At 41.0% G+C, this 59,692-nt stretch overlaps 1 long non-coding RNA gene across 2 annotated transcripts; it reads left to right on the top strand.

Annotated features, from left to right (window-relative positions):
• The first annotated feature begins 17,022 nt into the window (after positions 1–17,022).
• LOC135236887 (uncharacterized) lies at positions 17,023–51,349 on the top strand. 2 transcript variants are annotated; one of them, XR_010324697.1, is made up of 4 exons: positions 17,023–17,398; positions 25,158–25,254; positions 33,735–33,906; positions 51,078–51,349. It is a non-coding gene; the product is annotated as an uncharacterized LOC135236887 (long non-coding RNA). The 2 variants fall into 2 exon arrangements; XR_010324698.1 differs by lacking the exon at positions 51,078–51,349 and adding an exon at positions 34,025–34,192.
• The last annotated feature ends 8,343 nt before the right edge of the window (positions 51,350–59,692 follow it).

Here is a 59,692-nt window from a genome sequence, read left to right as displayed (position 1 = left end):
AAGTAGAAATCTGTAGAATCATTCGGTCATGTGAATGCTTGTAAAGCTACTGTATTAGATAAAATACTTACTTCTACTGTTTTTTTAATTTGGCTGCTTTAGTTAAAAATATTGACAGTCATAAAATTTGATGCACAGACAGCCTGCCGCTCAGTTACTGTAAAAACCTAAATATGTGTGCTCACAATAAATTTTCTGAAAATGACATCTGTCAAAGGCTTGACTTTTATTAAAGGCTAGCAGTATTGACAAGTGTTGGGCTCGCATTCTGGTGACTTGGTCACGTTCAAGGTTCGAAGGCTTTCCATATGTCATGTCCTCGTATTTCTTGGCTCGACAAGGCCCCTGTCTTGGTAGATGAGTTACAAAACCTTATTTCAGGTTGCGGTGAACCCAAACATTCACGTACTGATTTACATGAGAAACAGGTGTTCCTGCTGCAGTTATATAATCTTGCACGCTCTCTTCTTCCGCTCGGCTCTTTGATACACTCTTGTTTTGACAGTTATCGTGAAGCACATTTAATCTTGTACTGTTGTTTCCTTTCTCGATCTTGCATAATACGTGGTACATGAGTACATGTCAGGACTGAACTCCTCGCTCCGGGGGCTGGAATGTAAATGCTGAGGATTCTGCTAAATGTCAGGAGCGTGGCCAAGTGAAAAGGCACCTGCAGCTCAACGAGGAACTAAAACCCAAGGAAAGCATCTGACTGGCCAAACCGCGCATACACCATAAATCTGCCCGGTACGGTTCATTTACTTTGTGTGAGCTTGGTAGAGCCAACAGAACAGTTTCCACCGGAGGACATTGTTCAAATAATGAATAATTTCATCATTTTTCAGAGAATTTAAAAACATTGAATGTTTTTTGAAAATGGACATTTAATTTGATTGATTGGGTGGTCTCTAAATGCCGCAGTGTATTACAGAATAAATTGCACTGATCAGAGAAAAAGTGCAACTCTAATGAATGAACAAATGGAAACTGTGCCTGGTGAGTGGCCAGGGAGCCCTAGCTAATGCAGTGATAACTGGGGAATACCAGTTGCTTCCAGTGCAGACTCCTGATCATACATGGCTAATGAAAGAGCTAGGGCTCAAACCTGTGATTAAGCCTGGGTTATCTGGATTGTTTCAGGTGCTTCGCCATTTGAATAAATCCCTGTTTTCCTGGATGTCCCTGGAGATCTACCCTCCTGCAGGTTTTCAATTCAACCCTAATTTAGCACATCTGATTTAACTGATTATCAGCTCAACGAGATCTCTAGCTGTTGAATGAGGTGTGCTTTTTTAGGGCTGGAATGAAAACCTACAGGACTGCAGATCTCCAGGAAGAGGATTAGGCTAAATATCTAACTGCCTTAGTCTGGAAACTTATCTGCACTATTCTGGATTCCAGAAGTGAACTTGGGGTCTCTCTAGTAATGCAGAGACAGGTTTGGTTTCAAGAAGTAAAGCTAATTTTATTACTTGACCCACTTCCTCACCAAGCCATTCAAATAAGTGAGCCAATGAAGCACTGGCCTTTGAGCACTGGCCTGTACATGGGAAGACATGAATAATGCCTTTTTTGTTTAAAGTACACAGAAGAAGCATAACTGCTACTATTTTTTGTATTCTGTCAAAGGCTGTGGCAACAACTGTTTGCTTGGAAGGCTCTGTGCAAAAACATGGTGTCGTGTCTTGGTCAGTGTGAGAGGGGGCAGTTTCAGTGTGCGGGTGAGTGTGGTTGTGTAGCCAGCATGGGAGTTGTGTCCAGTCTGCTCAGTGTGGGAGTGCTCAACAGAGTGGTGGTAACCCTCTGCCCTATGTGTTTGCAGCTGGTCCTTTTGTCGTGGGAGGGGTTTCAGTTGGGGGTGAGGGGGGATGGGGGGTTTGGGGGGGGTGGTGTGGTTGGGGGGTCTTTCCCTCGCAACCATTTGACTCTGCACAGCTCAATTAAACCACAAAGAATCCTTCTGCACAGCAACAGCATTGATGATATATGGGAACAACCTGTTTAGGAACTCTGTTTCCTATTTATAGCTGATAATATGTATATTCAGATACACAAACAAAACAGTGTGTTCAGTAATGGGTACCATGGATAAATTAGGCTACAAATCTCTTAAATATACATTGCATTGTTACAAATCCATGTATTTTCCTTAACTTTGAGTAAAGCATTCTACCCTCAGTGCTGCCTATTTAAATTCTTACATGTCACATTTGCCAATATGTGTGATGATGTTATGGGGTTGTGTGTGTATCAGAAAGACAAAAGTAAAACAAGCCATATTAAGAAACAAACAACCTCCACCCCCTTTATTAAAAATATTTAATATATCACTGCATTTATATTAAATCTGTCTGTGCATCTGTGGCAGGACAGGTGATCTTTATTTGTCTCTTAATCTATACAATGTATTTATATTTATGTATTGACTTTTTGATTATGCAGCTGCCAGTTTTCAACAAATAAAAGAATGAGCAGCTTGATGTGAAGTCAATAGCAGAGGCTGGTAAACAAGCAACACTAGTGGGTCCAAGCCTGTGTTGTTGTTCTGTGACCATTAAGCCAGTCTGCTAAGGCTAAACTATGTGGCACATGTCAAGCACACATGCACATGCCCTCACTCAGACCCCCCCCAAAAAAACCCTCTCACACACAATCCAGACAATGTCAATATCTGAGGTTATAGGGGGTTTGTAATTGAATACTGTGCTGCAGCTCTATAAACACATGGCTAGGTTGCACTGGTCTGTCATCATTGTTAAAGTTTAATGGGTCTACAGTATCTCTGGTCCCAGAATATCTGCACCTGCAAAAGAAGCACCCTGAAATTAGAGCTGCCCTTCTCCTCCTCTGTACTCATATCCCGCTCTGCAAGCATTAATCATAACTCAAAATATATTCAACAATCATTTAAATAATTGTAAACATAATCCAGTCCTGCTTGAGAGAGTGTCCCAGGATTTGGTAAATCACTCCAGTCTGCTGTGGTGACTTGCACAGTCTGTTACTCTTTGGTATTTCTGTATCAGCGAAATCATTGGTCACAGTGATTTTTTCCTTTAAATTTCCATGAAAAAGACAAAGGATGGCTAACAGATTTTTTCATGATTTTCCTTTGATTTTAGAACTCAGAAATTCATCAAGGTTTTTATATATCCATGGCTGATACGTGATACCTATGCTATCTAAATGACATCTCTTTGTTGTGAAACACGCACACAGGACAGACTGCTAAATTCTCACTGAAAAACATAAAATGTATTTTTTTTTCACGTTTACTGCTCAAACGATAATCACGTTCCACCACCAAATGCCTAGGACCTAGGCATCTTATTTATCACCAACAGAGGGCGGACTTGTTTTAGTTTTTAATGATTAAATCTTTTTCAACAATGTTTCTGTAGTCGCCAGAAGGTGGCAATGCAAGCTAAGCTGTGGATCCTCGCATCCACCTGACGATCCCTCGCTAGATGCGCTGTCCACTTCCGCATCCAGGAGATACCGGTATGTGCAGTTTCCACTTGCATCAAATCATGGTCAAAGGTGCAATTGCAAGTTTTTAAAAATAATTTGGGTTTAGATAAATGGATTAAATAGATTTTGTTTCTTATGCAGTCAGTGAAAATACCCACAAGCCCTTTTGTTGGTAATTCTGTATTGTGTGTGTGAAGCTACCTCATCCTGTTTGGCCTGCATTTCTTTCACTGCTGAATGTGTTTGAAGAAGATGTTTGTCAGTCCAATTTATTGTATTGGGGCAGTTTATTTGAAGGAACAGAAAAAATGAATGTATTTGTTTACCATTATAATATTTGTACAGTTCAATGGAAACCAACCCAGAGAACCATGGGAATTTAAATCACATATCTTAATTTAATCTGATTCATTTTAATATGCTTTTCCCCCCTCAGACTGATCTGATAAAGACTCCCCAACCTTTATATAGTTCTTAGGCTGTAGTCCAGTGTTATTTGATGCACTACAGTCAGTGCTGTCTTAGGACTCTTTGGAGAGACTCCCCTTGTTCCTGTTATCAATGACCTAATGGTGCCCAAGAGTTGCTTGTCTAAACCTAGCATTCATTTTCTGAAGATGAGTACTGATGTTCAATAGCCAAGCCGTTCCAAGGCTCTGCATGTATTACTAATCTCTGCTGTTCTAGATACCCATAATAGATACCATACCGTCTGAATGGTTGCTTCCCTGTCTGTGCTTATCTGCACCAGCTGTCATTAGTGCTTCACTAGTCTGTGCAAATGTTTCTTGAAATCGAAGACAAAAACATCAATTTTTAAAAATAAATACATAAATGTTTTTTTTTAAATTTGGTTCCCACCCTAATTTGGAACGGCCAGCTGTCAGCAACTGCAGCCGTGCTCATGCACAGACCCCCCTCCCAGTTCTGGAGGGTGTAGACAGCGGTGGTTCTCCTCCGAAAACACATGGGGTCGCACTTTTCACACCGCAGACTGCAGCCAAACTGGCATAGAGAGGAGGCCGAGGAAGACCTTTCATATGCAGCTTTAAGTTGCGGTCCACTGGGCAGTGGGGTCGCAAGATAACCCTGACTCCTAACAGCCTGGACCCGCTCATATCGTCTGTGACAGAAGCGCCAATTACAGCATTGTCCTGTAGAGCTACCAGCCACAGTCGGCATTGGCGCGGTTCGATCCGAGACCGGGAGGCTCATCCATGCGCCACAGCGTGGTGCCTTAACTGAGATTCGGCCTTAACTGAATTTACTCGGACATTTACTCTGCATGACAATGAGCGAGATTTGAACTGCTGCTACGCCTGTCTGGGGTTAGTGGGTTTGTGGAGATTATGCGTGAAATTTGATTCACACTTCTTTTAATGAGACAGAAAAAGACAAAAATAGAAAACTGTTTAGCAGAGCAGCTTTACTTTCTATTGTGACAGAATCAGTGTACATAACAATGGACAATAATTTATGTAATGGGACGAGTTTGTTGAATAAAATGTCATTATCTGTCATAACCATTTACATGAGCTTAATAGGCATAAACTGAATATGACTGAATAACTTGCTATAATGACAAAGGTTTGGCATAATGTTTGATAGATGCTACAATACTGCTCTCTCGGCATTTAAATGGTATATTATTTGTTATATTTGTTGTGTGTTCAGTCCAATGACATCTTTTAACATCACCAGTGTTCTGTTACGATGTCTGATTGATGTTGCAACCGTACTATGTGTGAACGTCACTTCCTGTACCCCAAACATGATGTGACCCCAGAATCTCCCCCTGCTTTCAGTGTTAATTTCCTGTTTCGGTCCCAACACGACTCTTTGGACTGAGAAAGTAGGTCAAGTCCTGCTAGCGGGTGCGATAGAGCCTGGGCGAGCCCTGCGCAGTGGGCTACAGTCAGTAGATGAGGAAGAGCGGGAAAACGATACGGGTTTGATAAGGGCAGCGGATCTGACCGACCCTGTCCTGCTGCGTAATGCATTCCCGAAACAACTCTGAGGCATTGTGTTTAGCGTCTGGGTTTTCAGGAGAGAGCACTGTCAGCTCCCTGGGGGGTGGAAGCCCGGGTCTGAGGCACGTCAGAGCCTGTGTCTGCGCACCTGGCCAGCGGTCAGGCCGCTGAAGTTCTCCCTTGCTCCTTGTTACCCACGGTGCCCTGCACTGTGTCATGGCGCTGTGACTCACGCCTGGTAGGGACTGGCTCACAGGGTTCTGAGTCCACAGCGGATAGGAGGGTCCCTCCGTTCCATTAGCCATTGTCCCACACCCTTAAAATAATGGATTTACCATATTGCTGTGGCCGTGGACCCAACAATGGCAGGAAATGACACTGGCAGCATGTGGAGACGGCAGGGCACTGTGCTGGCACAGCAGGGCATGGCAGTTATAGTAGGCTTGCCTATTAAAACTCTTATTTTATTAAACTCATTGTCTGATTTTTTTTCATTGTGAAAAAGTAAATTTTATTTTTTATAACCACATCAAACATGGTTAAATTTAAAGTGCTGTAATTTTGTTGCATTCTGTTGCATAAGTAGTTGGTGGCAAGCAAGATAGGAAAAATAATATTATAACTAATCTAAGGGTGATTCTTATTATTAATTCTTATTCAAACAACTTAGATATGAGTTCCACAGCATCCACATACAGTCAATATTTTACTGTACATTTGCAATCGCCGTGTTTATTGACTGCATTTATTTACAATAAAAGCAGTGAAAAATACAAAGAGAGTGTGGCAATTAATTTTTTTCATTAAACTCCATCCCCCTATGAAAAGTACAGATGCTGTTGACATCCTGAGCATTACCAGATTTGATCTCACAGATAGAGACATGCCTATAGAGTTATTGCTTGCATGATATAACATGGTAGATCTTTATTTATCTTTATTCAGTTAAGCTGATTGGTGAACATGGCCATGCTTGCACTCCGAGGTGGGGGGCAGTGGATGGCTGGGCCTGGGGGAGAGGTGAGGGAGAGGTTAACATGCTTACACTGCTTGCCTACAGCACAGAGACCCACTACTCTGACCTCAAGGTCACAGCGACCCCGGGGGGCCCCAGGGAGAAATTAGACTGGCTGAGAAGTATAGCCACTCTAATTGCTTTTAAACAGGGCGAGATCTTCATCAGGTAGCTAGACATCTCATTCTAGATCTCCTGCCCGCATAAGCCCTTCTCCACAGGGCTGGGATGGAGGCCTGAACCCTGCCTGACCTTGCAAGTGTCAGCGTCCTTTCGAAGGGGTCACGCGGCAGCATTTACAGCATTTTACAGCATTGGCTGCTTACGGGTTTTGTGCCCGGATACCTACAGAGCTCGAGATACTATCAGACAAGCTGTCGGAATCCCGCATAGTTCAATTACATTTACGGCTTGATTTGGAAGACAACAAGGCCACCTGACAATGCCATCAGTTAGCGATGTCAGACTTGGAGCTAATGGGCACTTACCAAATGGTTGTGTTTTCAAGGTAAAAATGATGGCATTCAGAAAGGGCCAGGAAATGTGACTAAAAGCCTGGAGGGATTACTCTGAGATTTACAAATGGAACACATTCAAAATGTGTTCCTGGATACTAGGGCATGGCTCCTCCGGGCTTAATGCTGACAGCTTGTATGCCTCACCTCCAGAGATGAGAGTGGTTAAACCTTCACCCCTATAGTGAACCTTACCCTACAGTCCTTTTCACTCTCAAACTGAACATCTCACCATGAAAGCAAAAGCCACATCCTTCCTACATCGCCCCACAGTAAGGATCAGGCAATAGACTCTTTCGAATTTTCAAAAAGTAGAAATCTGAGAGCATCGTTTTTCCGCTTTTGGCCCTTGGCCTGTGGACCTCATCCTCGACTCCTTCCTGCGAGCTGAATTGAACCGAAGCGAAGCACAAGCTTCATGGGGCGTGATGACGCACGTCAGTCTTTACCGCTGTCCTTTGGCTTGTGGTGTAATGGGAGAGGGTAAATTAAAGTTGGAGCAATTCAACCATACATTTCCTTCATGACAAGAAATCTTCAGTGTAGAATTTCAGGATGTAATGTATCTGAGTGCCAATACCAATGACTGTGTATTTCATACATCTGACTTTTAACAGTTAATCCTGCATTTATTGCAAGATTGTGAAAAACAAAACCCGTAAAATATTACATTTATTTGTAAATAGTGTAAATTGAGGCTGCGCTGCAAAGAATGAAACAAATCACAAGACACAAGTATTTTTTGCAGATGTATTTTTCCATCAGTATTCCTTCAATCTTTAGACCTTTCATTTCCTTTAATCAGCACATATGTATATTTGAATTATTAGATTTTACATGGCAAAACATAATAAATATATTTGTTTCCGCCATGACGCTTACCACTAACTGAGCTTAAAAACTCTGGCAAGGAAGCACTACCTAATCGATTACACGCAGCAGGCTCCGGTGTGTTTTTGCCAAAACCCCTCAGTGCCGGCAGACGGCTCATATGCATTGCAGATCCGGACTTTCTGGCAGCAGGGATACACTGATGGAGCAACATGTGATAAATGTTTTTTGGAAATGTAAAATGATAAAGCAAGAACGTACTGTAGTCATTAAAATACAGCAGGCCTTCAGCTCTGGCCTGGATTGTCCGGTCCCTGTGTGGATAGTTATGGCCTGTGTTAGTCTCGACTATCTGTGTAATTTTCTGACTTGGATTAGTCTGGACTATAGGTGAATAGTTCTGGCTTGGGTTAGTCAAGATAGCATTATGGACTAGTCTGAAGTACATCTGAAGGATGTAGAAATGGCTCCCCCAGTACTGCACATATCATTCACAATGCTTAGCAGTACTGTCTTAATCTTGTCTTTATGAAATAGAGGACATGAGATTGGTATGGGCAAGCAGTGAAGGTACTCAGAACATCTGCTCCAGGGGGTCTGTTTCTCAGGAATTTGGAATGTGTTTGTTGAATTCCTGATTACTGCCCCACTTCCAGGAGCAGCTGCTGTCTGCTATGTTCACATGGGATGTGATTGGTCCCGCTCCGGGGTTGCATTTCAGAAGGGATGTGATCGGTGCCACTCAGGCATAGTTTTTTGGATAGCACAACAACGCGTGGATGAGTAGAAAGATACTGTAGCCCCAACATTCCCCTGCAGCCCAAGGACACCAACACTTACACCAAGCGTTGAATTAGAGATAACTATATTTAATGTCAATAAGGAGACGGACAGCTCTCTGAACTTCACGCTTAAGGTTCTACTCACCCCTGCTCAACACTCCCTTGTTGAGTGGGGACAGGAATCCAGAGGAACAGGAGAAAGTTTAGTGTAAAAAGAAAAGAAAGTAAAAAGGTAAAGTGAACAATGGAGTAGAGATGGAGTCAATACACCAAAAGAGAAAAGCATAATGGGTGAAATTGCAGTCATTTGTTTTTGTAGTCTTTGGCTGAAGAGGCTGTTATGGTGAAGGGTAGCACAGGCCCAGTACAAGAAGGACAGATAGTTTTACAAACTAAGGATTTGTCCTTTTTTAAGCTGTCAGAGTCGTCCCACCCTACTAAGTCTAGATGAATCTGGAACTGAGTGAAACTCCTTCTCTATTGTGAACACTGTCTCATACTGGGCAGACGTGCTGCTTTTCAAACATTATATATTTGCATTTCTCTGGAGAGAACTTTTGAAAGAGCAGATGTCAGATGTTACAGCAATTACTGTGTCACTCTGCTCAAATGACCCATGGCAGGAAGGAGGGTCGGTCAGTGGCCCACGCTGACCTGCTGAGGTGACGGATGTGGACCTCACGTCACCGAGCAGATGATGTTGTCCAGACTGTGGAGGCTGATAATCTGGAGTGAGGCCCCACCCCCTCTTATCCTTAGGCCCACCCCCTACCACCCATAGGTCCTGCCCCACAGCTGTTCTGGCTCTTGGGAAAGTCCTCCTCTATTACTGGGTGGTGGTGAGGAGGCAGGAAAGCAGTTCTCAGCTCAGTGATTAATGCAGCCCAGTGGTTAATGCAGCTCAGTGGCTAATGCAGCTCAGTGGCTAATGCAGCCCAGCAGCTAATGCAGCCCAGTGGCTAATGCAGCTCAGTGGCTAATGCAGCCCAGTGGCTAATGCAGTCCAGTGATTAATGTAGTCCAGTGGCTAATGTAGTCCAGTGGCTGATGCAGTCCAGCGGTTAATGCAGTCCAGTGGCTAATGCAGCCCAGTGGCTAATGCAGCTCAGTGGCTAATGCAGTCCGGTGGCTAATGCAGCTCAGCGGCTAATGCAGCTCAGTGGCTAATGCAGTCCAGTGGCTGATGCAGTCCAGCGGTTAATGCAGCCCAGTGGCTAATGCAGCCCAGTGGCTATTGCAGCTCAGTGGCTAATGTAGTCCAGTGGTTAATGCAGCTCAGTGGCTAATGTAGTCCAGTGGCTAATGCAGCCCAGTGGCTAATGCAGTCCAGTGGTTAATGTAGCTCAGTAGTTAATATAGCCTAGTGGAAGCTCCTGTAGAGCATCACAGAAGAGTGAGGAGGTGAGGTTACAGAACTTTAGAAGCCTAGCTCTTTTCTGTGGGAATTGAAGCTGAGTAAAGCAAACCATTAGCTTCAAATATTAAACTTTGGCCTCTGATTTTTACATCTATTGTAGAAGTCCAATATTATTTCTATATACAATATATGTTTCATACAGAAAATAAGAAACATTAGGTTAGGATTTATGACAAATAGCCAAGACAAATTTTACCTTATTTTCCCAGTGTTTTGGTATGCCATTGTAAATCAGGGTCAGAATGTCTCATGTTCTCATGTTGCATATGTATGTGTACCCCACCACAGCAGATTATCTGATACAGACCCTGGTAAAGGGCCATTATTAATGTAGGATGAAATTTACATTCACTGTAACTGTCAGTCAGCGGTCCCTGGAAACGACTTCATTTCTGCATTAATAATGGTCCTTTGCCAAAAGCCTATCATTTCCCCATGATTATTAAAAACAGGCATCGCCTCGCTTCAAATGTATTCTGTGATCTTGTGCTTGCTAGCTCTTACTGACATTGGGGAAATATTAACAGCTGTTGAAATCTTTTTTTGGGCCGACTGTTGATGCTTGGACTTACAGTTTGTGCTGTTCCAGTGCTATAACCTGCCTGTGCAGTAAGTCTGTGTACACAACCTCCATCCCCCTTCAACCCCTCCCCCCCACCCCCAAGACAAATACCTGGTCCTGAAGTAATTTAATCAGCCCTGGACTCATAGATAATGAACAGGTGATTGCTTTGAAGTCAAGTTGGGATGTGGGGAGGGTGTGGCTACTGTAACACATTCAGAGATTGACTGAGGAATTGTAGGTGTGCAGTAAATTAATGCCATCTATCCTGTTCTGTTTCACTGATTCTTTGCACATAACATTGCACATAGCCTTGTCATGCGAGTTATGCTTGGCTGAACACAGTGTGTATGTGAGTTATCCTCAGATTAACACAGAGTGAAATGTCTTTGCTCTATCAGCTGAACGCAGTGTGTACTGGAGGTATTCTCATTTGCTTGCAGTGTCTACATAAGTCTGCTACTGGGAGTGATTTCAGGCCCTAGAGCCCTGATAGGAACATGAGTAGCATCCTGTGCAGAGAGAATCTTCTGCGCACTGTGCTCTTCACACCTCTGGTCTCATCTGGACATTACTGGTGTTTTAATTCTGAGGTTTGTGGCTTCGGTGTGTGAAAATGCGTGTAGTTTTCCATCTAGATTGTGCTGCTGTAATCTTACATGTGAGGGTTTTCCCTGTGTATCAAAAGACTTAAAAAAGTGGAATAAACAGGAACTAGTGCTCAGGAACTTGACGTATGACTTCAAGTCTCCAGTGAATCCTGTAAGGGTTTGCTTGCCAGCGTAATCGCATGATGTCATGGGAAAGGAAACAGACTTGTGCATGTGATGAAATCCAATTAATGCTGTTTGAGTTGGATGTCAACCTGCAGCACCAGTGAAAATAGGTCTGTGAGAAGGGACTGACAGGATGTTGTATTGTGTAGTGACAGCATTTTCCCAGAAATGTGACTGGTACAAAAAATATCTCTTCTGAGATTATAGACGGATCTTCTTTTCCTGGTAACCTGGAAATACACATAAAATGGGATCTTTAAATGTGTTTAGTGTTTTGATGTTATGCATGGATGACATTACAGGCCACAGGCTTTTGTTAGGTTTGTTTTTGAAACTGTAGGATTACGGTGGATTGTTAGGGTATTAGGGTAGGTTAGGATCAGTGTTGCTTTTCATGAGTTTACATTATCTTTAATAAGACTTACTGCATTCTTGCTTTGCATTCTAATACACACCATTTTTCAATAAAAACTGAATTTCGATGAGATTGTTACACAGGTAATTCTAAGCTCTCGGGTTGCTGAAGGTTTTTTTTTTTTAACCCACAGCATGCTTGTGCAAAGATGAAAAATCTGATGATTTTCAGTGTGCTGTGTAGCTGAGGCAATATGTTACAAGGACAGTCGGTAAGCTATTTTTACATGGAACTTTGGAGATCAGACTCAAACTTGTGCGACCCAAGTGGGGCGTTATATTAACAAAAGTGCCCCCAACTATTATACAAACATTTATATAAATATACAAAACAAAATAATAAGCACATCAATTATAACCACGCAATTACACCCACATACCGCAAATGACCTGCTTATATACCTATATCCGGACTATACAGTTTTCATACAATATTCATTTATTTCACTGAAGAAATTACAGAATTTTTTTTTTACAAATAGAAATCATTAGACTATATTATCAGTTGCTACTTTATATCTAATAATCACATATCTAATTGGGTACTTGAAAATATTACCGAATACACTTTACTGTGTAACCCCGTCTAAAATAGCCAATTATTATTGTCCAAAGCTTCCAAAAAAATTACACAGAATCGTGACATTCGGTTTACGTCATTCCATGTTGAACATGGAACGAACGGAACAAGCAACGGTTAGTAGTAACTCGTAATATGGCGTTTATTGAACATATAGTAAAATAAATAAATTTAATGTTTGAGACCAGATATGTATATGTTTAAGCTACTTGCAGTACATTATAGTTGCAAGCAGTTATACAGTTGCGAATGTGTTTGAGTCGACAAACCGGAAAACATAAATGGTGCGCACTAAGTGAAAGCGCTACCATGAGCAGATACACTACTAAAGCCCGTTAGTTCCGTCACACAGTACAACAGCCTAGAAACTTCCAGTGCTCTTATCTATTAGGACAACCTGACCAAAGTACTCTCACCTGAGAAGTGACTGGGTTGACGCATGCCACAGCGAATGAGCTGCTGTGCCAGCGTGGCATTAAATCAGATAGAGCAGGATTATTACGGTTGGGAACAGCATGCCCACCAAGGGGCCTCAGGCTGTGGTGATGTCAGCCCAATGAGAAACAATTCATTACACACAGATTTTTAATGGCAGTCTAATAAAATTTATCTGCAGGAGTTTCCTGGCAGCTGTACTCACAGGTGTGCACAATGGGTGAACATTCTGCACGCTCTGACATTACTGTCTATTCATAACACTAATGAGACTGCAGGCAACTGAGGGCTCACAGATTGTGCTCCACCCATGGGCACCTGAGGGCCCTCAGTGCCTGGAATAAGCTCCTCTGAGGGCCCACAGAGCATGCTCAGTCTGTGGAATTAAACTATGTGCCCAGCAAAGCCCTGGATTTAGCACACCTGGAAATCCTTAATGTAAATTCCGTGAACAGAACACTTCATGACCTCATCAGCATTCAATATAGTTTGACATTTTATAAAAAAAATTTGGCCTTTAATTGAGTAGCCCTAATGCTTTTGTGATTATGGGGTAATTACATGAGAATACATGCAATGTTACTACACATTTAATTTACTTGAAGACTGACCAAGAATGCATTGCCTCTTTAAAGAAACTCCTTAAGGAGCTTTACTGCAGCTTAAGGCAATAAACCTTTTGGGCCTCATAACATGGCATGTTGAACACCCCCTTTAATAACCCCCAGAAACCTAATCACCTTCTTTGGTCAAAGCTGTGTGGACTTTAAAAGTGAGCACTTTTCTATTAAACCATGTTTACATTAAATACCATTACTGAATGTTATATATGGCATATGAAAATCCAAGAGGGAGGCCAATTTTACCAAACTTTTAAAAATGATCCCATATTAAAGAAAAAAGTTTATACAGATGTAGTAACAGTTAGCCAGTTACATTTTGTCCTGTTGTAAAATAAATACTGGAAGGTTAGTTAGCATTCATTTGGTTCTGTATTTATGCGAACAAAACAGTGTTTAACTAATGAATTTTGAAAAACACAGTTTATTATTAAATCACTTCTGTATATACCGGCTTGTCATCTGTGCAAAAGTTTTGTTTAAAAATGAATAATCATTCCCATTGTTATACTATGACTGTAATGATATTCTTTTCCAGGATACATTTAATCACAATTTTGGACATTGATTTATTACTGTTTGGTAAGGTTTCATAGGCATTCCAGAAAATCTGATTTGGCATGTCAAGTCTGCATGGGTTCTAGAAAGATACCTTTTTAGGACAGAGCACGCTATGCAAAGAACTAATGGATCCACATATCATCTGTTAATTCCAGCCATACCACGAGGCTACATATTATCCTGTCAGCGTATAAAGTGACTTTTTACTCTGACCAGACACTGTTCCGAGAACAGGGTAACCTGCCACCTCTCCCATTGGCCTCTGCGCACAGCGTTTCATTCGGCTGTCGGTGATGAACACCAGACCCGGGAAGCTGAAGGGCTGAGACAGGGACTGGTGTGAGATAAGCAGCACATTCTGTCTGCTCGAGTGGGAACCCAGGAGCTCTGGACGTCAGCACCTCACCTGTCACCGTTAAAGGCATGTATGAAACGCAAAGCTGAAACGCTGTGACGAAACAGCGTTTATTCACAAACCCCCCCCCCCCCCCCACACACACACACCCATGCGTGCACACACACGCACAGACACACACACTCGCACTCACACAGACACACGGACACCCATGCGCACACACACGCACACACACACACACTCGCACTCACACAGACACAGGGACACCCATGCGCGCACACACACGCACAGACACACACACTCGCACTCACACAGACACACGGACACCCATGCGCAGACCCGACCCAGCTGTGACATAACATGGCAGAGCACTTCAGATGAAATTACTCAAAAAATTCTAAGATATTTCTTACGTCTGGGAGTCTGAACCTGCTCGCTACTTCATCACTGTCAGTTTCTCTGGGAATGGAAAACAGCCAGCAAATCACAAAGCACACACGGAGCACAATGTTTATGCTCACAGTATCATTACATTCCTGACAGGAAACTGATCCAAAACAAAAAGGGAATAAATAATCTGTCCGCCAAACTTTTAGCCATATGAGTGCAGTATGGCCCAATGCCTATTGTGCACAATATGCTTGTTTGATGGCAGTAGTTTATTTAAGTAAGACAGTACGAGAGACCATGCTGTATCATGAATACAGTCACGGCTACAGGGTTGTTAGGGACAATGCAAAATATAGTGCTGTATTGCTTTTATGAAATGGTTACATCATATAGAAGCAATTAATTGATGACACAATATAATTTATTTCAGAATATTTGGAAGTAACAGTTTGTGCAGTGACTGTATCGGATTTACAAAAGCTGTAGAAGGCAGTCTCAACCAATCAGCATCCAGGATTTTTATAATTGTAATTGAAGCTCATCAGGACACATCTGCACTTAATGAGATGACGCTAACATTGTAATATTGTGTACTTCAGGAAACCATATTCGCAGTTTTAAATGGTCCTAATTTTTCTTCCTAATTTTTAAAAATTACTGCAGGCAGAGGTGGGCAATAAAGAACAACAAAACTATGTAATCCCTGTAAGTGAAGAACTTCAAAACATTTATGGGCACGTTTTATAATTACAAATAATAATAATATAACAACAACAACAATAATAATAATAATAATAATAATAATAATAATAATAATAATAATAATCACAGCTTTGACATCAGAGCATTTCATTCTTCATTATATACCCAACAGATCCCATTAAGAGACTTCACCACGTCGGTTTGCTGTTTGATGATTAATAGGACAGAGGACAGCTGAGTTTTCAGAGTCTCGAGTGTCGGACCCAAACGTCAGTGGGAAAAGAGAAAGCTAATGATCCCAGTGGGGGCAGACGGGGGAATTTTCCTCCCAACGTGGACCCTTAATGCGGGCGGGATTTTTTTAATCAGCTGCACCTGCTCCCCTTTCTCAGCGCGGCAGTGGGAAAGCGCGGCGCTGTTGCGCCGGGGTCTTTGGGGACCAGAGTGGTTGAAAGGTCAGGAGCAGCTATTTCAGCGCGGCTTACAGATCATTTTCCTGGGAAAAGGGCTGCCTGGGCTCAGGATGGCCTGCCATTGATCTGTGACACTCTGGATTGATGCATCACAGAGAAGTGAAAAACAGGCTAAATGAAGGAAGGGCTGCTGGACGGCCCATCACGTTTAAGGTACCGCTGTAGTGTGTGTGCTTTGGCCCCGCAGTCTCAGCTTTACCAGTGCAGACTGTGACTGGTGGTGCATGATGGACAGTATTCTTTGGCCATGCAGCAAAGGAGGGATTTCAGTTGGCAGCACCTGGCTGTCTCGCTTTGCACCAGTAAATCCCCCCTCTGATCAGCTGCCCATATTCTGTCTGCAGAAGCTGCACAGGAAGTGCTCATTCAAAATCTGTGTGATAAGTCTGATCTGAGCGGGGGAGTGAAAAGATTAAGTGGGTGACATCACGTGTTTTGGAGGACTGCTCATGTTTGTCTGGGCTCTCCTACATTGACAGAAGGGTTGTACTGATGAGCTTGGCTTGCAGTTAGAATGCGATATTCAAAACTATAAAAAAAATAATGCAAAAAATAACAATTTGCAATATGCAAATGCAATGCTAGGCCGATGCTCTGCAAACACACAACCTGGTTGTTCATATTCCACATGTGCTCTTAGGTCCCTGTGCAGGTAATAATCCTGAACCCTCAAGGGGGTGATCCAGGACAATTGCGAAATGACTGAGTGGAAGAAAGCACAAATCATAAACAGCTTCATCCTGTTCTTGCCTGCTACAGCACCCCTCGGTGCAACACTTGACACTGCAGCTCTTGCTTGGATGATATTTTTTAGAATGCAATGACACAGGAAACTTTTTTTTAGCTTGAAGCGTCTGTGTTTGGGCCTAACAATTAGTTACTGACAATCAATACAAGCCAGCAATAAAATGTTCTCAATAGGACACAATAACTTGCAATATGTGACAGTGTAGCCTTCACTGCAGAGATGGACAGGACTCTGCGCATGCTTTTTTTTCCTGAATTGACTGTTAGATTAGTGGTCATGGTGTGCCTTGCAGGCAGAAAATTGATTGTTTGGAATGCTCCAAGGTGAGGCTAATTATGGGCCAATTAGCTATGCGGACTAATGGGGTCATCTTTTTGCAACTTGGTTTGGCCAGTATGGCAGAAAAGCTTTTTCCATAAAGGGGCAGTTCACCCAGTAATGAAATAAAGCTATGTTTCCACTTATGCAGAGTTCTATCTATCCAACCTTCTAAGAATTTGTTAAAACAATGTTTAAAAGGTTAAAACTTTGACAACACACCCTAAAACAGTGGTGCTTTGGTGGAGACTTGCTGTTTTGCAGTAGAAAGTTTTAAATGAAGCCGTGTAGAGAAAGGTCTGTGGATGTTCATGAGTAATTATGTCATTTTATTTGAAAAAGAGAAGTTTCTTTGAACGCCACAAAAACTTGGTCCCGTTGAAGTTCGTTGTATCAAGGGGACAGTGGATATCTAGAAAAACAGTATAATCTTCCATATATGGACGGATAGATCGCACTCCAGGTAAGTGGAAACATAGCTGTATTTAATTTTGGGTGTTTTCATAGCTGTATACAGACACTCCTGGATTTGATCAGCCTTTACAAATGGATGCAACTGTTTGTCCAACACAAATCCATTTCTGTTATTAATTGCAAAGAGCACTGAACTTGCCAAAACTGTCCCTTTGGTGAAAACAACACAAGCAATTGCATTGATTTTTAGTCACAGTTAAGGAAACCTGTTAAGATAACCAATGGTGTAGAATTTAACCATGTGCTGTCCAGTAAACAAACTAACTTAGTCCAATATACTTGTGCCACATCACCTCTGTATCCATGCTAGTATAGTATATAACACATGGATAAAGCTGACAGACAGTGTCCTGTTGGATCCCTGCCTGTATTTAAAAGGGCAGACATTCTGGAGGGAATTTGTTGAAGTGCAGACATGATTGTTTGCTTTGCCCGCAAGTTGTTTGTTTAGCATTACTGGGTCAGGCTCAGGGTCAGGGAGAATGTTGCTGTGCTGTTATATAGCTCTTACGGATGGGAGTAAGTGGATACTGCCAGTCTCATGCAGTGATATCTGGCGAATAGCGGGAAGTAACTCAATATCTATGAATAGACTTGCAGAATGCCAATGTGACCAACTGTGGAATTTTCTCACAACAAATACTTGAAAGACAAGCCTCTTCTGCCTTCAGGTCATTATTTATGAGTGTGTATTCCTCACAGAATGGAAATGTCAAATGAAAATGTCAAACTGTGGAGAGCAATTGACCAGAGCCATCAGATAACATACATATTGGAGGGAGAGCGCTCCAAAATGCACACAGCCAGCCACCGCTTTCTCTCACTTTGCAGTCCACCTGCTGACCAGCTGAAACTACTGCACTGCATGACTGCGCAGCTGGAGCAGCTGGCACAGGAAGGTCGCACAGTTGATTTCCCAGGTGAATTGTCATTAGGAGATGGGAGATATTCTGCCAAATGGAACTCACCTTCCGTGTTATCAAAGCTTGGGCAGAACTTTTTCCCCCCACCCAGCTCCCTCCACCTAGTCTACAGTATAAGTTGTTAGGTGAAATTATGGATATTATTAATCAATTGGTTTGTACTATATTAATATTTGTTACAGTAAGAATACACACGTACACACTGAAGTATATTTAATGGCCAATTATACGTTGCCCCGTGCAATAGTTTATTTATGTAAGTTAGGTTAGGTGGGTAGGGCTACTTTGACAAGTCTACTTCTAATCAATAACTTGTAGCTTGTTTTCTATGTAACAGGCTTGGTGAATTATACACACACACACACACAATTTTCACACCATGTCATGATGTTAATGTCTTTGGCACAATCATTCACTGGAAAGGAATCATATGGAACTATGGAAATCACAACCGAACTCTAATACAGCATGAAATCATTCACTTTTCATTAAAATAGAAATCTTGACTGTTTAAAAAAATCAATTTGTTCCCAGAAACCTTAACTGAAACTTCTGTCAGTCTTGAGATTTTCCATATCTAATCTGGTGATTTGATATTCAAGAACAAAGAAAACACTGCAAAAGATCTGTTAAGAGTATTTAAGTTTTTTCTGTTATGAATCAAAACAGATGATCCTTTAGAGGGATAATATTTCAGTGAACATATTCTTTCCCAAGTATTTTAAAAACACAGAGAACATCATGCTCTGTTATTTTCCTTTGTTTAACGTAGTGCACGAAGAGAACGGTCATACGTGGAGGTATTTTAATTGATTTTCTGTGAGCAGCTGTAGGGAAAGAACTGGTGGCACTGATAGTCTTACATAAGAAGATTGATGTTTAATGCACTTGAGGGTGGTAATGCTTTTCATGATTATGCAGGAATAATGACAGCTTGCGAGCCAAGCAGCAGTGTATGGGCACAGATTTATGGTCTCTGTCTGGGAACTACAAAGGAAGATGTACATTACGATTTAACTGACCAATGGGAGCATCTTATGGGTGCATTCCTTAGCTACACACTGGATTTGTTTTTAATTACACATATTTTCAAAGATATCATGCAAAAATTGTACTTAGCAACTGTCATCAGTAGTAATGATAATCTACCGATACAGCGGTCACAGTTTACACCCAAATCAGATGCTAAATTAATATATGATTTAATTTACTTAAACAAGCTTGATTCTAAAATTTGGAAGAAATTGTGATGTATTTAATTATCACAAGCAAAACTAACAATATATAACATACAACCACACATTCTCTTCAGTGGAATTTCTCTTCAGTGGAATTGCAGGCACATGTTTGACTGTGATAAGTTATGTCACAATTATGCAGAGTAATTGTGCAGTAACTTCTGTTAATAAACAAAACATTTGTGAATATGAGAATGCAGCAGCTTTGAAGCTTTCATATTGAAGTATTCAGCTATTTGTTGCACCCAGGAGATACCCTGCATGTGGCAGGTGAGACTTGGCTGCTCAGTATCAGAAGAGAAGACTGAGGCTCAGATGAAAGCAGCTGTTGCCCTTCCTGAGTTCCTGCATTGGGCGGGTAATGGAAGATTCTCGACAGGTCTCCCGCTGCCCTGATAGCACTGCCATGGAGGATTCATCTTCTCTGCATAGTTTGGCAGTAAGACGGCAGCCATGCCTCTGTCCGTAGCTTCTGCAGAAGCCAGTATCTCACATTCTGTCACCTCTTTCCACAAAGAGTGGCCAGGTTCTGACAGCAGCTATGCACCCGTTTAATAATTATCTAGGGAGCCCTAGGGCCGAGTAGGCGGTCCCGCCTCTAGCTGTCTCCTTTTCACTCAGCATCCTCTGAAATAAAATGGACAATGTTATTATTGCTAATGACAAATGAGGGATCATGCCAGGGAGGAAAAACCTCCCTCTGGATAAACATAAAAATGCATCATCGCACACCACATAGCTTATGTGATCGAGGGGGCAAATAAGGCTGAAATTTCCTGCTTTTGGCCACTGTAGATCCGCACATGCTCAGCGCACCAGTCAATCACAGGGATAGGTCTGTCTCTCACTGCAGAGGTGGATATTGATAATACCGTGGGCATGCAGGAATACCAACCTTCACCACTAGGGGGGCCTGCCAGATTCCCCTATTAGAGGAGCCTAACACTCAAATTTCAATAATTCACAAAATACTTTGAAAAAAACAAAAAAATAAACAAAAAAACCCCTGAATTTCTACAAATAAAAAAAAAAGTAAAATAAATACAAAGCAACTTTTCTTTGGTTATAAATACCCTAAATTTAATTTATTCAATAGCTCTGCAAATGCAGTCATTTATTTTTTATTTTTTTATTTTAAAATTATAATTACAAAATACCAGTATTGCTGGTATGGACATACTGTAACTACAGTAATGTAGGCTTGTGCACCGTATGACACCATTTAAACCAAACACTGCAACAAGCCTACTCTACTGAATTCATCAAAACCATTGCAAGATGGGCTTATAAATATACAGTGAGCTCCATAATGTTTGCAACAAAGACATATATTTTCTTGATTTAGCTCTGTACTCCACAACTATAAATTGTTGATCAGATTCCCAGCTCCTATTGAAGGATATTTTTTATACATTTTGATTTTATCATTATTGCATTTTTGCAGTCCCCCATTTCAGGGCAACACAGTGTTTGAGACATACAGTACTAATGTTATGTACATGACCGTAGTCATATTTAGTAATTTGTCGCATGATTACAAATATAAAATTGTGGAGCACAGAACAAATCAAGAAAAAAAAAAAGTTTTTGTCCCAAACATTATGAGTTTTGCATAGTGGGTCCTGGTGTCACAAACAAAATCTGGCTGACTGACATTCTTACAAAGCCTGACTTTATGCTTTTTATGCCAATTTCCTAGAAACCCATTTTCTGCTTTCCCATGAAACCCCTGTACAGATGTATGTGCTCGTCTGTGAGGCAGAGCAAAGCAGCTTACTGTGTTATTGGAGGAGGCGGGGCCCATGACGACAGTACTGAGAAAGTAACACACTTGCCCTTGGTTTGGGCTGTTGTTTTTGGCTGGGCGCGACGGTGGATGGCTGTGGAAGGTCTGATAGTTCAGTGGACGGACCCAGCTGTGGTAGAGCCGACGGTAAAAACGGCCGCACCTGTGTCCTGACTGACAGCTGACGCTGCCAGTCACCCGCACATGGTGACAGAGGTGACCTCACTCCCCGATTACATCATGGACGAGGGCGGGAGCCAGCCTGACGAGTGCAGCTGTTGCACCATGCTGGAAACATCTCTCTTTCCCTGCTTTTCCCCCCAGCTCTCTCCCTCTCTTAAGTGGGATTGTTTAACTGCATGCTGTCATGCCTATTCAATTCTGAGGGAACCTTGAAGCTGAATTGATGGAGATCTGTGATGAGGTGCATGGAATAATGCACATTATGGTTGTCCTTCTTTTTGCTTTCCAATAAAGGTATTGCAGTGACAGTTTTAAATAAGAGCACATGCAATCAGGACCAGTGGAAGCAATGGATAAATTGGGCAATTTCCCTGGGCGCCAGACCACTAGGCATGCGATGCCTTGAACATAAATAAATATCATTGTCAACAGGAGAACATTTTCTGAACATCATCTTCTGAGACACACTGGTAATGATCAACACAATGAGAAAGCCTAGTGGCACTGAATATGGAAGGCATGTACAAGCAAAGGTGAAAAGCTTGAAAAGAAGTCTAAAAAAGCAAAAAAAATTTCTGAAAAGTTCAGATTCTGCACAAGAGGCTAACGTAAATCTTGCCAATGCAACACATACTAGCCTAGAACTGGATTACTCCATACTCCAGCCAAAGAAAAAATTGTCCTCTTTGAAATGGTGTCAATGTTATTTATTCATTATGCCTGTCTTGAATCAGAAATAGGGGTCAATGTTTACATTTTTTGTCTTAAAAATTTTGAATGTATGAGGGTGGGATATCCCTAATTAGCTCAGAGCACCTGATTGTTTTTTTCCCCCAGTCCTGCATGCAGTTGATACCAGTTTATACAGCTGCTTAATGTAATATTGAGAGGCATTTCCTGAGAAGCATTTACTAGCACTGTTTTTGCTTATTGCTTCAAAATCTGTGTTTTTGCTTCAAAATCTGCACTTCACTTTCTAGGTTATTCATAATCAATCATAGGCCTGGAATTGTTTTATAAAACTATTTTTTCTCAGAATTGACATATTTGGAATCTTGCATCACCTGACCACTTGTATCACCTGCACTCACACATGTAGCTCTGCGGCTTTAGTGCATGCACTAGCCAGTTTTGATAAAGGCCAGAACAAAAGGTCGCAATGTGGGTTTCATTTCAAAGAGAGAGAAACATATCGGAACAATTCCTCTGGAGCAGAATAACCCACGCTGTTCGTATCGTTCATAGTTTTTAGCGAAAATGACAAAGTGCATTTCACATGATAAGTGAGCACCACAGGGGAATATAGAGAGGTCATAGCGACGCTATCGAGGGAGGGGGCAGAGAAGAGTGGGGGCTGTGTGGAGCAGCGCCCCGTTGCTCGAGGGGACGGGGGCCAGCCGGTGAGAGGAGGCTAAGTGAGCAGGCCTGGGTGGAGTGTGTTGTGTGTGATCATCGTCTGTAGGTAGCAATAGGAAGGGGCAGTACTCCAGTACTAGTTTGACTGAACACCTTCAAATGCTTACCATTCCTGCGGAGATTGGATAGGAAGTGATCTCTTTTGCCCTTTTGCACAGATTTACAGCTTCCTTTTCTGTGTTTTATTGGGTGTGAGCTCTCCATGGTGTCCCATTAGAATTTGGTCACAATTGCATTTGTTGTCATTAAACTTCCTAATGGTCTATTATACGTTTTCTTTTTTGATTCAGTCTGCGATTTTGGAGTCTACTGGGGTCTACACCTTTTATGGTTGCCTTGTTCCAATTCCATCTGCTGAAACCAAGTCACTCACTATGAGGTTAGCTTGCTTCATCTTACAAAGTAAATTCACAAGCTAACTGTGGTGCAGAAGATAGCATGATAGCATGAACTCTAACATGATCGATTTATATGGTGGGAATATGTCTTGCAGAAAAGGGAGATGGGGTGAAATGTCAAAAGAAGTCACAAGAAAGGGAAATTCCAAAGCTGTTCCATTTCCAAAAAATATGCATTTGTAACTATCATGGGTGGAAAAAAAGTTATGTAAACACAAACAGAACAATGTGACAACAAACATGAGACAGTGTATATCATAGCTATAGCTTGTACTTCTAAACATATTTTGACCAAATTGTACAGTGGTCCTTTTCAAAGTTCTTCTTCTGAAGGAAAAAAATGTTCAAGAAAATAAATTACACAATGGGGGAATTCATCTGAAGGAAATTTTGTATGTCATCCATGTAATACTGAAGTACTTACTGTGTTGCTCCCCCCAGAATGTTTGTTGGTACAGTTGTGGATTCATATGGTCTACCTGTGGAGTCACTTGTTTGACTTGGTTGTTGGACCTGAAGATTTATAGTGCTCAAATTTGGTTTCATCCATCACCTAACAATGTTGTTCAGTGTTTAATCAGTGTGTGGTGTGGGTGTTCGGCTGGGCCCGTCACACTCAGGAAAGGAGCCCTCATGTTCCCCCCGCTCTGTTTATTTTGCCTGATCACTTAAAAACTATGCAACATTTCTCTCCATCTTTTTAACCATTAATCTTCCGGGGCCTTCCTCGAATAGACCCCCATCATTTGTCAGCACCCCTACTGCCACCTCCCCCCCCCCCCACCTCCCGCGCCAATGACAGGTTCATTCCGCGCCCCAATTTTCCTTCTCTTGCGGGTGTCACTGGTAAAGATGAATCTGTGAGCTCAGATTTGCACGTCCGCGCAGCGCAGAGAGAGGCTGAGGAGTAAACACACTGCGATCACTCCTGTTTGACGCAGCCGTTCCTTAAGACCTTTTAGGCCCTGTGTGATTTATGAGCCCTGCGGTCTCCGAGCAGCGCCCGTGGGGGTCAGGGGAGAGATGACGGCACCAGTGCGGTCTGCCTGGCGTGCCCCGCCCTCAGGACACCTGTGTGCCTCACACCAGCACTCTCCAGATCCATCCTCTGTGTGTGAAGCATTCCTGCAGGCTCTCTGCGACTGCACACCGCACTGGAGTTATCCCCCATTTTACTGAACATTAGCGGCTGTCTCCAGATCCAGCTGGAGGAACACATAGTTTTAGAAATGTAGCCACATTTATTTATTAAGTGCATTTTTCTTTATTGCTCAAGTGTATTTTTTTAAATATTAAAACTTGTATCATCAAGTCGTAATTTTGAAAGTGCCCAATAGACTTTTACCAGACCTGTGCACATTTATGGTGTAGCAAAGTCTGCCGCCTCATATCCTATACCATACTCTCTGACCTTCAATTTATACTGTACATACACTGCTATCTTATCTTCTACACCACACACTCACCTTCCTCATCTTCTACACCTCATTTACTCCTAACTTATCTTTTAAATGACATATTATCCCATCTCACCTTTTGTATTTCATATAATCTTACTTTATCTTCCAGATACATTCCTACTCCTCTTAAATACAGCATACCACTCCTACCTCAGTTTCAATGCTACACACGCTCCCATCTCATCTGCTGTGTCACATATACTACTGCCTCATTTTCTACACCATGCACATTCCCACCTCATCTTCTCTACCTCATACACTCCCATTTTCTGGTAATATCTTTCTCTTTTCATGGCCTGTGAAATCCATCCATCCATAATCTAATCTGTTTATTCCTGTTGCAGGGGCTGTCGGAGCCTATCCCAATATGCATTGGGCGAGAGGCAAGAATATCCCTGGACAGGTTGCCAATCCATCGCAGTGGCCTGTGGAATGCAACAGGTGAAAAAATTGTAACTTGTTTTTGGTTAACGTGGCATTTAACCATTCGGTAAAGGCCATTTGAAATCTTTTTTTATTTTTAAACAAGACACTTGTCTCATTGTGCATGTGCCAAATGCAGCGTGCCTGTAGAACCAGTCGCCCCTCACCCCTTCACAAATGTCGGAAACTATGCAGCTACGCTGGCTGCGGCATTTCTGATTCACTGCTGGGTATGCAGTGTTAATCCAGCCTGTCAGGACTCACTTGTGATTGAATGTGTGAAAACTGCCACCAAAAAAATGTTCAGCATTCCAACATTCCTTTTTGATATACATATCCCCCAAAATTCCATCTGGATAAAGAGATACAATATTTGCTGTGTTTATTTATTTATTTATTTATTTATTTATTGCAATACTTGAGGGTGGTAGTCCTAAACTATATTATTCCTTCTGTAGTCTGATTCAAATCTTGGACACGCTGTAATATTAATATATTAATTATAAAGTTATATATATATATATAGTTTTAAATGCTATCATGCTCATCTGGTCCTAATTTCTTTAAGAGAAGTTTAAGAGAGGGAGTAATTTCTATTGAGAGTGCAGTTGGGAATATGAAAAATGTAAATACTCTCCACGCCCTACATTCTCTTTCAGTGGTGAACACAGCAGCAAAAACAATGGTCATTCTGACAAAACACAACGTAGACATTAAATGGGTTGACTGCTGTTCCATGACCTGTTTTTTGACAACCTGAAAGCAGTGAGATTGGTGTTGTTTGTCCCTGCACAGCCACAGAGCCGGGGCAGTAATACTACTATAAAACCTCAGAACTGCCCTTTAACCAGAAAGAACGGTGTTCCTTTGCAGCAACGTAAACCCCCCTCGCTGCCCCACTCTCCCCCCTGTCTGGGATCTTCAGCCCCCTCGCTGCCCCACTCTCCCCCCTGTCTGGGATCTTCAGCCCCAGGGTAACGGACATTTTAGTGTGGGCCAGCTCTAGCCCCCCAGGTTTAAATGGGCAGGCCCATCCAGCCCCATTCTCACTGCATTCTTACAGCAGGTGCTTCACGTTTGTTACAGACCCAGCTGGAGAGAACTGCAACCTTTTTTTCTGGAGAACAAATTTTATTTCATTTTTTTAAATGGGGCGGTGATCTCACCTTATTTCGTGAGACCTCTAAGGCTGCTGGCAAGCTGTGGGGCCGGCAAAGCCAAAGACCCCCCCCCCCCCCCACCACCACCACCACACCCCAGCCCCTCCCTCTGCTGGGTGCATGTCAGTGTGCGTCCGTCAGTTAAAAATGCAGTTCAGCAGTAGTCCTGCTGTTTCATCAGGGACCATCCCAACCTTTTGATTCAATGGTCTTAGTCTTTTTGAGGCCGAAGTTTACTATTTTTATTTTTTTATTTATTTGCTGGAAACCCTCGCTGTCTTTCTCATGGTTTCTCGGGGTCAGTGAGGGCCATTAAATTGGGAATTCTTTTTCCAGACCAGAAAATGTCAGGCGCTTTACCAAGAGGCAGGAGGTCATGGAAAAAGCACGTATTCTTGGAAGTTTAACAATCAGACGGTTGTGTTTATTAATATCTGACCTAAAATTTCATGAACCAGAAATGATGGAAATATTGGAGTGGTTGTTTCTCAACACGATAGATTGTTATATGCTGTGTGCGCTATGCTGTCACAGAATGAAAAGGTGCGCTTATAACTACTCCACTGTGACAGGATGGGGTGTGTGGCTATGGCTCCTGTACAGTTGCAGGATGAAAGGGTGTGGCTATAACTACTGTAGTGTGACAGGGTGTGGATGTAACTGCCCCACTGTAACAGGGTGGGTAAGGGGCAGGGAAAGGTGCTGGAAAGATATGAACTTAGCTTAGAATGGCTCCACCTCCATGTCTCCATATGTATTGCACCCACAGTCATTGAACTGGCCTCTGATCACTGCACCTTAGAACCAACTTTGTTAATCACGTAATAAAAAGTATTGCTATCATATCCATTTATTATGGGGCTCCCCGGTGTCAATGGCAAATTCCCAACTTGGCTTTCACAACCTGCCGCCTATTCATCCATTTAAGTTAGAAAAAAAAAGTTCTCTCCCTCTCCACCTCAGCTGATGTGTGGTGAGCGTTCTGATGCAAAATGGCTGCCGTGCATCACCCTGGTGGGCACTACACATTGGTGGTGACTGAGTTTCCCCCTCCTCATTGTAAAAAACGCTTTCAGCTAGAAAAACACTATATAAATGTAAGGAATTATTATTATTATTGCAGCATAAAACTGTACATACTCTGTATTACTTTATCAGCTGATTTTTTCTGCCTACACACCTTCCTTTTGGTAACAAACCAGACACACCCTAGGTTATGCTGCATTACATCATAAAATGCAATTTGCAACATTTTCCTGTGTACCACATTTATTAATTTCGTGCTTACACGTGTATCATTAGTATAAACACATTTTCACATGGAAACTAACATAGCAACAACCTAAATATTCAGAAGGTTGTGCAGTATTCGGTGATTCCCTGTCTGTTGCCAAAGCTGAATCTGTTTGGGTCTGATAGAACATGGCCCACCATAGGAGACGGAAGCTTGCCTGTGTATACAGAAATTGCCCTCGCAGATGAAACACTTCAGTTATGAAAGCCAGTTAGCATGCCTGATTTAGCTTGTTCTAGTGCAGTTGTACATGACAGATTGTCTGTGGAAAGCTCTTCTAAAGGACAAAACAAGAAAATACTGTGGGCTTGGACTTTGCTGGCTACAGCCATTAGTTTCATTGATGGAACCAGGGCCCAGATGTGATTAAATGAATTATGTTCTGCACAGTTACCTCTCCATTTCATCACTGCTTCCAGACAGTGGATGGAAGCTCCTACCAGGTCCCCGTGGATCAGTGCTTTGCTACACTGCTTTGCTGTCCTGTCCAGCGATGCTCTCTGTCACTCCAGATGGATTATGACAGAAACTGAGATGAAACATGAAATTCTGGTGTATTTCAGTAGAGAGCTTGTTCAGCTGTGAATCATCAGCAGTTCAATGGTCCTTTATCAGAAGAAATACAGGGGCTCAGCTGATTGTGTTAGCACGAATGATTCTGCAGGGTGGTCACATCACTATGACCAAATATAGCAGATTGTCAGGGTTATTATTTTTTTTTATATAAAAGTCAAACTGATAGAATTACATTTTCTCATTCTATGAAAGTGGGATGACCTCATCTGAAATATTTGATCATTGATATGAACATAATAAGCACTTAACACATAGTCTAGGACCAATTCTACAGAATTTCAGAGGAAAAACACATTTTTCTGTTTTCTGTTAGTCAATGCCACATAAACAGGCATGCTGTAGATCTGATTACTGCTTTCAAAAGTGAATTACACATTTGAAACCTATTTTTACTTTTTTTTCCCCGATGCGGAACGCTTAGTATCATTTTAAGGCCTGTCTCTTGAGCTCTGGAGCGTCTCCTCCGTAGTGTGAGCTGCCACGTCCCTCTTGCCTCCATGTCGCAGTGCACCAGCTGAGCCGCACAGGCCTGCATTTCACATTCAGCTGCCACAGGCAGAACACAGGAACCTGAACGGTCTAAATCAGAATCATACGTGTACAATAAGGTGGGGGAAACCTGACCAACTGAAACCCTCCCTCCCTGGCTTCTTGCATCACCCCACAGAATTTTTGTCCACAGATAATGGGTGCATCACTGCACTAAGGAGTACAGTAAAGTTACAGCTGGGTGTGCCACCCGGGAACCTTATACATTTCAGGTCATTTTTCTTTGCTTTTTTGCAGGCCGTTCTGACTGTAAGGGATTTCCATTAGAGGAAGGATATAATTTACTTTCCTAGAACAGCCAGTGGGTTAAATAAGGTGCTGCACCACCCTTTTTCTGCTGAGGAAATTACATTTCCTTCTGGCCTGTCTTCACTTTGGCCGTTAACCAATCAGTTTATGTGCGTATAAGATAATCTCTGTGATGTTATTACCATGTTAACCCTATGAGGCTGTGTTTTGGCTCTGTGCACTGTACTGAAACCTGAAGTGACCGCTATCTGAACGCAGGTTTTCCAGTATGGTATACATCAGATAATGAGAGGCTGAGAAAGAAAAGATGTCAGTTGGGTGATGTCAAAAAAAATTTTAAACGCACATTCGGGCCAGGGTATAAATGTTATGTAGTTCCAGAGCAGGATCATGGGAAAGTTTTATTATATGTGTAGGCTACTATAGTAATAACTGTAAATGACTTTGCATTAATGAAGCAGACTAGCCCCCTTCTGCTTTGGGCCTCAAAGGTAGTTGTGGTATTTAATGCAACTGTTTTATATAACACTGTTTTATATGGCCATTTTGCATGCATGCTGTAGTGATATGCGGGGGCGATATGGCTCAGGAGGTAAGAGCTCTTGTCTGGCAGTCGGAGGGTTGCTGGTTCAAACCCCGGCCTGGGCGTGTCGAAGTGTCCTTGAGCAAGACACCTAACCCCTAACTGCTCTGGCGAATGAGAGGCATCAATTGTAAAGCGCTTTGGATAAAAGCGCTATATAAATGCAGTCCATTTACCATTTACCATTTAGTTCTACAAATAAGAGTGGAAATCTACCACAGACCTACCAGGCTGATGCATGATTTATGGACTGTTTCAGAAAATCATGATTGATTTAACTCCTTAAATGGCACTTGTATATTAGTGTACGGCAGTTAAACAGTTCTGGGAACAATGGATACAGTCTGCTGCCATTAGCGTAGAAAACTCTCCGTGCTGAAGCCAAGAGGAAGGAACATTATGGCCATGGATGAGGATCAAGCTCTCGTGTGAGCTGGATAACAGGGTGGGAAGTGAGCTAGGCCTGAGGCTAAACTTGCTTTGAACATCCTCCCCCCTCACCCCCCCCCCCCCCCCCCCCCCAAAAGGGTTACACTTAAGGCTGGTGATGGATGGAGGGACAAACTGAAAGAAGCAACCCTATTATTTCCACATTTATGGGGCTCGGTCCTGGCTGGCAGTGCTCTTACGGAGGCTGCAGTGTAGTTCCGCTGGCTGATTAATGCTGTACAGCAGCCACACTGGGATATAAAAGCTTGAGACTTCTTCCCCAGTATTTTTGGACACGGACCGTATTCTTGGAAGATGGTCGTTGGCCCCCGCAACCCAAACTAGTCACGGAACAAACACCTGTGCAATTTGGCGAACGGTCGTCCCCGTGCTAAACATGTGTCCATGTTGATGAGGTTGATGTGTGGTCTCACTCTGTAGTTCATCACTCAAGCTTTCTCTCTATTCAAAATGACATCATGCAGATGGAGCTTTTGTAGTCACAGTCTCCTTCATAAAAACCTTCTCTTGCAGTCCTACTCACTATCCACTGTATAGCTTTAATGATTATTATATATGAGTACAAATGTACCTGCATTGCTGCTGCCTCTGAATAGTGTTTATTTCTCCTTCCAAATTTGGACATTGAATTACTTGCTGCAGGCAAAAATTATACCATCCAATAATGTGCTGTTGGATTTCAGATTTTTTCACAATGAAAGACTCAAAATTGTTTTTGTATGATTATAGAGGTTACTCTAATTCCAATTTTGTGGAGTGTTATAAACCTTTGCAAGTTAATGCAAGAAAACAGCTTGGATTAAATACATCATCTTAACTATGATGAAAAATAAAAGTTGGCTACTTGTTCCATGGAGAAAATAAATATTAATCAAATCTGATCTGCAAATAATTAACAAAGAGCTTAACATGTTATATGAAAATAAATAAAAGAATCAAACTTTGATTACAAAATCTATCAGTTAAGCTAGTGCACAATCAGAAATCCCATTCAAATCCAATTCAAAAATAACTCCTGCAGCTGACGATGGATTTGGAAATGCATTTCCTCCCTTTACAGCAAGTTTCCCAAGTTTTACAAATACTGAGACCTGTTGACAGATGATCCTACTCCAGACATTTTGTTTAGTTTTTGTATTATTTCAACATGTCTCTGCAGGTCTAATTCTGGTAATTGATGACACTAATACTGTATTGCATTGCAAATGGAATGTGTGCTTTTTAAACAGAGCCTTGTTTGTAATATCTTTAATTAGCATTATGGCAGGTTCTGATCAACAACAAACTTTTGTCCATCCACACTGAAGGAGCCAAATGTTTCATTTGGCAATGTGGACATTGTTACACGGCTCATCAATTGGGTTAGCTTCAGTTCCTAATAGCGTGCGTATACTAGGAGAAAACTACAGTTGGTGCAGCTTGGCAGCTGACTTAATTGTGAATGTTTTAATTAAGGTATCTGGAGTGGGGTTTGACCAGGTGTAACTGTACCTTTGTCTCAAATTATAAAGTCTGCTATGAAAGAAACTTTGCTAAATTGTATGAAAAATACTATAAATACAATATTTTAAATACTAAAATCAACAATAGCATTTCTACTAGAAACTAAAATGCCTCCTGCTATTTGTCACATATCTAGCATTAGCTACTAGATAATTGGCATGAGCGGCTAATTGACGTAACTAATATTTGAAATGAACAAAAAATAGCCAACTATTTAAAAAATTAACCGAACCTGTGAGACTTCACTCCCTTTGTCATAACGATGGTTGATTCATTCACAGCAACCAGGCAGTGATTATGAATTCATTATTTATATGCAGTTCTGCTTTTCTAAATGGCATGATATGTTTAAATTGATATAGCAAGAAAATGTGATATAGATAATTCAGTTATGACATAATGGTATAATCTTTTGTATGAATTCCACAACATAATCCTTTTAATTTTTTAAAATTTATATTAGCCACAACACATTCACATTAAATTCCTACAGTTCATCCAGACACATGTTGTTACAATCGCTTCAGGTTATGACTGTTACTACTGGACTGAGCCCAGATGGAGTTTATGATGGCTTCACTAAGGCCAACATAAACCCCAGTAGATAATATATTATGGTATTATTCATTTACACACCTCAAATGGAGTATGTGGTCTTACATCATTTTAAATGTGCCAGGCATATTTCATATTTCATTAAAACCATAAAAATGAATAAATGCTCTAGCTCATTTTTGTCAACATGTTTTTGAAGGGTGCTAGTTGTCATCTTTTTTCTCTATAATTCAATTCCTGAGTGTACAGTATAAAAGGAAGTATTCTTATTTGTATGGTTTTTCAATAATAAAAAAATCTGACTTAAAGTGGCATCAACGTGACTCATTTTCTCAGCAGTTATGCAATATGTACTCTTAACGCATCATGGATTACATTGGTCATGTTATGGAAGAAATAAGAAAAAACCCATTCATTTGGGGTTCAGATGCACCTGGTTAAATCTTCACTTTAAGAAGCACATTTTAAGGGCAGGCTGAACAGCCTCTTGGTTGTCGCCATGATGTAAACCTGGATGCAGCTGGTGTGTCCTTAAGTATGTTCATGTATGTTGATTCAAGTCCATTTTGTTTCTACACTGGAACCTGTGACAGACCAGCAGTGGCTATATAGCCATTGATGAATTTAGCAGCAGCTGTGGATACCTCAAAGTGTAAGGAGATGTAAGGTGCTACAGCAGCCGCGCGATTGATTTTACACTAATAATTCTGATAAATCATCTGTCCTCTGCTCAAAACACACCTAAGGTAGATCATTAGGTATTGACAGTATTTTACACAGTATGCAAACAATGAGTTTAAAATTAACCACCCATGGAAAGTGACTTAATTTCAATTTTATTTTACATTGTATTTTTTAAAATAAACCCCCGAGAAAAAATATATCAAATATATAATGTTGATTTTACCAGGTAAACCGGTGGGCCTATAAACAGTGGCAGGATGCCCAACCTATAACCATCCCAGGGGGCTCCTTTATCAAACCTGGCAAAAATGTAATTCTGAATTTGACCCTATGCTTAAATTGAAAACACTATATAATCGGATGCATTTGATATTTGAGGGGAGGGGGGGGCAAGGGGGTTTTACCTATTTCTTGCATTCTACAGCTAAGAGTAGCCTCCTGTCCCTGCCCTTGTGTAGTGAGGTAGTTTGGTTGGTGCCAGGATTGGAGCAGGTCAGCCGTGCGTGCTCCACTTTCACTGTAATCATTTAGTGTTGATGGATGTGAGTGAATTAAACAGAGTTGAAGCAAAGATTGAATCTATATTATTGAAGAAAGCCATAGTTCTCTAGATAATGTCAGAGAAAAAAAAAATCACTATTTGTGCCACACATTCCAAAATCTGTGCCAAATTCCTCCACTGTGGGCAGAATGAATGCCATCCCTGCAGCTAGTCTGAATAGCACTCTTTATATAACCAGTTAACATACACTAAGTACAAATAGCTGATAATTCTTACATTACATTATGGCCTTTTGATTAGTGTTGGCTTTTTAGGGCTGGAGTTCAGTCACTGAATTCCCATCAGGAGAGCACAGACCCTTCATGAATTCCTCAGCTGTGCTGTATCCCCTAGGTGATGCCGCGCCTGGGCTCACGGCTAACTTCAGTGTGCTGCAACCGCCCAGAACAGTGGGAAAGGTCTCTGGCCCGCGCTGAGGAGGAGTGACATCACTGTATCGCAGAGTGAAGGAGAGTTGGCCCTTGTCCCATTTTCTCCACATTGTGGAAAATGTAGGCTGCAGTGGGTAAGTAATCACACGCATCTGTTTCCTGCCTGGGTTTTTGGAAGTTCTGTACGAGCCATTTAGATCCACTTTAGTTTTGGGCTAAGGCCACAGTCTCAGATCATCTTTTCTTCAGCAGCTGGCACAGCCTGTCACAGATGCTGTACGAGTACCCACAAACAAGTGCTGTTGTCAAGCCCAAATACACCTCTACAATTCACGTTTTTAATTGAAATAGGAGTCTACTGTGATTGGTTGTGCCTGCCAAAGAATGCACATTCTACATAATTAGTGAGGCAATCCTGAAGTGTTGTGTCTTTACTAGAGAAAAGTAATAAAATGAAATAATCTTGAAAAAAGTTTATGTAACACTGCATGGTGAGAATATCTAATGCTATAAGGCAGGGCTGTTCAACCCTGTCCCTCGAGATCTACCGTCCTGTAGGTCTTCACTCCAATCCTTACAAAACGCACCTCATTCAACAACCTGAGAGCTTGTTGAGCTGCTAATTTGTAAAATCGGGGGTGCGAAATTAAGGGTGAAATGTAAACTTACATGATGATAGGTCTTCAGGAACAGGGTTGGGCAGCCCTGCCACAGGGAGTAACATTTGCCTCCACTGTCTGCAGGAAGTTCTCATTGTGGATCATGCCTCAGCACACAAAATAGATCAAGAGACTCAAATGGAGTTTATAACATTAGGAAGCAACAGGAAATTAGCTACATGGAACTAGACAGAGCGACTGAGTTTTGTAGAGAGACAGAGAGAGAGACACTATAAACTGAACACTCTGCTGGGAAGTAGAATAGGATTTACGATTTATGTCCCGTTAACAACTGAGTATATATATCTGATTTGTGTCTTCTGTGTGTTCCTGGAAGGCTTGTCTTTGCAAATTAGCTGAACGAGATCCTTTGTTCCTTAAAAGAAAGGGCCTCTCTTATTTGACCATTTCATGCGCCCTTCATCCTCTGTAAGGAATGCATTAATGAACAGTCCCCTATGGAGCACTCCAACATGGCTTTATTAATCACTTGTTTTTCTGTGCCTTGACAGATAGAACATTTTCCACACTCATAAAACTGATAGACGTACTATATCACTGAAACAAGGTCTGGCTTCTCTCTGAAAGGATGGTTTGGCACATCATTAAAACTCAAGGGCTTTCTTATTGTCACCTTATTGGGTAATGCCAGGAAAGAAGTGTTAAGGATAGAAACAACTAATTTTACTTGACTACGTGTAACCTTCTTTGCACACATCTCATGTTATTTCTCCCAGTAAATACCTCTGCATTCTGTTGTATGCCACAGTTGTTCGCATGGGCATTTTACATTACATTACATTACATTACAGGCATTTAGCAGACGCTCTTATCCAGAGCGACTTACACAACTTTTTACATAGCATTTTTTAATGGTGAGGGCATTGTTGGGCTGAAACATACTTGCAGTACAGTCAGATCACATGTACATTTCTATTGACAGAACACTCTAACAGAAGCAGAATATCTAACAAAGAACTGGTCTCTTAACCTGGAACAAAAAAGAAAAAAAAGAAGAAATATTCTAATGAAAATAACAGGCATTGTCCAATAATAGCTTTATTGTGGTATCAGGCAAATTGTTTTCCAGACACATCTAACATATGATAGCAAGCTTGCTTATAGACATTAGCTGTATGGCACCAATTACATATTTTTATATTACATTCAAATTAAAAATAAGCAGAAAAGGGTTCTGGTGAGGCTGCAGTTATGAACTCCGAATAGACCCCAGGTGAGTGCACAAATAGAGGGGCCAGATGTTCCAAAATATTTCACAGACCAAACAACTAAAACGGACAAGATACGAGCACTGATGATTGCAGCCTTACGATGGGGTTACCAGTATGTGCCGACTACCCAATAGTCAGTCTCAAAACGATACAGGGGCTTATTCTGTATGTGATGCAAGAACTACTAATATCAGTATAATACTTTAATTTGGATTCACATCATAGATGAAGTCTGGTGATGAGATCATGTTTTCACCAGGTGCCTGAAAGAGAGAAAGGGGCCAAAATAGATAATAGGGTAGAAGAGAAGAAAACAGAAGAAAGAAAAAAATAGAAAGAGGAAGAGGGGGGAAGTTCAGGGATATGCAAATTTGTTATTGTATAATTTTCTGAAAGATTTATTTGCAGGATGCTTATACAGTAGATCACTAATTGTTACTTATTCAAGTTATTTTTGTGATGTATTCCACAAGACTAAATTTGATGCAGTTTTCAGTCGCGCGGGTCTTTAAGGTCACCAAGGAGATGCAACAAGATGGTTCATTTTATCACTCTGGGGCATCCTTACCAAGGGAGAGCTTAGGAAGCACACATTACTGTGCCCTGCAAAGAACTTTGAGCAATTACTCTTATAGTCACTCAAATTATTTATGTAAATTATGCACATACACCTGCACATCTTTTCTCATATTTTCAGTTGCTGTTTACTTAATGTTGCAGTGATACTAGGTAGGAGGCTGCAAGTTTCTCATTTGGTCTCACTGGAGTACGTTTAGATAAATACACTTGTGTTTTGCACCTCTCCGTTAGAACAGCCACAGTTACAGTATCTATGATTAAAGGCTGAGACACAATGTGAAGAAATCCAGATAGCCCTGATATTTAATTTACAAATTCCACTGTGCATGCTTTAATAGACTCAAACACTAAAATATGCCCTGCATTGATTAAGAGGTACAAAATTCCAAGCAAGCATTCAGCAAATCTTGTCCTCCATGTTGAGCAAAGAAGAGACACATAAGGCCTCCTTTTTTGTAATGGACATGGCAGCAAATTTGGGCATTTCAAAATAAAGTTAGTAAATTTTGTGATCCCAAACAAGAGTGGAAACAGCAGTAGTGTCGGGTTACGTGAATAAATGACCTCTGGGAGTGGTGAGGGAAGTGTCCCATTATGGCAAAATCAGACCTTTAAAAGCCAGAATACCGGGGCAGGTTGTCAATTCTAGCATGTCTGTGGAAGTGTGTTCCTACAATGGCTCCGTCAGGAGTGATTCTGGAAGGAGCTCCATTCTGTCTGAAATTTCGTAATGCATCCTCTGTGAGATTAATGTAGCATCGTTGGCATATCGCTGTGCGGTACAGTATGTAGAACACAAGTCAGCAGATGTGAAGTGAGCAGGAGTTTCCTGACACATTTGTCTGCTGACAGGCTGAAGAAGGAAATGCAGGGTTGGTAGACTGTCTCTGTGTATTGTGATGTGTTCCATGGACTGTCATGAAAAACATGAAAAAGGGATTGTACTTCTACAACCCAACAAACCAGTTAATATATGATTAATATACAGCAGAGGTAGCCTAGAGGATCTATGAAGCAAACTTTGGTTGTCTGACCCACATGCCCTGTGAGGCTTATACCACATAATGTACATGAATAATCCAAAGTAGCGCTAAAGTACTACCATTACTACTAAGAGGTGGTTGTCAAGAGCAGAAACACACATTCATTTATTGACATGAAACTAGAGGCAGTATTTTTATGGCAAACCCAATTTATGACCACCACATCCATCACAGTTGTAGTTTTTTTTTTTTTTTGCAGGCACAAACTTTGTCACCTAGCTGGTGGCCATCACATGGAGCTACCAATTCCCTTAGTGCTTGTGTTATTGCCAGTATGATCATAGGGCCTTTTCTGTGTTGTGGGGTACACTAGATCTGCACAGCGCTTCTTGCGTTTCCTCTGTCTCTCTTGCACATTCTCTCCTGAGGGAGATATTTCTCTCTTCGGGGTTTGACTTAGTTCGGGAAGAAGAGATTTTCATGCTTGGGTGATACTGTCTAATAATAAGCTTCCCCAGGGTAGAAATATGAGCATGAAACCGTGTAATTATGGCATTGTAAGACAGTGTAGTATAAATATAGTTAATGCACTTTATAATCTAATTATACCATATATGTATAAGGGTGATGCACAGGACTCTTATAGTATCAGTACAGATTTCCTGGGGCAGAAGCAGCACATCCTGTATCTGAAGTTCTACAACCTCAGTTAGAATTAGAATAAGTCATGTCATGCATATAGTAGTTGAAATAGTAAAAGCTCTAGTCCATATATTTATGTCATGCATTTTTATTTTTTATTTTACATATACACAGCAATTGCAAAATATGAAGCAATGCTAAAATAAATGGAGCGACAATACATTATTGATGTTGGAATAAGTATTTAACTTTATTTCATTATGCAATATTGATATGCAAATTCGCAATGTTCAACATATATGTTACGGAAAAGTCATGAAGGGGAAGCCATAGATTATAGACTTCTTGGCAGGTTTATTGATTTTCTTAAAGTGACAACAAATTAAACACTGTGGCAAGTCTAGTGTTAACTACATTTTAACTAGGCTACTGTGGCTACCCTGCGAACAACACATTTCTAAATTACTGTTAGCTAGTTCTATAGATCCTCTATTGTCATACAAACAATTAGCAGGTCTATCGTGTATACAGTATACCTCATTAAAAGCATGTCCATTTAAAAATATGATAAACACTTTATTTCTCATTCATGGTAAAGGAAAAATGACTGAATCGGTATGTGTTTCTTTGAGCTACAATGTAAGGGTGGTTGTATGTGTATGTATGTCTCTCATAGCCTATATTTATATGCATTACTATTATCAGTTACTCATAACAAACACAGTACAAAAAGAAATTATATCTGAATTAAAAAAACATTTTCAACGTACGAAAATGGCAAGTAACTCACACAAACAAATGCTAAATCTACTGATATCAAAATTGGGCCAAGTTACAAGAAACAATATTGGCTGAAAAAAAAACAGTTACATGAAATAATTTAGGAAACATTGGGTAGCATTACAGCTTGTTTAATTAGTGTGAGATAAGATTGTTATAAAATATTGTTTCTTGTAACTTGGCCCAATTTTGATATCAGTACTTTTAATGGCAGGCCTAGATTTTTCAAGTTCATATTAATGACTTATAGACAGTGCTTTGCATGTGTGAGTAACTTGGCATTTTTGTACATTGAAAACGTGTTATTTTCTCCAGATTAAATGATATACAATTCAACTATTAATACTTTATTAAGAATATATAATTAGACTGTAATATACGATACTGCATCAGTGTTATATCTATATATGAAATGGTCTGCCTGGCCTGGGAACATCAGGCTACAGATGGAATCTAGTTCCACTCCTATTGCAGGGCGATGTTCTGGTGATAAATTACTATATACTTACAGTCTGCCAATGCTCCTTTACTGGAAATGATGAAAAATAAATATTTTGCCAGTGATAAACAGATCTTTAGCGAGACTGAGTCACGGTTTCCCAACATCGACTGATTAATGTTTCACGAATTACACTGAGGCTGCTGTATACTTTTAATGGGAACCTGCTCATCACATGTGCGTCAGACACGTACTGTATCCCTTTTCTGAGTTTCTTCTCTTGAATACAAGCCACATTCTCTGACAGCAGATGGGGACTTGACTAGCAGTTACTGCCCATGTTAATAAGAGCCCATGTTCGCAGACCAGGGATAAAACTGTTGGGCTCCGATACTGGTAATAGGAAGGGGGGAAGTATTCTTCCTCTGCTGACCTCAGGACAAATAGAGATGTTTCAGGAGGCCATACCCTCCCCTCTGTAAGATATTATTATTGAAATAAACAGGTATCTTTCTCTTATAAATCACTTACATCCAGATGCTCACTCAGTTGGGGGCGTATCCCCCTGGATTTGGGTTTTCTCTTAACTTCCTGTCCGCCCAGCCGCATCGTGGTGATTGAGCATCCCGGGGGGCAGTTGTGTTGATGTATAAATACCTCGAGTGCCGCCCTCCTCTGACCCCTGAGCGAGGTGTACACCTGGCTGCTTCAGCACATATGAGAGGAGGCTGGGAGGTTACAGACTGCTCCTCTCGGCCAATGGGACGTGGTTGCTTTTTCTCGGGGTACGCATTGTTTGAGTAATGTGTTGTTTGCATAGAGAAATCATTGTTCCCCCTTGTCCCTGCAGCTAGTGTACAGGTGTGTAACACACACCAAGCTCCCATTGAAGGTGCCTGGCCTGTGGCTTTTGCATACTATAACACTGCAAACCAAGGACATACTGTACAACACAGAACCCTATATGGGACTACATGAATGTAATCTTTCTTCAAAGACTGTTAAGCAGATAGACAGATCACATATGAACTCAGGGATCCATACATTCATATGAACGTGGCTTTTCATGTTAAAGCAATTAAACTTAACTTCAGTAGCAATCAATCCCAGCCCCACTTTACTTCAGCACTCAAGATCAGCCCTGAATAACCTCAGTATCAACCAAATCAAGCCCAGCACACTAAGCTTCAGGTTAAATCAGCGTGTTATTGACACTGGAGCTCCACCCATACTGAGGTTTGTGAAGCCTTACTTTCCTGTTTCTAGTGAAGAAACGTGAAGAATTTAGAAATTTGGTGAAACTAATGAATGATGAAAGAAAGGAAAGGAAAACATTGCGAAATTGGCTGTAAGAAAATAAAGCTTTATTCGTTCTTAAAACTTGTAGAAATTGAAAGATTTCTCTTGGGCACTGCTGTGTCAATTTACCCAAAATGTGCAGTAACATTTTTTTTAAAGGAGGCAGGAGGATTTGTACAACAACATCTGTTATAAATTGAAGCTGAAGCCAATATTGAAATATATTTTCACATTAGGGTCAGGGTTTAGACAGGCTTTGTTTGGTGAAGGGGTTGATTTAATAACTCCGGAATGTCAAAGCGGTTTATTTGTGGTGTCATCCTTTCTAGGCGTTTTTTTATTTATTTAGGAGGCCGAACATAATACTTTCTGAATTGTGCATGAAATTGCTGATTACACAGAAGAGTGGTGCCCATCAGCATATTTGTTTTTTGAAACATGTCAGAAAATTAATGCAAACAGTAAAAGGAGAAAGGGGGCCTGGGCTTGACACACTTATACAAAAACACGTCAGGATCGCTGTGTGAAGATTTAAATCTTCTGACCACAAAAAGCTGTGGAGAAGAGTCAGATCCTGGTAATAGCTTGGCTGCAATAATATCTCTGTTGCTTCTGCTGAAATGTTTCATTCCATAAAGTAAAAATGATTGTGAAAATGTTTGTGGTTTTTATGCAAAACTGATTCTTGTTGAAGGTTGTGTGCACACTGCCATGCAAAGCAAAGTCTGTGCCTGTGTCTGCTCTCCTCTTCTTTAAATGCTTTGCAGATGTCTGCAGTTATCTGTACAGTTGAAATTTTATCAGTTCTCACTGTGAGAAAACAGCATTCAGACATAAACTTAACTGTTTTTTTAAACATGAACTTTGATTAATTAACAGATATTGTCTTTTACGTATGTTTAAAAAAAAAAAAATTCTCCCGGCTTTTGGCAAGATTGCTTATAATTACAGGCCCATCTCTCTGCTGTAACATCCGCCAGTTTGAGAAGGGCACACACTGCCAGCTGCTGCTTCTTTTCTGTTTCACAGTTATTATGCCAGGGTAGGGTAGGGTTACACTTATGAAGCTGGTAGTCAAATGTCAGGTGCTCCACTGACCAGAGATGTAAAACATTTTCACTAAAAGCCTCTTTTCCTGGGTGATGCTGTGTGTGTGTGTGTACTGTATGCTTCTGTGAATGCACAGTTTTTTTTGCACGTACTATATTAACTGAGGTATGGATTCAGGATTTTCTCTCCTTCAGAGAGTTTCTTCACCATCTTGAATTTAACTTGTAGTTGCAGTCAGTTCTTTGAGGGATCTGCTCACATAGTTAAAGCCAAATCTATGTTTGTTCCCTTAGGCACTGTAGTCACTGAGACCAAAACAGAATCCAACTGGGACTGCTTGTTAAAGGGCAGAAAGGGGTCTGTTTCTTTCCAAAAGTCCATTTTCCCAGGGACAAAACAATTTCAGCATTTATTTTAATTTTATAATGATATTTATGTTTGTGATAGTCAAGCATATTAAAGCAATGACTTCTTAATTTGTTTTCATCAGGTTAATTTTCAGCCAGACACAGGCATTTAAATGCTATCAGTTTTACTGGACTCTGGTACACAAAATAATATATAAACGATAAGTCACACAGATTGAGTTAGTGAGCCAGGCTTAAGTGCAGCCGAAGGGTAGCCGCTGCACACTGTTATGTACAGGACGAGCAGACAATGGCCTGTTGTGTGGGAGTTTGTGCTGAGGACACGGGTGAGGGGTTGCCTCTCTGCTCCTGAGTGATGCTCCCTCATGACTAATGGCAGAGGGGAGCGAGGGCTGTCAGCGTGTCTGTTTTTACAGAGCACCAACCACAGCAGTCCCCGCAGGTGAACATGGCCGCTCACTGGGCTTTTTGTTCTGCGTCTGCTTAAAAATGCCTGACGGCACGACCCGGCTTTGCTCCTCTCCCTGACTGACGGGAAACGTGTCGGGTCTTGCTCCGCATGTGTCCCTGGGCCCTATTGTTTCCTGACTCTGAGGTATGTTGAGGGTCTCTGCCATTGCTCAGGAAAAATTACTGTACTGAGGGCTTCCTGTGTCCCTTCAGCTACAAATAGTGTTCTCCAAAAGCATTTTTAAAAATCCCAAAACTGAAAGCTGTCCCTATGGATAGTACCAATCACAAAAGCACTCCCTAGTTTAAATCATACAGCAAAAATGATTTTAGTTAGGCATACAGACAACAGTTATACACGCATGTTTTCTAACCATTTGGTATGTACTTGATATTTAGAGCAAAAGTTGTTCACATCACCTAAATGGTCAATGAGTCAATGTAAAGGTCTTGGTGTTAATATTTCTGCAATTTCACTGTCAGTCCTCAGAGCAGGAAACCATTTTGGTGGTCGTGGCCGACTGACCCACCCATGCCTATGCCAGTGCTTTCAAGTTACAGCCTTTTCAAAGCTGTGTTAATGAATGCAGCCAAGAATGGTGCTTTGCTATTGTCAAACAAAAGGAGATGTAGTCATTGGTGCTATAACTGCAACAATACCACTGACTACAACACTGAGGAAGGCGGAGCTTGGGAATGTAGTTCAAGATAATAAGTCTGTTTGCGTGTTCTCACCAGCTGTATGACCGCAATGTAAACAGTAACCACTTTCTATTCCCAAATGTCAGTCATTTTAACCAAGAACCAAAAAGGGGGGGGGGGGGTGTTGGAAACAACGAACCACAACACTGAGCTAGATTACCCGTGCTCATTACTGTAGAATAATAAAGATGTCAGCTCTGATACAGAGAGCAAGAAGAGTCCTGGGAGTGCCTACTTTTCCTGTTTTGTTCCGTGTTTCTTGGCCGAGCCATGGAAACATGCGGCAGACCCTAGTGAGGCCAACGGTAACTCCACTGGAGTAACAATGGGTGCGAGGGAGAAATTACCTCAGAGGGACCATTCCTATTCCTTATTCATTGCCTGATGGTTGTTGCATCCTTTTGGTAAATCCACTGTTTTGTGCATCCAGTCATTTTCCTGATATACAGTGCAGCTCATAAGTATTTGGACAGTGGCAAAATTGTGTTGTTTCGGCTCTGTACTCCAGCACATTGGATTTGAAATGAAACAATGAGTGTGCAGATAAAGTGTAGACTGTCAGATTTAATTTGTGGGTATTTACATCCATATTGAGTGATCTGCGTAGGAATTACAGCACTTTCTATCAGTACTCCCCCTTTTTAGGGGACGGAAAGTACTTAATAGAGAAAAAGACAAATACCAGGACATGGTAAAAGTTTTAAAAACTGTAAGAATGATAACAGCTCCTTTAAAATGAGCAGTTTTTACTTTCACAACACTGTATAACATCTACATCATTTCTTGATACTGTGATTATACTTGGTAATTTCAGTTCTTAACAATAAAACTGTTGTTTGTAAAATCAATAGATGATACACGGTGTTTGCTGTGCTTTCCTCTGTACAGAATTTGGGGTTGCAGAGCGCAAAAACTGTAAAGCACAGTATACTGCCCTACTAGTTGCTATGCAACAATGTCATGGTATCATTAAACTAGGAAAAACAAGGTAGAGCACAGCCATCTGTAATAGTCATAGATGAATGTATGATTGATTGGATGTTTCTTTAATGTGTCATTCTCTGTTTGCATCCAGATGTTGTCGATTTTCTCAGAGGTCAGGGATATTTTCTTTTTTATGAGAGGGGTGTGTATGGGTGTGTCAGAGTCTTATTCTTCTTGTGAAATCAGCATAATTTCATTCTTTGTTTGACCACTTTTTTGTGGGGGGGGTTTCCAAACTTGTGCAGATGGAATAGTCAGTAATGCTAAAACAACATTTGCTTAGTTCCCTTTGTGTAAAATAAGGCAGTGGATAGCACTGTCACCTCACAGCAAGAAGGCATCAGTTTAGAATCCCGCCCAGTGTCTTTCTGTATGGAGTTTGCATGTTCTTCCCGTGTCCGTGTAGGTTTCTTCCAAGTACTCTGGTTTCCTTCTACAGGGTGTATTCCTGCCTATTGTCCAATACAGGCTCCAGCCCCCCTGTGACCCTGACCAGGAATTAGTGGGTAAAATAATGAATGGATGGATAACCGAACAGTTCACATGTGGTTAAAGTGCATATTCTCAACTTTTATTAAAAGATGTTTTTTTATAAATTTATTTTTCACCATGTAGAAATGACAACACTTTTTATCCATAGTCCCTCAATTTCAGGGAACATTATGTTTGGGACAAATGGCTTCATAGGTGTTTCTGATTGGTTCTGTTCAACTGCAGGTATAAGAACGCTTTCAGCATCTAGTCTTGATTCTAGACTTTTGATTGCCTTTGGAGTCAACATGGAATTTGTCAACATGAGGATAAAAACTGCGCCAGTGAAAGTCAAAGAAGCCATTATGAGGCTGAGAAATAAGGAGGAAAAAAAACAGTCAGAGACATAGGAAAAAATTTAGGCTTACCAAAATAAAACAGTTTGGAACATCATTACGAAGAAAGCGAGCACTGGTGGGCTTAGGTCAAGGAAGACCTCTACAGTTGATGACTGAAGAATTCTCACCATAATGAAAAAAAAAAAACTCCAACCCCTGTCTGACAGACCAGAAACACTCTTCAGGAGGCAGGTGCGGATGTGTCAGTGACTACTGTCTGCAGAAGACTTCACAAACAGAACAGCAGAGGCTAGACTGCAAGATGGCAATCACTAGTTTGCCACAAAACAGGGCGGTCAGATTACAGGTTGCTAAGAAGTACTTAACAGAGCCTACATAGTTCTTGTTGGACAGATGAGACCAAGATTCACTTGTGTCAGAGTGATGGCATGAATAAAGTGTTGATGCCAAATGGAACTGCCCAAGATCCAGAGGAATGATTAAATGATTGTAAGGTAGATTGAAAGAGACCGGTCAAATGCATTATACACAGGACACCTGGGAGAGATACTGGTTGGTACATCGTGTGGAGACCAGCTAAGTGTCTACCAGCTGAAAGGCAGTTTCCACAGCCTTAATTTAACTTGTACCAACGAGAAAATAAGTCTCCAAGCTCTTATCAAATTAGCCACAGTGTCAAACAGAATCGCCACAGTGAGGTTCGTGTTACAGTGTATGGGTTAATGTGTTACAGCTAACTGTTAGCTCATAAGTGACAGGTGTTAGCCATAAAAATTCACCACCCACCCCCACCACACCCCATTGTTTATGAGTTGGTCTAGTCTCCTGAGGCACAGATATCTGCTTCATTATAGATCATTGCTGGGTTGTACCATTCATTGCATGTGTGTCTGAAACAAGGGTGCTTGTTCGATTTGATAAAGTCCAGCAATTACCGACATGAAATCTCCAAAGGAACATAAGCTGCTCAAGCTTAGTCAAGGAACGTTAAACTTTTATGCAGGCCGGACATAATTGAATTAGACTGAGTGTATAGGTTACGTCATGCATGGTTACCACTTCTCTCTTTACCTGAGCTTGAGGCTAAACAATTTTCGCTATGAGAAGGAATTTTAAACACGGTAAGATCAGGTGGTTGTGCGGTGGCCTACTTACTATTTTGTAGATAATGTGAACTGAGAGATCATATAAGCCATCGGGTGATCCATTGCCTGTGCACAAATCTTTGGGCCTAGTTTTGAGATAAATTATCTGCAAAAGAAAGTTTCTGAGTGGGGCTATGAGCATGTTTTGAATCATGAATTTGTCTTCGATAAGCTTAGCTGATGTGCTTGTCCAGATGGATATTTACTGGAGACATATGAAATGATATAGGTTGGGGTTTTTTTTATCTGAGGAGACAGCAGGCCCATAGGGTAGTGAAACCGATCTGTTTCTTCAGATCCCATTTTCTAACCTGGCTGTCACAGAACAGATACAGTATGATTGTGGTTGATTTATCCTCATAGAATATGACTGGCATTTTCAGTTCAATAATTGAATTTGATTGAACTGAAACTGAATTTACCCCAATCCTGGTATATACAATGCTGGTGTACATAGCTGAACCACATGCAGTGCCGGTGTACAATGTGCCCCTCAAATATACAGCAAACAGCACAGTGCAGGTAGTAAAGCTGTACACAGCTCAGGCATAAAAACTTTTTTAAAATTTGTATATCTCTATCTCTCTTTTATTAAGCTTTAGCCAGATGTATGTTTCTAAATTACTTATTTCAAACTCCAATAAATTGTTTTTTCTTTTACTATACTCATATGTACACATGGGTATTTTTCTACCTGTGTGTACATGTCAATGTCTTTGTGGTGACTCGGTCAGAAAAAGTGCTATATAAATCTGAATGACTTGACTTGACTTAGCAACTCTTGTATTACTATGTAATGACTAGGAAAAACTAAAATTCTCTCTCTTGAGAAAGAAACATTTACTTCCATCTTTTTGGAGTTTGTTGTGGATGTTTTCTTTCCTGTTTATTATCTGCGGATTTGCCCTTACATCTGCCTAATACTTGTACTGGCTCCTTTTTAAGGATGATACAAAATGCAGTAAAGTTACTTCTATAGATTGTGATGTCCTCTTTTAGTGGACACATGCTTTGTGAGAAAGTACACGCATGTCACATGCATGTCTGTCATGCATCCGCAAGGAATTCATACTTTTACTACATCGTGTGAAATGGGGAGGTCACCTGTCATTCCATTTTGACCTAAGTACTCTCTCTTTGAGTCACCTAAGTCACCTAAAAATGACAGTAAATTAACTTTTTAAGTAATACACATTTTGATTTTTTTTGTTTTCAAAATTAAAAAGGGGTGCATATATAGGTAGTGTTTGGTGTTTTGGAATTTCAAGAGACTTTTACATGTAAAATTTGTGCACATAAATAATTATTCTTGGATAATGCTCTTCAGTTCTCCATTTATGAGGAATTTAATGATTTCAAGCTATGCTGTGTTCTTCTCCAAAACCCTTTGATTGTTTAAAGGCATCCTTTGAGTATGGCTCGTAAGGCTCATAAACTGTGATGTTCTGTGATGTATAAAATGTGTGGATGCTTATTTTTATGTAAACAGGAAGCCAGGTGTTGGTCATGTTTAAGATCAGAAGATGCAAAGAATGTTTGATGACAGGAAACTGGCCATTCAGCCCATCTAGGCTTGTGCTTTGACCAAATTCATCAGAACCGTGCCAAATGAAACACTTTTCTCTGTGGGTAAACGGAAATTTTTACTGCATGGCCTTGCTGAGAGGAACATGCAAATTCATAGAAAAGCTGCATATATAACTGTATTCACTGAAACCAAGTCACTCAACAGACCTGTAAAATTGGATACAGATGTCATGAAATACATCCTGATCCTGATCACCTCTCTAAGCACCCCCCCCTCCCTCACCCCTCCACCACAAAAGCCCCCTGCATGGGTTGGTCATTTGCCCAGCTTCTTTTGCTAAGGGTGGTGCCCGAGGTGCAGGACAGATTAATGCTATGTTTTGGGAGTGAATGTAATCATAGTGATCTGCCCTTGAGGGCTCTGGTGATCCACATTTGAGAGAGTCCTCATTTCTAGGTCTGCATCTGCAACTGAGAGGCGACTGCAAGCCCACTGTGGTCTCAGGTTGACATATTTGTGTTCATTTGAACTATACTTATTGTTATGCTCGTTTTTTGCATCCCTCTGGAAGTGCTACTCCATCTGTCGTCTCTTCGTCACTATGTAGTTCAGACGGAAAGGGCATTTATGCTCCAGGTTCGGACTTCAAGTAGATGGCTGTCTCTCACTGATGATGTAATGATGATGTATTGTACAGTGGGTGCAAAATGTTTTCCATGACATAAATAGACCCAGTTAAAGTGTAACATGTTGCCATGTTTCATGACTTTCTGCAATGTTGCAAGGGTTTTGTGGATAAAATCAATGTAGATACTTTTTTACAAACTTTATTTTTTACCTCTCCAAATCACAACTTCCCATGTATGTTGTAACCTGAAGAAAAAAAGCCAGCCTGAAATAATGCATTCCAACCTTGCTGTTCCAGCTGGATTCCATTTTACAATGGCAAGATTGAGGATGAATTCGCATGAATAATGAATTTGCAAGGAATAGCTTTTGGAATGAAGAACAGGTGGTTTGATATTTTAAGGTGCACAAACAGGAATATATTTTTTAATCCATGGCTATGACTATGGCTGGAACCCATCGGTAGACCTTGAAAAACAGGTGAAAAGAGGAGGGATGGATTAGAGCCCTATGGAGCACTATAAGAGTAACCTAATTTATTGATTTTGCAAAAAATTCATCGTATGGCTGTATATAATATTTTCTTTCAATATATGGTTCAAAATACAATTTAGAGGCAATAAAACAAAGCCTGAATACAAAAAACAAAAACAACAAACTACGCTACATCAAAGCTTCTGTGTACTAGTTTCCTTTCCTCTTTTTAAATGATGGATTAAAAAAAAAAATCTGATATGTTCACAATTTAAGGTTTAACTAACAAAGGCTTCCAAGTTAGGATTTGTATTTCTAGATACTGGCTCGGATGCCATATTTATCTGGGTTGTAATAATACAGTTGTGTGTTTTTGCTGATCATTGCTTCAGAACTGGCGTAGCTGCAATGCTGTGTGTGCTGTTTTGTCTCACAGAAGGTGAAAATGTTCTATTTTGTTCGTGGTGCTGTTTGTCTTGTGGGGTTTCCAGTAAGAGCAATGATGTCACCCTGACACCCATTGAATTTATGAGATAATCGAGATGGCTAGCTGCCACAATAAAAATTCATACCTAACTGCAAAGAGGTTTTTCCCTTGCTGAATGTTGACAGCCAAATTTATCTTTATTCACTCTTTGACAGACCTCATGAAGCAGCTGTAGATCAGGTAACCACAAAGCAGTGTTTACGTGACAAGTCAACCTGTCTGTAAGCAAGCGTGGCCTGCATCTGCAATCCCCTGATAAAGGGAGGGTCACAACAGTGTCTGTCTGCCTGCTCCAACACCCCACACCACACCGTCCAATAATCACACACCTTTTAGCTTTTCAGATTAGGTCACACTTGCAGATCTGTGTTTTAATGAATTGAGCAAGATATAACCAAAGATGATAGAACATGTGGTCAGTTAAAATGTTCAGTATTGATAAAACTAAAAATCTGAATGAATCCTGAAGTGATAAAATGTACTCCATTTGAATAAAATTTGCAGAGCACATTTAACATAACGGAACATTATGCAGTTCCAATTATATTTTTGTACAACACGTATCGTTAAGTGACTTGCTTGGCTTCTGCCCTGTATTTGCTTTGTGTGGATCCTGATCGGAAAGGACTCCATGTTATAGACAGAAGATTAAAAGCAAGCAAAACCATAGGAAACAACAGAGCTCCTCTATGACCATTGCCTTAGGACACCCTGGTTACAACCTGTTGTTTACTGTCATAGTTACTTACTTGCAGCAGCACTCCCACCCCCTAAACCCATTCATAATTTCCAGCACACATTTTAAAGCAACACAATTAATATCTATTTTGAGAACTTATGTGATTAGTACAGGCATGTGAAAGAAAAAAATAATAATACCTCGATGCATCCATTATAGTAATAACCTTTTTACAGCAGAGCCTAATGGTGGGTGTAAGGAAAGCCCTTGTTCTGTGTTGCTGTCAGTGTTTGAATGTCTGTGTATCGCACAAAATACAAAAAAAAAAAAAAAAAATCTGACTGTAGGCACATTTTAAACAGGCATGGGAAAGGTTTCTATGTGATCTGTAGTTAAAAAAAGATCAGATTTAGTTTTGCCTTTTACGGTGGCCTTGTGATGGATGCAGAGACTCTGAGCTGCAGAGGTCAGAAGTTGAGTACTCTTAAGCCAGCCCCCTTTTGCACTTATCTCACTCAGAGAGAAAAAATGTAGACAGAGGTTAATTTACTGCCTACATATAGGCTCACAGGAACCATGACCCTACCACACACACAGGCACACAAACACACACACACACACTCACACACACATGCACGCACGCACACACACACACACGCACGCACGCACACACACGCACGCACGGCAGCATGTCCAACACAACACACACACACGCACACACACATGCACCCGTGCACGCATACAAACACACACCAACACACACGCATGCACGCACACACACACACACACAAACACATAGGCATGTGACCTGATAAATATGGTGTAAAGCCTGCTGGACTTCAGGGCCTACAATGGGAAGGCTACACACCCACTGCAAGTGTATTCCTCCCTGTTAACATACCACTAACAAGTGTTATGTGATTCAGCAAGCATACATGTCCAATGTGCAAATCTGTAGAATTTCATTCATTGATTCATTTAGTCATTCATTTTCCATGAATAATGTACAGCAATAATTTCATGATTTCAGTGGTATTTCAATATTTAAAAATTATATTAGTTTTTTTTAAAACTTTGATTTCCTTTTGGTCAGACGGGCAAGCAAAACTTTTTGAAAACTTTCTGCTTTCCCACGTTTTTCTGTAATTGTAAGTGTGAAAATCTAAATTAATCACAACCAAAATGTCTCTGCCAACACACAGATTCACTCAGCATGAATGAATCAATCTGACATTCCACTGAACATGTATGGGTTAGGGTTCTTTTTTTGGGTGGCTCATGTTTTAGGTTTTCTCACCTTTAACCATGGCAATGTTAGCAGAGGCAATACCTCCCAGTGGGCTTGATGCTTTGACTCTGTGGTTTCAGGCCGTTGTGCTGTGCCCTGGAAGGGCCAGAGACACCTGCCCTCTGCTGGGCTGGGGGGCACCTGATTAGGAATCCTGTGATGTAGGAACGTAATCCATCAACCTCCCCAGCTCCACGTCGGGATGCCTTTCCAGCAATAACGTGTTCCGCATGTGGAGTTTGGAGATAATAAATGAGACGCCTAGCAACCAGGGAGATGTCAGTACACTCCCACTGTGCTCCCTCGCCCCTTATTCTCGTTTCCATATTCTCACCCTCTCCTTTATTCTCTCTGTCCCCCTCCCTCAATCTCTTACTCCCACTGGCCCATGCTTTTTCCACAGGATAGCTTCCCCCTTCCCCCTCAGCAGACTCTGGTTGGCTGCAGTGCAGATCAGGACAGGCATGCCCGACGTGGATGTTTTCTAATGAGATTTTTATCATTTCTGGTGGCCAGCTGGTTTAAAATTGCCCGCCACCTGCCAAGTCATTAACTGCTCAATAAATGCCAGGGAACACATCATTTTTTTAAAGTCTTTTAACACTAAAAAAATGAATTTGTTATGCAAATTGTAACAAAATCATCATTGCAATAAAAATAGCGTGTCAATTTACGAGAGGAATCATTCAGGGTATTGGCCTGTGATCAGTGGCATAACTGTGGCAACAGCAAGACATTGACTGCTGGCTGTGAGAGTGTCATTACCTCAGCAGAGGAGTTAGGATCACTTCACATTCACTCCCTTTTTGGTCACACTTTTGGAGGGGGTGTCCCCTGAGGATTAGCAGTGGCAGATTGAGCTGCCCTCCAGTGCATTGTATTTCATGCAGCCTGATAAACAGGTCCCAGGAGAGGACCAGCGGGAGGTCTTCCTTGACGATCAGTTAGCCCAGTGTAGCAGAGGGCCGTGGCTGATGGGTGTCGAGCACGAGGCTCTGGAACCTGAGGAACTCTCCGCTCACATTGGCCTGACTGCTCCTATTGTGTCTGGCATGCTATGAAATCTACTGCTTCCTTTGCTGCTGCGCCGTTGTTGTTGGGTTTAATAAGAGGCTGTTGGTAAGAGCTTTAGGGGTAGAACAGCATCCTGTAAGGAAGCCCTCGGGTTAGATTAAGTGAAACAGGCAGTTCCCAGAGAGCCAAGTTCACATTATCAAATCTAGGCCAACGTTCTGGAAGATGACACACCCTCAAATAGCAGTGGGTTTACATAATTTTGCATGCAGTGTACAATTTATTTTTTTTAATTTTTTTTTGTTTAATAACAAACTGTTGGTCTTTTTTTCAGTGCATTATAACTTAATACTCTTTTTTATATGTTGTATGATGCATGGTAAATTGGAAAGTTTTCTGTGAATGCTTCCACCCAATGAAATGAATCATCTGAAGAAAATCATTGTTATGTAAAGAACAATCAATTTCTATAAATATTTTTGTAACAATTTATATAAACTCTTATCTTCATAAAGCAATCATTTTGCTTTCATGAACATAATAAAAGCATTACATTACAATACATATAGAATGATGAATGCTTATGTTTTACTTTTACTTTACTTATGGAAAACGCTTTGAATTGCATTTACTCGTATGAAAGGTGCTATTAGTGAGGTCAGACACTGACTGGGTGATTAAGCCTCGCAGTTGGCTTGCCAGTTGATACCAAAAGTGTTGGATGGGGTTCAGGTCAGGGCTCTACGCAGGCCAGTCCAGTTGTCCCTTTCTCGTACAAAACAGTTTCTATATGGACCTCGCTATGTACCCGAGGGCACTGTCATGCTGAAACAGGAAAGGGCCTTCCCCAAACTGTTGGGGAAGCACTGAATCATGTAGAACGTGGTTATATGCTGTAGAATTAAGTGCACTTCACTGGAACTAAGTGCCCTAACCCAAACCATGAAACACAGCCCCAGACCAAGGGGTGTCCAGATACTTTTGGTCATATAGTGTAGGTTTCACAAAAAGCAGATGGAGCGGCACTATTTATAGTTGAACGTTTGTGTGGTCTTCTATAGTATTCTCAGATATTTTTCTAGGTTGTAATGGATGTATTTTGAAGATCTTAATGTGCATTCATGAATATGCTCCGTAGTCCACAGCATAATAGATTCATGATATTATGAGTAAAACATATGTTAAAGCATTCATAAAGCTCTATGTAATTGGAATGTAATGCTCATGAATGCATTATAAATGTGCTACGAATGTAAATCGTAATCATATTTAAAAGTCCCATTTAAAATGAACCGTAAGAAAGGAGAATTTATTACCACAAATTACTATCCAACCAATAAATGTGACTAATCAATCAATCAATAAAGAACCTTCCACTTTGACACGGTGAGCCTAATGAACATACAGTACTTTATGACAGGAAGTGAACCCCCTGCCTTGGACACAAATTAGGGGAGTTGTGGGGATTTGCCAGCTGCACCATGTGTGCCCTGCCCTGTGCAGAATTGGGGGGGTGGGGGGGTGATGGTGGGTTAGGGGGTCTGGCATGCAAGTTCTGGTAACACAGGGAACAGCTTAAACCTGAAACCTGCTTTACGGCCTAAAATGGAGATTGTGACTGGCAAGCTCTCTCTGCTGCTCAGCTCCAGCCAAACAGGCTGCAGAGAACAGCACTACCCTCATCGCCTCTGCACTCAGGCTGCTGAGAAAGAACAGCATCACCCATGTCCCAGTGCACCTCAGTATGAAAACATTCCCCATAGCCAGAACATATGAGTTCATTATCGTTCATTACTGTGAAGGTCAGCCGCGAAATGAGCTCGCAGTCCCCATCGAATCAGTGTAAGCTGTGTTTGGGGAGTTCTGTATCTTGTTGCATCTGGCACTTGATTCTTTGAGAACACATGCAATGTAAACTAAGATGTTATTTTGCTAGACCAGGTCAGTGTTCAGGGAAATCAACTCTCTCTGGTCCACTGTTAGATATACTGTACTCTAGATGAAATGTACACTGAAATGTAAGGCTGTATGATTAAAAATGTCATTTCGAAAACATAACAGATCATAATTTACTCCTTAATCCAATTTATATGAAGGAAGTTGATATGACTCCATTTAAACATGGGGCTGAAATTGATTGAAATAAATTAAATAAATGATTGTCGAAATTTTGTTTGAACATATGTGTATTTGTATTTTCCTGTTCTGCAAGTGCAGGCACGCCAGTTCCATGCTGAACTGTTATGCTGTGTTAGCCTTAGCAGGTCATACCACAAGAGTAAATTTCTTCAAATTGCTATTAGGAGCAGCTGCGTAAAAGCAAATCACATTTCTAGTAAATCACAGACCTGTCCTTTTCCGTTTGAATTTAATTTGCAGCTTTTCAGTATACAGTATTAATTACTGGAGCTGATGGCAGTGCTGATTATACCGTGTTTAATATAATGACATTCTATAATAACAGTTTGCAGTAATCCAGACAGCCATGTAGTTTTAAATCTAGGTTATATTAAAAATACAGTATATTGTTTAAAAACTTCTAAATATTTCATATTCTGTCATGTGGGAGAATATATGTATATTTTTATTTGGGTGTCCTAGTTATACTCTCTCTTGATTTTTTGTCTGAAGAAATAGATTCTGTATGCAATATAACTGGAGGTGGGGCTTCATAGAATTTGAGGAAGGCTGTTCATTAAATGTGCGTGGCAAAAAAATAGCTAATTATTACAGCCGTGTGATATAGACTCAGACTATTTGTTCACATGTGGTCCGGCAGAATGTGTAACATTAACTTCTGCACAGTTGTCTGTATGTTGTTTCATCAGTCCTATTAGACTAAACGTGTCACATTACACATACATCATGTAATATATTAACAGCTCTATCTTAGTTTGACTATAATATCTGATATATGACTGTACATTGGCGTAAACATAAACTGTGGGCGCTGCGGAGAAACATGCTCAGAACCAGCTGAGCTGAAGCTGGAAAGAACTCGACAGATTTCTTCATCTAACAGTAATATTTCCTGTAACGGCATTACACAATTCCCTAAGGACTCCAATGCACTCGGCCACTCCCCTCCTCTCTCTTTCCATTGTTACGGTTTGCTAACATTTTGAATGACACCTGTGCCAAAGCCCTCGGTGTTCCGTGTGTGGCCCTTTCCTGATTGAGTGTGCAGTGGACCACACCCTCCGATACCGGGGCTCGAGTGATTAAATACATCACTTAAGCAATCTGCACCCAATTACCGAAAACCCCGCTTGTGCTTCGGCCTGTCAGGCACCCACTTCACACCTCCCTGAAACTGAGATGAGATTTTTGCGCCTTTCCGTGGTCCAGCGAGCCAATGACAACGCCCGGGGCTTTACCGGGGACGGGTAAAATCAGGAAGGGAAAACGCAGCAATGCACCAATACGCAGTGCAGCTCCCATGCCTTTCCAACTGCCTGGCTGGCGTCCAAGGGAACCATATCTCCATCACAGACAAATTGCCCTCCCATTAAGTTGTTCCATTAGGAGAGCGTTTTGTTTTCCCTTAATGCCATATCCTCTTTCACGGGTCATGGGTTCATGTATATTACTTTTAGCTTCACTTCCCCTGGTTACACCATGTTTTCAAGTGAATGGTAACTAATGAGGCTGCAAAGTTTTTAACAAACCGTTCAGAAGGAATTTTTGGTAGGATATTGTATACTGGTGATGTATGAAAGAGCAGTGATACCAAAGCCATGTTTTTCCATGTTTTGTGTCAGCTAAATACTATGCTTATGACTCTTGAATTTTTTTGGGCAATTAATGGTAATAAGGGAAGTGGTCCACCCCTGAGACAGGAAAACAGCTAATGTCAGATAAGAAGGCAAGTGATACTCGCCTATGTGTGCATGTACCATCTCTTTGTTTTATACTGTAAAAGAGAAGACAATTACGAATATAAACATATAAATGTAATTCTAGTTCACTAATAATATTAGAATGTTGACCACAGTTGTTTTTCTATTGCTTAACTTAGCCTATTATTGGGTATATAAACGTTTGACTGTATTTTTGTTTCAAATTGAAAGTGTCCTGGTTAAATTCCAAAACTGTCTCTACAATTGGATGTCTAATTGTTCCAGTACAGCTGACTGGATGCAAAGTCCTTCCATTCTGTAGCCATCATACAAGTCACTACAAAATGACTATATTCACTCCAAAATTCAGAGTTTTCGGTTGGCTTGTCTTAACATAAATTGTTTTTCATGGATTTCCGTGTTTCGGTGCTTTTGCTGTCTCAGGGCAGGGGGCATATGCTTCTGGTTTTTGACCGGAATGTCCGATTTATAAATAATTTGTACAGATTTGGTTTGTGGTCCGAACCGGATCCAAACCCTGGCCTTCCCGGGCCAACAGTTCCTGCTAATACGCATGCAGCTGTACATGTTCTCCGGTTTTGACAAATTCTAAAACTAGCAACCCTAATCTGTGCACATGCCTCTTCTTATTTCTTATATGGTGAGTGCGAGAAATATATAAATGGGGAATTCAAAATTCACATCTGTTTAGCCACAGATACAATGTGTACATATTTTATAAATCAAACCTATAATAATACAACACACAAACACACCTAAAGTAATATTTTGTGTCATTGCCATGACTACTGAGGTCATGTGAGCTTCACAGTATATGCTGTCCTGTTTCTTACCACTTTTTTAATAGTTAAGGAGACATGAGACACTAATGATAAATGGAGGAGCTCTCTTATCTCTCAGTGACACTTCCCAAACATTTTCCCTGTGTTTGCTTCAAAAACAACTGGTGTTGGGTTTTGCAAGTTCAGTCAAATTCCTGCCCATGTCGTCATTAAATCAAATTACATCCTGAAGTTTTTAATGTTTGAAGTTTTTCTGACATGTCAGAATATGACCAAGAAAAACTTAAGATTAAATGCTTGCACATCATTTTTCTAAGTATGTGCAAGACTTTTAGATGGTGTGTAGGCTATTGCCAGGAGAAGAATTAAAAGTGCAGTCAACTGGCATTCAATACAAATAGCAGTTCTGCATTTGCAAGTTTCACATATTAAAGCATACATCTCATGGAGAATACGGGTCTGATTTTGCAAATCACAGCTGCTCGGAGGCTGTAATCCACACCAGCAAACAGGACCAGGCCAGGGTTACAGGCTGCAGAATTTTTCTACTTATTGTTTTTGGCAAGATGATCATGCAGGCCCCAAGGTCATTACTATGAAATCACAATAAGAGCAAATTGCTCTAACATGAGCAAACACAAATCAGCTGTTTCCAGTATGTTTCAGCCCTTAGGTAATGTAATGTACGGCACATTAAACACTTGATTTTTTTCTGGCGATTTGCTGTTTTGTATTCTGTTGACGTGTCATTGTCCTTAGATATACCATATACAGTACATGAAAACATAATTATTTCTGACAACCCTCGTGGTAAGTGAAAACCATTATGCAATCAAAGCACCATACATATGATTGTATATAACAGGCCCCAGTCTAGTCCTGTCTTCGCGTAGTAACTGAATATCTTAATATGTGGAAGAGATGCATTCTGATGGTACTTAAGACTCGTAAGTTAAGAGAGTGGCAGTGATTAATCAGCTCTAAAAATGTAGTATCTTTTATTTGCTCACACATTAACTCACTCAGTAATGCATTCCCTAACTCACTCACCCACTCACTCACTCATGCCATCACTCACCCATGTCCAATCTCTCCTGCTTGCTTATGCACTGACTCACTGTCACTGTTCTTGCTTTTGAGTTGCAAGACATTTCTTACATCATTAAACATTCATGAAAGGTTCTTTATACGTACACTGAATCTGTCCCTAAAGCACAGACACATGCGTGTGCATTTCCAGGACAATTCTGAGGCAGATCTGAGATATGTGCTACATATTTGAATCTGCAGTTATTCTCAGTATAATACTATGTAGTGTGTTGTTAATAGGTACTAGATACACATGTTCTGCTTTGCTTCCTCCCTGTGTTTTATCTCTCTTCATTACGGCATCACTGATCTATGGCCTTTAATTTAAACTGCCACCTGTTTGCCCGGGGAATAATGGTTTAGGACTGAGCTCCCTGCAGTGGCCGTACGCTGTGTGCAGCGTGCAGCACATCTGCACATTTAAGCTGTGAATGCTCTCCCTCCAGCAGAGAAGGCTCTAACTCGCAGTTTGTGGGAAGCTTGTTTCCCTTTTGCTGTCTTAATCACCCTTCCCTCTGGTGCTGCTCCTATTATGTTTACAAATGATCTTTCTTGGGCAGTAAACTGCGCAGTTGCCCGGTTCCATTTAAGGCAAGGCCCTTTAATCTTTATTTGTTCTCACTGACAAGTTGCATTATCTCAACCAGTCAATATTGTATTCTGAGCTTATTTTACACCTAGCAACCTAGCTCAGGGGTTCCAAAACATTTTCACCCCGCGGTCCCCATATAGCCCCCCCCCCCACCCCCCCGTAGTTACGGTTACACCCAGCATAGGCTACAAACTTCCAATGTAATAGTGACACACCCTGTGTAGCATTTGGAAATGATAGATTCTGGGCTTGCATGTCTTGCAAGCTTTGGGAGCAGATTTTGTGATTGGGAGCAGAAGTCTGAAAGTAAACATGCATGTTTTGGGCAGCACACAATTCTTTATTATGATACTGGCGTGATGGGCAGTGACAGCTGAGAAAAGTTCAGAGCGAGCCATGTATTTCTTAAGACATGACCCTGATCTTGAGTGGAAGAGAGTGGGATTTTCCAGCGGTGAGAATATGTCATTCCGACATGCTCCGGGGTTTAATCTGTGCGTCTTAAGGGCTTTTGTAGGATAAAGTCAAATTGGCCCTGGCTGGTGCTGTTGAAAACAACTCAAGAAGGAGGTGTCCCCATAAACCTGACACTTACTGCACACGTGCACGCAAACACACACACACACACTGTTACATTACATCACAATCATTCAGCAGATGCTCTAATTCACAGCCACTGCCAATGCAATTACCAACCATTCAGAAAACACACATTCCCATATATACCCCACCCACCCCATGTACACACACACACACACACTTCCAACAACAATATAGAGCGGTTGGCACGCAATTTGAAAGTCAAAAAGATAGTTCTCTATTCCATCACTGTCAAAATATTCCCTTTCCCTACAGCATATACACGGCCCCATCTGGAAATCCCTGTTTACATTAATAGCAAGAAAAACAGCAACTGCAGTGCACATGAAATGTTTGCCTTGAAGAAAAATGTTTGTCAATAAGTTTTAAACGTTAGCAACAGAATAGTTCCCTTAAAGAATGAAGGCACATGCTGGGGTGTGACTATTTTAGTTATATCTGTCGATTTTTTATGAATGCATGTTTTTGTTTTCTGTGAATTTTCCTACTATTTAGCATGAAGTCTTCAGTAGAAAAGAGGAATGTATTCCACTAGTTCACAATTCCCTACAAAACGATACACTGTCCATTGTCCATTAAACATATCTCCTTCAGTGGGTAATGAGGTCATGGATTCATCATGGGATTTACAGGGATTTATTATTTTATACTTCACAGCGAGGAAGCAGATTTTGCTTGATTAGCTGTGCAGGATTTTCTGTAGGGGATCCAGCCGCAGCTCGACTGAGGACGGTAGCTGCAGCTCAGGGGCCTGGTCC

The sequence above is a fragment of the Anguilla rostrata genome, chromosome 12 (assembly GCF_018555375.3).
Source record: "Anguilla rostrata isolate EN2019 chromosome 12, ASM1855537v3, whole genome shotgun sequence".
Taxonomy (NCBI): Eukaryota; Metazoa; Chordata; class Actinopteri; order Anguilliformes; family Anguillidae; genus Anguilla; species Anguilla rostrata.
The sequence above is the reverse complement of the archived record's forward strand: the minus strand, read 5'-3'. Positions and strand labels throughout refer to the sequence as shown.